Source organism: Dromiciops gliroides, chromosome 6 (assembly GCF_019393635.1).
Source record: "Dromiciops gliroides isolate mDroGli1 chromosome 6, mDroGli1.pri, whole genome shotgun sequence".
NCBI lineage: Eukaryota > Metazoa > Chordata > Mammalia > Microbiotheria > Microbiotheriidae > Dromiciops > Dromiciops gliroides.
Genome location: NC_057866.1, coordinates 13,035,395 through 13,106,566, shown reverse-complemented (window position 1 = coordinate 13,106,566; position 71,172 = coordinate 13,035,395). Strand labels below are relative to the sequence as shown.

The window sequence follows — 71,172 nt, the reverse complement described above, 5'->3', positions numbered from 1 at the left end:
CCATACCAATTTGAATAATAATGGTGATAATGAACACATTTGCTTCATCTTTGATCTTATCAGAAAGGCTTCTAGCTCATTCCCATTACAGATTATTTTTGCTCTTGGTTTTAGATAAATATTTATCTTCAGGAAAACTTCATTTACCCTTGTGCTTTTTGTTGCTGTTGTTTTTAATGGGAATGGTTGTTATATTTTGCCCAAAGCTTTTTCTGCATCTATTGAAATAATCATATGATTTTTGTTATTTTTGTTGTTAATTCATCATTTACACTTATTGTTTTCCTAATATCAAACCAGTCCTGTATTGCTGGTATAAATCCAGCCTGGTCATAGTACATGATCTTTGTGATATATTGATGTAATATCCTTGCTAGTATTTTATTTAAAATTTTACCTTAATATTGTTGAAAATTAATATACAGTTTTTATCTGCCTGTCTCCTACAAAAATAATAAATAAATCAGAGAAATTAATTTTATATCTCCTACAAAAATTAATAATAATAATAAACAGAAACGTATCTCCTATTGAACAAAACCAGATCAGAGAACATAATGTCTCTTACAGGATAAACCAGATCAGAGACAGACAGGAAAAACATAATACCAATTTATTTTGTCCCAAGAAGAAAGAACCATGATCATGTGGAGACCCCCTCCTAAGAAGGGAGCTTGGGGACTCCCTCTTTCTGAAGGTATATAAGATTTTTTTTTTTGTCCACTGGTTATAGAGTGGTATCAATTTCAATAGTATGATAAATTCAACCCAGAAGCAAAAGCAGTTTAACAATTTCAGTTATAACAAGTATGGAGGAAATACAGAAGCATCATTATAAGATTATAGGATTCCAAAAAAGAGTTTGGTAAGGATGAGGATGCCCAGATTTCCCTATAAGATAGGGACTTACTATCCAGGTAGGGACTTTTATCACCTAGCTACCTGGGTTCAGTTTGGAGTTCAGTTGAAAGACATTTTGCTCCTCTTAACATATGGTTTCATTAAAAAAATACTTTTGGATAATAAGGCATCTCCATCAAATCCAGGTGATCTATACATTCATATTAACAATATTAATTAGGGAAAATGGTTTATAGATTTCTTTTTCTGTTTTAACTCTCCCTGGTTTAGGTATCAAGACCATTTTTCTGTCATGGAAGGAATTTTGTATTATTCCCTTCTTTACCTATTTTTCAAACAGTTTATGTAAAATTGGAATAAATTGGTTTTTGAATGTTTGATAGAATTCATTTGTAAATCCATCTGTTCTGGGTTTCTCCTCACCCCAAAACCCTCCCCCTCCATAGAGTTCATCTATAACTTGTTGGATTTTTTTTTTAACATATAAAGTATTTTATTTTTTCCGTTACATGTAAAGATAGTTCTCAACTTTTGTTTATACAAGCTTTACAATTTCAGATTTTTCTCCCTCCCTCCCCTCCCTCCCCCCTCCCCTAGACAGCAGGTAATCTGATATAGGTTATATCTATATATCTATATACATATACATATAGATATCTATACACACATATATATACACATAATAACATTAATCCTATTTCTGCATTAATCCTGTTATAAGAGAAAAAATAAGAGCAGTAATGCAAAACCTCAAAATAGAAAAAAAACACAACAGCACCCAAAACAAAAGAAATAGTATGGTTCAATCAGCCTCTATACTCCACAGTTCTTTTTTTTGTTGTTGGATTTGGAGATCCTCTTCTATCACGAGTTCCCTGGAACTCTTCTGTGTCATTGCATTGGTGAGAAGAATATAGTCCATCACAGTAGGTCAACACTCAATGTTGATGATACTGTGTACAATGTTCTTCTGGTTCTGCTCATCTCACTCATCATCAGCTCACACAAGACCCTCCAGGTTTCTCTGAACTCCTCCTGCTCATCATTTCTTACAGCACAATAGTATTCCATTGTATTCATATACCACAACTTGTCCAGCCATTCCCCAATTGATGGGCACCCCCTCAACTTCCAATTCCTTGCTACCACGTAAAGAGCAGCTATAAATATTTTTGTACATGTGGGTCCCTTTCCCCTTTCCATGATTTCTTTGGGCAAAAGACCTAAAAGTGGAATTGCTGGGTCAAAGGGTATGCACAGCTTTATCGCCCTTTGGGCATAATTCCAAATTGCTCTCCAGAATGGTTGGATCAGCTCGCAGCTCCACCAAACTTGTTGGATTTTTAATACTTTTTTTTTTTTTGGTGCGGCAATTGGCGTTAAGTGACTTGCCCAGAGTCACACAGCCAGTAAGTGTTAAGTGTCTGAGGTCGGATTTGAACTCAGGCCCTCCTGAATCCAGGGTCAGTGCTTTATCCACTATGCCACCTAGCTGCCCCAACTTGTTGGATTAAAAAAAAAAAGATTGATTATTTAAATATTTCATTTCCTGTTCTATTAATCTGGGAAATTTCTATTAATTTATATTTTGGGGCAGGATGTTCCAGGGAGTCAAAACTAAGCAGACCAGCAAATGGAGGGTTACCTGGAAATGTCACACCTGAACCTTCTGTAAAGGAACACTTTAGGAGGAGGTAGTATCCACCCCCTCCCCAACCCCTAGCTCTCTAATCAGAGGAGAAAGGCAACTGAAAAAATTGAAGTAAATATCAAAAACTGAGTCAATCAACATACTGATAATGATCCATTTCATTAAAATTGTCAGTTTTATTGGCATATGGTCGGAGAAAATAACTCCTAACAGTTGTTTTTATTTCCTCTTCATTTGATGTGAATTCACTTTTTTCATCTTTGATACTGGCAATTTGTTTTTTTTTTTCCTTTTGCTTTCCTTTTTAAAAATCATGTAATCAAGGGGCAGCTAGGTGATGGCCCTGGATTCAGGAGGACCTGAGTTCAAATCTGACCTCAGACACTTTACATTTACTAGCTGTGTGACCCTGGGCAAGTCTCTTAACCTCATTGCCCCATGCAAAAATAAATAAATAAATTGATCGATCGATTGATTAATTAAATTAAAAATCATATTATCCAATGGTTTATTTATTTTACTTTTTAAAAACTAGGTCTTAATTTGATTAATTAGTTCAATGTGTTTTTTTAAACTTTCAATTTCTTTTTTTTTTTGTGTGGGGTAATGAGGGTTAAGTGACTTGCCCCAGGTCACACAGCTAGTATGTGTCAAGTGTCTGAGGCTGGATTTGAACTCAGGTCCTCCTGAATCCAGGGCTGGTGCTTTATCCACTGTGCTACCTAGATGCCCCCTAAACTTTCAATTTCTTAATCTTTCCTTTGATTTCCAGGATTTCTATTTTAGTGGTATTGAGGATTCTTAATTTATCATTTTTCTATTTATTTAGTTGTATACCTGATTCATTGATCTGCCCTTTCTCTCTTTTATTGATGTAAATAGTTAGAGATATAAAATTTTCCTTAAGTACTGCTTTGGCTATATCCCACAAATCTGTATATTGTCTCATTGTTTCAATAAAATTATCTATTGTTTCTGTGACTTATTTTGACTTACCTGTTATGGGAATGCAAACCCCATAAGAAAGCTAAAGATTTCCCCCTCCCCCCCAGGAATCCTTGAACTCTCTCAGGGGAGGGGCAACTCTGTCTCCCACCTCAGGAATGGGAGTTGCTGAGCACAACCCTGGTATACTGATAATCAACACCAAGGTCTTGTGATGAAATAATGAGATTTAGCAAATAATCAAAGACCCACCGGGAGATTAATCTAGACTGATTGAATCAAGTGAGAGTGATTAACTGCTGATTAGCCTACTTCAAGTTAACTGGATTGTAATCACACCTTGAGAACACCTTGAGAACCAATGGATTTGGATGATGCCAACCAATCAGCTTTAAGCAGTGTGTAAGGACCGCCTCTGTTCCAGACCTATAAAAGCTTCCACAATTAGTTTGCTGGAGAGAGTTCGTGATTGAAGCAGGCTTGTGGCAGAGGGCTTGAGGAAGGACCAGACCAGACCAGACCAGACCAGACCAGACCAGACCAGACCAGACCAGACCTCTAGGCTAAATAGGCTTTTTTCTTAACTTTCTGAACTCCATGGGAATATCTGTATGCTTTAATAAATGTTTAATGCCCAAGGACTGGTGCTAAAGCTTCTAATTTAAGGTGACCACAATTTAGATTTTAAACATCACAGTGAGCAAGGTGATATGCAATATATGGATGGGTGCTGCATATCATACTGATGCCCCGTTATTTCAAAACCCCCTCCATGTTGTTTCGTTTCCCTCCTGGTTTTTGGTAATGCCCTTCCCTCCCTTTTGTTTTGTAAGGATATAACAGACCAGTCTTCTCTTACCCCAGTGGGACAGTCACCAAGGTGATCTGTTCCCCTGTTATATTTATCTCCTAATAAATCTCTTTTTATTTTACAAGATTTGTGATGAGCCTCCAATTCTTTGGGTGAGCTAGCACCCTGATGCAGGTTGCCAGTCCCTCCCAAACATCCCCATTCTTTAGGATTAAGTTATTTGGTTTCTGATGAATTTTAAATTTATGTTCACAGGCCCTTTATTTAGTGTGATTTTTATTGCATTATGGTCAGAGAAAGATGGATATTTCTGCTTTTTTGCATTTAATTGTGAGATTTTTATGTTCTAATGTAGAGTCAATTTTTATGAAGCTGCCTTGCATAGCTGAGAAACAGGTGTACTTCTTTCTATTCAGCATTCAATATTCTCCAGAGATCTATTATATATCTAACGTTTCCAAAATTCTATTCATTTGCTTAACTTTAAAAAAATTTTATACTTAGATTTTTTTCTAAGTTGGAGAAGAGTAAATTGAGGTCCCTGATTATTATAGTTTTACCCTCTGTCCCCTTCTGTAACTCATTTAACTTTTTCTTTAAGATTTTGGATGCTATGCCATCTAATGCATATTTGTCTATTTTGATATTAATTCATTACCTATGATACAATTTAGTAAAATGAAGTTTACCTGTTTGTTTTAATTAGATCTATTTCTGCTTTTACTTGTTATGTGATCATGATTGCCACACGTATCTTTTTTTAAACTTCAGCTAAAACAAAAATAAATGTGTCAACCTGAAAATTAATGAAACAATCCATATAACAGAATTAAGGTCTTTAATTGGGGCAGGGGAGTTATAATTCTGAGTATCTCAAAGCAGATTGCTAGGAATACTCAAAAATGGGGACTGGGGACAGGGTTTATATGGGGTGATGGAACAGAGAGAGCTATGAGACTGTCCTTGGGAAGAGTAAGTTTCTCAGTTTCATATAACAAGCAAAAGAATCTCTCTGGGAATGTCCTGGAACTTTAATAACAGTCACTGCTGCTAGCAACAAAAGGGAGTCAAGCAACCTCTAGGATTGTGGGACTGCCAGAGGACATCAGGAACCTTTGATATTTCTATAACATCCTGAAATCATGTGCCATCCCAAACACATACCTGTGTCATAGAGGAAATAGGTGGTGGGGATCCTTAAGTATTACTCTGTAAAGAATTACACTCTTTTACACAGTCCAATTAACATTAAAATCATCCTTTATTTGGCACTAGAGAAAGTAACCCTGGGGTAAGTCAAAAAGGGGAGGAGGTGGCTTAGAAATATCCTCCCCTTACTTCTTTTTTTGTTTGTTTGTTTTTTAGTGAGGCAATTGGGGTTAAGTGACTTGCCCAGGGTCACACAGCTAGTAAGTGTTAAGTGTCTGAGGCCGAATTTGAACTCAGGTATTCCTGACTCCAGGGCCAGTGCTCTATCCACTGCATCACCTAGCTGCCCCCTCCCCTTACTTCTTAGCGTGTCTGTCCTGATATCTAGTTGGCCAGTTTAAACTTTAATAGTCCCTGAATTCCTCAACATGTCTGTCCTGTTATCTGGTCATCCTAAGCCCCACGTCACCTGCTATCCCTGTAAATGTTCACTCCTTTTCCTTTGGCTAATTCACAAGCTGGGGTCAGGGCTTCAAATTTGGCCTCTTGTGCTGAGGAAGTCAAAGGAAGGGAGGCCTGACTCAGTGACTTCCTCAGTGGTCGAGAAAGCGTACAGAGCAGTTAATCTGCCAGAATCATTTTGGAGGCAGGAACCATCAATGTACCAGGAATAATTTGGGTTTTCTATCTCAGTGTCTTGAAGATCTTCGGCAGCGGTGGTGGCAGGGGTGTGTGGTTTAAAATAAAGTCAAAGCTATGTGTTGCCATATGAAAAAAAAATGATCATTTGGAACTATGCCCAAGGGGCTATGGGACTGTGCTTACCCTTTGATCCAATAATACCACTACTAGGTCTGTATCCCAAAGAGATCGTAAAAAGGGGGAAAGGACCCACATGTACAAAAATATAGCAACTCTCTTTGTGGTGGCAAGGAATTGGAAATTAAGCAAATGCCCATCAATTGGAGAATGGCTGAACAAGTTGTGGTATATGAATGTAGTGGAATACTATTGTGCTGCAAGAAACGATGAGCAGGCAGATTTCAGAAACAGCTGGAAACACCTAAGTGGCCTAATGCTAAGCGAAGTGAGCAGAACCAGGAGAACATTGCACACAGTAATAGCAACATTGTGTGATGATCAACTGGGATAGAGTCAGCTCTTGTCAGCAATACAATGATCCAAGACAATTCCAAAGAACTCATGATGTTCTTGGTACACTTGGACTGTTCTTCCTCAGAGAACCCCTCGTACTTTTCCCAAATTTTGAAAGCAGACTTTGCTCACCTTAAGTTTCCTTCAGGCTCCACCCTCCCCGGTATGTAGATGACTTACTCCTTTGTTAGTTCAAACATTATGAAATAAAATTTCCTCAAGCATCTATCAATGAAAAGTTATTAAACATACAGAGCCATCATAATATTTGAATGCTAGGGGTGTGAAAACTTGAAATACCTGTGAAGCTTTAAAAAAAACAGTAAAAGTTTAACAAAGTTAAAACAGAGTTGTTTTTAATGACCACACCAGTATTAGTGTGTGTAATATTTCAGTGGTATCTAATTGGTTTGTGTTGTGGGGAAATAGTGTGGGTGTTTGGGGTAGGGGTCCTTTGGAGTTCCTCTTTAAAGAATTACACCCTCTTACACACAAATCCAATTAGAATCAAATAATAGTTTATTTAGGTGCTAGGGAAAGAAAACCAAAGGAGAAGTCCTTGGACTTCTTCTCATGGGAAGGCACAGCTCAGAGGCATGGCTCTCTGAGATATCTATCTCCTCTAGCAGGAGACAGGCAGATACTTTTATAGAGGACTTATGGTGGTCCGATGAGGTGATCATCTGACTGTGGAAAGTTCCCTTATTGGGGGAGGACCCTCCCCAACTGGTGGTAGCTGGGGGAAGTTGGGTGAGGGGTAGCTCCGGATCTCTCAAGCCATCTCTCTCCCTTCATGCCACAAAGGCAGCAACCACACCAAATCTTATCTCCCCAAGGGGTGGGGGAGACTGGGATGAAGGGGTGCTAGTCCTAGAGCTAACTAAGTCGAGATCTGGTGCCGTTTATTTCCTTAGGTGTGTCTGTCCTTTGGTTTAGGTTCTTTGATTTCCTCCAGAAAACTTCTGAGGTATCCTGGGTCTATAACAGTTTGACTTTAGATTAAGAAACTGCTTATAGAGCTATTGAGAAAAACTATCAAACAGCACCAGGGCTAAGTGGAACAAGTTTCTCTGGCCTTTTAGGGAAACCTCCAGTTTCCAGAATTTTCAAATTTGTTCTTGCTTTTAACACCTAGAAGCCAAGTGATTTTCCCCAGGGTCACATGTTCTTTATACCTAGTGAGTATTTCAGAGGGGAAACTTGAACCCAGGTGTGCCTGACTGAGATAATTTCTTTGTGAATTCACAGTAATGTTGCATTTCTAAACAGTTTTGATGTAGGAGGCAAAAAGGGGTTAACAGAAAAACCTAAGATCCAAGCTCTAATTCAGATAATAGCTCTCTAAAAGGGATTCAGACCCCAGTTAATGGATAACTTCTTCATTAATAAAAATAATGGTCTAGCTACTTGTGTACCCACAGTAATCAGTACCCATAACAGGAACATAAAGGGGCAGGTCATATAACAATGACAAAATGACAGGCTATAGAAATTTAGACTAGAAATAAATGATAAATGAAGATGTTTTGAAACTAAGCATGGGAACCAGAAAGAAACATGCTCAGAAAAGGCCATATTTGTCCCCAGATTCACCTTATGATGTGTAAACCCCAAAAACACACCTCCACAGAAAAAGGTACCTGCTTTGAGGGTTGGCTTAGGACCCCAGGAACTCCAAATTAATTTAGGCCCTCCCCTGTACCTCCCAAAGGTGGAGATTATTATAATGAGACTGATAATCAATTCATCCATACTATAAATATAACTGTCTTTCCTTTCCTTATTGGAGAGATACCTTTCCACTTTTCTGGTTCTCTCCCCATGGTCACTCACAGTATTGCAATAAAACTTGGAAAACTGAGTCACTGAGTCTTGTAGTTCTTTTGGGATGATTCAAGATCAATCTGACCCTAGTTCCATCCCACATCACTTTCAGGTACTTGAGGTTCTTTTAACAGTTCAATCTATAACAATTTATAATCCAAAAGAATACTATATAATTACCAAATATTCACATTATAGATCAGTAAACTGAAGTAACTTGTTTTAAGATTGTTAACCTGGAAATTAAGGAAACAATCAATATAGGACAAAATAAGGTCTTTAAATGGGGCAGAGGTATCACAAAGCAAGAAGCTAGGAATGATGTGGGATGGATTTAGGGAGGCAATTATGTTAATCAGATGCTTTTTATCCCTAAATTAGTATTACTCAAATGAAATTTGCTTTAAGATGCTTAATAACAACAAAAGGGTTGGAATAAGTGTAAATAATTCCAAATTGAATACAGAGAACAAACTAGAAAATGTTTCCCATAACAGTATATAGTAAAACAGGTTCAGTTATTAACCATGTGGGCATAAACATAAGACACTGCCCTCAGAATTCCTTTAAACAATGAGAACATCTTTAAGGTGCATGAATTTCCACACCTGTTCTAATTCCAGATTAAATAATAAACATAGGTATACTCAGATTTCCCTTTTTAACAGAATTTTTTAAAATGTGACATCCAGATTATGAGAAATTGCTTTTCTGCCATAGTGATACAATTGTTTACCAATTTATACATTATAAGAAAATTTAGAAACATAATACCTTAAAACAATATTAGGAATTTTTAAAAACTTGAAACAAAACCAATTAATTACCAAACAGGTGTCCTTAATTCAGCTGCGTGTGCTTTTGCTCTATACTTTAAACAGAAAATCATTCCTATAATATTTGCTCTATGCAAGGACCTTATAATCACATGGTCCCTGAAACTGTGGGAAGTAGGTCCCACCATTATGCCTTATGAGACAGTAAATGGAACGTTTTAATTTCTAAGGCCTAATACTTTTAGCACTTAAAAAAAGACTATTATTTACAAATTCATATAGTACATTTGCTAACATGGTGACAGTTTCCCAGCTATGTTTTAACCTTGTTCTCTCCTCTTCTCTAAGAAGCTAGGAGCTAGGACCTCTGCCCTTACCAGAGAAAGCACGACTGTTGCAGGGACTTTGGGGGGGGGGTCATCAAGGCTTTTGTGGACCACAGATGCTGACAAGGCATAGCCTGTTTTACCAGAGTTAAATAATTAAAGCAACAATGGTTAGAGACTTAAAAAAAATCTTTTTCTTTGCAACTTCTAGCTCTTAATATGTGACACAGCACCAATGATCTTGGATTCAGGAGGATCTGAGTTCGAATCCGACCTCAGACACCTGACACTAGCTGTGTGACCCTGGGCAAGTCACTTAACCCTCATTGCCCTACCCCCACCCCCCAAAAAAAGATGAACTTCTAGTTCTTAACTAAATCACTGTTCTTTACTGAGAAACCAGTGTTAGACATTTTTACACATAACAAATAATTCCTGATTTTAAACTATTCCACTACAAAAGATTCCCAAAGTGGCAGTATATAACAGATTTCAACCATTACTAGTTGCTATTAGATTGCTCCCCTCTCCCATATCAGAAATTGCCACATGGAAAGAAAGGGGCTTAGGACACACGGCATCTTCCATTTTGATTCTAGCCCCCTGTAACCATTTTGGAAATTAAAAAAAAAAAACCCATCATACTCACCCTTCTCACGGTCTCACAGAGATTAACCTTGTAGGATCGGATTAATTTACAGATTAAGAGAGCCTTCATCAACATTAATTACTTTAAAAAAACCCAAGAGTTTCTACAAAGTTCTTCTAGGACTATGAATGCCTTGCAGAGAATTTACATTCCAGGGCCAGATAAAAATGCTGAGTAGTTCACAATGCAAAGACATCTTGCAGTCAGTCTGCTCTTCACCTACCTTCCCAGCCTAGGCAAGCTGGTGAAGGCACAGAAATCTTAGAATCAACTTCATCAATTACAAGCAAAAACCCCTTTCTGTCCAGACACACAAGTAGGGCACTTGATAGACACACATAAGACACAAACAAATCAACAACTGTGAGATCTACCTTACTAGAGCCCACACAGGGGGTGAGAGGGGCTGATCTGGCTTAAAGCCATGAGGGCTTTCCCAGCATCTGCAGAACAGAGTCCAGTTACTTTTCGAAGCTTGTATAGTCAAATTTAGCCCAATTGTTCAGAGTTCACCCAAAAGGGGAATCACTCGGAATATTCTCTCTGCCCCACAGGCATAAGGCTTTACCCAGATACCATCCTGTCCAAAGAGATATCGAATCTAGGGGTCTGAATCCAGCAAGCTTTTCTCCAGGCAAACGCCCCTGACCCTACCTCTAACCCTCTGTGGCTGCTGAGTGAGGTGTGAGAGAGAGAAAAAACAAAAAGGAGTTCTTACCTCACTCAGGGTTTTGTGGCACTGGGAAAAGGTGGGAATTCCGCAGTAAAGAATTACATTCCCACACTCCAATTAGAATTAAGATGTGTTTTTTTTTATTTGGTGCTAGGGTAGATTACCAAGAAGGAAGTCGAAGATTCACCTCAAGGGGAAGAGAGCTAGAAACATTCTTCCTCAACAGAGAGAAGAAAAAAGCTTTTATATAGGATAAATGGGGCGTCCACTTAAAAACTGGAAAGTTCCCTTTTTGGGTGGGGCAGGGAAAGTCTGGATGCTTGTCATATTCCTGAGAGTTGAGGGGGATTTTTTTTAAATGATGGTGCTGACCTTTGGGGTTATCTCTGTCTCCTAGCTCAGGTCAGGTAGTAGCCACATCTAAGTGACTTTCCTGCTATAGAATTTTATCTCCCCTTACTTCTGAGGTATGTCTGTCCTAATACCTAGTTGGTCAATCTAAACTTTAATAGTCCCTTGACTCCTCTATGTGTCTATCCTGTTATCTGGTCATCTTCGGTTTTGCTTTTCACTGGAGACAATTCTGATTTATCCTAAGTCACATATCAAAAACAAACTGCCAGCCATCCCCTTTTGGGGGGACCTATCAGAACAGACCCAAGTCACCAAGTCAGCCATGTACATAACCAGACCCCCAATCAAAGAGCTTTAGGAATTCTTCACACCCCACCCCTTCTCTTAACCCTTTTCATTCCTACTTCCCTATTGGGTAAGATGAATTTCTGTACCTAATAGTGTTAGGTATGTGGGGTTTTCCCCCTCCTTGAACCAGTTTAGATGAAAGGGAGATTCATTTGGCACACTCCATCCCTCTTCATGTCCCCCTCGATTGTATAAAGTCTTTCTTGCAAACCCCATTTATGTGAGATCATTTTATTTACTTGTCCTCTCATTCCTTCCCTCTCCAAGTTCATTCCTCCTTCTTCCCCTTCTATTCTTCTTTTTCAGATCATCCAAATACAACAGAATCACACCCAAGCTCTCTATCTACTTAGATACTAAGTTGCCTGGTGATGATAAAGTTCTAAGGAGTTACATGTATCATCTCCCCATATAATAATGTCAACAGTTTAACCTTTTTTTACAGTGCCTTATGATTTCTCACTCATGTTTAGCTTTTTTTTTTTTTTTTTTTAGTGAGGCAATTGGGGTCAAGTGACTTGCCCAGGGTCACACAGCTAGTAAGTGTTAAGTGTCTGAGGCCGAATTTGAACTCAGGTACTCCTGACTCCAGGGCCGGTGCTCTATCCACTGCACCATCTAGCTGCCCCCATGTTTAGCTTTTTATGTTTCTCTTGAGGCCAGAATTTGAATGGCAGATTTTCTATTTGGTTCTGGTCCTTTCATCAGGAATCCTTGAAAGTCTTCAATTTCATTAAAATTTCTATTCCCCACCCTGTAGGATTATACCCAGAGGTATTCTTGGTTGCAATCCTAGTTCCTTTACCTTCTGGAATATCATATACCAAACCGTCTCATCATAATGCCGGCTGCTAAATCTTGTAGGATTCTGATTATGACTCTACAATATTTGTATTATTTATTTCTGGATGCTTTCAGTATTTTCTCCTATACCTGGGAGCTTTTAGATTTTGGCCAAAATATTTCTGGGAGTTTTTATTTTGTGATTTCTTTCAGAAGCTGACCAGTGGATTCTTTCAATTTCTATTTTGCTCTCTGGTTCTAAGCTGCCTGGGGAGTATTCCTTTATAATTTTTGGCAATATGATATCTAGGTTCTTTTTTTGTTTGTGATTTTCTGGTAGATCAATGATTTTTAAATTATGTCCCCTTAATCTATTTTCCAGAGCAATTGGTTTTCCTCTCAGATATTTCATATTTTCTTCTGTGTGTGTGGGGGGGGTGTTGTTTTTTTGTTTTAGTCTTTTGACTTCGTTTTCTTATTTACTTTTTTTTTTCTGGGCAATGAGGGTTAAGTGACTTGCCCAGGGTCACACAGCGAGAAAGTGTCAAGTGTTTGATGCTGAATTTGAACTCAGGTCCTCCTGAATCCAGGGCCGGTGCTTTATCCACTGTGCCACCTATCTTCCCCTCAATTTCTTATTTATAGATATCTCATGGAATCATTAGCTTTTACCTGGCCAGTTCTAAATTTTAAGGAGTTTTATTCTTCAATGAAGTTTTGTACCTTTTTTTTTAAACAAAGCTGACAGAGGCAGCTAGGTGACAAAGAGGATAAAGTACCAGCTCTGGATTCAGGCAGACCTGAGTTCAAATCCAGCATCATTCACTTGACACTTACTAGCTGTGTGATGCTGGGCAAGTCACTTAACCCTCACTGCCCTGCTTGACAATTCTCTTTCATGACTTTCTTGGTTAACTCTCATTTCTTTCCCCATTTTTTCCTCTTCCACTTTTATTTGGTTTTTAATTTTCCCCCTTGGAACTAAAAACTTTAAATAAATAAATATGGTAATGTTTTACATAATTGCACTTGTATAACCCATACTGATAGCTTGCAACCTTGGTGGGGGGGGGGGACGGTAGATAGGTAGGGAATGAAAGAGGTATAGAATTTGGAACTCAAAACTTTAAATAAAATTTTTTCCCCTGTCTTTTAATCTTTTGCTTTAACTTTTCTGGGAATTCTTGTTGGGCTTGTCTCCATTTTTCTTGGAGGCTTTGCTTGTAAATGTTTTCAAGTCATTGTCTTTTTCTGTGTTTTCTGTGTTGGTGTTACCCCATCACCGTAGTAACTCTTTAGGGTCAGGTTCTTTCTCTGCTCATTCTTCTATCCTCCTTCTTGACTTTGACTCAATGTTAGTGCTGAGCTCTCTGATCATTTCTGGTGGAAGTGGGGGCAGTGGGAGGTGGGTGGGCTTTTGTCTTTTGTGTCCTTTGGCTGCTTTCCCAGCTCAGCCTGGGGGCCTGAAAGTTTTCTGTGCTTCTAAAATGGTGCGATCTGGGGAGGAATCTGTTTATAGCCCTCCTGATCTGAGCTCTGCAAGTTCCTTGATTGGGTTTGCATGTGGTTGAGCCATAATAATGGCTGAACTCAATCACTGATAGTCCATTGGGCAGTTCTGTAGGTTTTGAGTGACTGACTGCTGGCTCCCCTTTCTTGGTTTCCCACCCTGCGGGCTTCAGGGCTGCATTAAAGGTTAGAACTGAGTCATTGCTTTTCTGTGTTAGAAACCACCTAGCTAAGTTTCTGGAATTCGTCTGTTCTCAGTATTCAGCTAGAACCCCGTGCTTGCTTGTGACTTTGTCTTTCCAGCCTGGACCTATGACCTGGAATTGGGTAACAGGTGACAGAACTGCTGGTTTACACCTGTCCTCAGTCCCATAGCCAGTACATAGGTCCTCGGGGATCTCTTTCTGTTCTGATGCATCTTGCTCTGCTGCTCCGTCATTTGAGTCTATGATGCTCCCCCCATTACTGCCTCTGGCCAGACCCCACACCAATGTCCTCAGACCTCTCTATCTTCTTAAGCTGTCTTGGGCTGGAAAAAATGACTCACTTTGACTTTTTCTCAGCTCTCCCGATCAGAATTAGGTCTGGTACTTCTGATAAAGGTCTCATCTCTAAAATATACAGGGAACTAAATCAAATTTATATGAATCCAAGTCATTCCCCAATTGAGAAATGGTCAAAGGATGTGAACAGGCAGTTTTCTGATGAAGAAATCAAAGAATGAGGTCTGGTGCATTTTTCAGGTTCTTGTGGAGGAGAGAGCTAAACAAAAATGTTGATTCTCATTCCCCAACCTCGACCCAGCCCCCTAATGCTTTATTCATTTGCCCATTGAGTCATATATTTAGAGGATATAATTTTTTTAAGTAATAAACATTTTTATTTATAGTTTGGGGTTCTAATTTTTATCCCTCCTTCCCACCCTTTCCTCCCTGAGGCAGTAAGCAGATATAGGTTATACTTGTGCAATTATGTAAAACATTACCATATTAGTCATTTTGTATAAGAAAACTTGAATAGAAGAAAAAAATGAAAGAAAGTGAAAAATAGCATTCTTCGGTCTGTTCCATCAATACCACTTCTTTTTTTTGGAGGTGGATAGTATGTTTCATGGATAGTCCTTTGGGATTATCTTGGATCATTGTATTGTTGAGAATAGTTAAGTCTTTCGCAGTTTTTCATCAGACAATATTGCTGTCTCTGTGCATAGTGTTCTCTTGGTTCTGCTCGCTTCACTATACATCAGTTCATACAAGTCTTTCCCAGCCTTTCTGAAATCTTCCTGCTTGTCATTTCTGATAGCCATCATAAACCACAGCTTGTTTAGCCATTCTGCAGTTGATGGGCATTCCTTTGATTTCCAATTCTTAGCCACCACAAAAAGAGCTGCTATAAATATTTTTGTACAAACAGGTCTTTTTTTTTTTTTTTTTTTTTTTTTTTTAGTGAGGCAATTGGGGTTAAGTGACTTGCCCAGGGTCACACAGCTAGTAAGTGTTAAGTGTCTGAGGCCAGATTTGAACTCAGGTACTCCTGACTCCAGGGCTGGTGCTCTATCCACTGCTCCACCTAGCTGCCCCCAAACAGGTCTTTTTAGAGAATATAATTTTACTATTTTTATTATTAAAATGATTTGTTATATTCATGAGATACAGCAGGACAAAGTGGAAAGGTTCTGGTGAACTCCCACTTTTTTTTTGCAGGCAATGAGGCTTAAGTGACTTGCCCAGGGTCACCCAGCTAGTAAGTGTCAAGTGTCTGAGGCCGGATTTGAACTCAGGTCCACCTGAATCCAGGGCCAGTGCTTTATCTACTACACCTCCTAACTGCCCCCTAAACTCCCACTTCTGATACATATCGGCAAGTGACAACTGTCAACCTCTCAATGTTCTAAGCAGCTCTCCAAGACTACAGTTAGTGACACAGTCAGTTTGCTGAACTGTATTGATAGAGGAAAGATTCTCATCTTGGCGTTCCCTGTATTAATGAAATCACCTGTCCAGTCCCACCGCTAAAACAACTGTAGTTTTCCTAATGCCTACATCCTTGTTAGAAATCCAACCTGGTCAGAGTATATATTCAGATACAACTAGTCTCAATAATGAATGAGTCCTCTGACACTTTGAATGCATTCAAATTCTTACTCTTCAAAGTTATCATTATGTCACAGATGGTAGTTGGCTCTGGTTCAATGAAAATAGGCAGTGTCAATTAGAACAGCACAACCACTTCTTGGGATGAATGATCGGCACTAATAGGAACTTGCCTGTTTATTGTTGTAGTTTCATTGCTAATATTTTACTCAGTACTTTTACAGTAATGTTCATTAGTGATATTTCTTTCTCTGCTTTATTTCTCTTTGGTTTGTGTCGGGGTCGAGGGCCAATGCCCTTGACGGGGGTTGAAGATCAGAGATGATCAATCATTGATACATCAGCACCACGTTGTGTGTGTAACAGTGTGCGCTTTTATTATTCAGGATAGCCCAGTATTTAAAACAAAAAACCACAAAGTATTCAAATAAAGTTTCTGCAAGAATAATTTTAAGAGAATAAGAGTAATTTTTCAACCTTTTAGCCTTGACCTGGCAGAACTTGTTCTAGGCCTAGGCAGAGCAAAGTTTGTATAGCTGAGTCTCTCGGACCCTAGGATTCCAGCCAAGCGTTGTCTCTGGAATCCAGGCCTTGATCACAAAGTTTCCTAGGAGACTTGCTGCTTCGGTGACCACGGTCCAAGCCTGGGGAGGGGGAACTCAGTCAGAGGGGCGACAGAGAACCCCCTGGGTTCTCCAACTGGTTTGGGAATTGGGAATCTATTTGTCTCACAGGAGTTTGATAAGGTATTTTTATTGATGTGTTTGCCAGAAATGTGTGTAATATAGGGATTAATTGTTCTCTAAGTCTGTGGACAGCTTTGTGGCAGTGGGGCCACATAGAGCCTGGGGCCTGGAGTCAGAAACACTGGAAATCTGGCCTCAGATATTATCTTCTTCTAATTCCTCTTATTGACTATATATATATATATTTTTTAATGTGTTGTCATCTCCAAAGACTGTGTTTCATATTTCTGTACTTATGAGTTCTTTATCTCCTAAAAGAAGCAAATGGTCAATTTTGGGGGAGGCAATGAGGGTCAAGTGACTTGCCCAGGGTCACACAGCTAGTAAGTGTCAAGTGTCTGAGGTTGGATTTGAACTCAGGTCCTCCTGAATCCAGGGCCAGTGCTTTATGCACTGTGTCACCTAGCTGCCCCCCAAATGGTCAATTTTTGCACTGGTGCCCGGCAAAGTTGAGAAATTCATATGTTCCTTATGATTCCCATTAAATCATTATAAAAGGCCCATCACGATGGCATTGATTTCCAGAAAACATTCTTCAATAATCTGAGAACTATTTGAAAGTGATAGAGCTAAGAGCTGCCCATCTCCCATAATGCTTTGAAATTGCATTATTCAATGAAGATTTTTAAGATGACTTGCCAAGAATTGCCGCTAACTGGCTATTTGGACTTGGAGAAGTCATGTCATATCTTTGAATCAGTTTCTTTATCTGTAAAATCAGGATAATGGGGTAGTATGACAGGGTGTGTATAGAGTACTGGCCTTAGACAGGATGCTCTGAGTTCAAATCCTGCCTCTGAATACTTGCTAGGTATATGACCTTGAGCTAGTCATTTTACCTCCATTTTCCTGAAGTAACTCTGTAGGGCTCAAGGACAGTTGAGTCAAGATGTGTGATGCATACAGTTTTATAATGTTATGAGGAGTTACCACACAAAAGTCCCCCAGATTACTGGAATTGGAGTTTCTATCCATAGCAATATAAGGACGATACTATTTGTACTTGAGAGGAAGCACAGCATATGAGGACATATGGAAGTCAGAGAGATCTGGGTTCAAATCCTGCTTGTGACACATACTAGCTGTGTGCCCAGGGACAAGTCCCTGATAACTACCAATTTACTGAAAACTGACTGATCTTCACCTACTCCCCCTTCTCAGGTCAGTGCCTGGGGCTGACCAATCTTTGTCAATTCCAGACTCTTGATTGACTTATGGACCTTCCCCCGAGAAAACTATTCCTTCCCAATGGTTCCCCACCTCACTCCTCGGACTTTGTGTTATTATGTAAAAGGGTCCACCTGCATTAAATAGTTTCTATTTAGAGTTAAGTTGCATCTATATTTAACTCGGGAGCAGTTCTACAGTGTCTTTTGTCAAAGGCTCATTTATATTAAATAGTTGTGGGTGACTCTGGAGCAGTCTTTCGGTTCCCTTTTGTTCTGTTACCCCATAAAAACCCTGTCCTCAGTTCCCATCTTTGGGTATTCCTAGCTTCGGGATACCTCTGCCCCGATTAAAGATCTTATTTTCTCCTATATTGATTGTTTCCTTAATTTACAGGTTAGCATCCCTCAACCTCTCAGTGTCCTAAGCACTTATCTAACTCTCTTAAGTTACAGGAGAGGATGTGTTTTGTGACAGTGGAGGGACTTCTGCACTGGGATTTCTCTTCTCTTTTCTTTTTTTGGTGGGGCAAGGGGGGTTACGTGACTTGCCCAGGGTCACACAGCTAGTAAATGTCAAGTGTCTAAGGCCGGATTTGAACTCAGGTCCTCCTGAATCCAGGGCTGGTGCTTTATCCACTGCACCACCGAGCTGCCCCCGGAAAGTTAGATATTAATAGAATGTCAGAGTTAGAAGAGATCCCCCGGGATCATCAAGTCCCATCGTCCCTGGACAAGAATGCCTTTGAACCTGGATTCTCATTCCCTGTCTTTACATATCTGTGTGTATGCATATTATATATACATGTTTAATTATGTATGAGTATGTATATGTATGTATATGTTGTGTATATGTGTATGTTTCTGTATGGTTATATATGCATCTATATGTGTGTATTGTGTATGTGTGTGTGTGTATATATATATATGTATATATACACACACACACACACATAGACACCCAGTGAGCCAAAAGTCACAAAGGGGTTTTAATATTTAATAACTCTGGGGCAGCTAGGTAGCACAGTGGATAGAGCACTGGCCCTGGAGTCAGGAGAACCTGAGTTCAGACACTTAACACTTACTAGCTGTGTAACCCTGGGCAAGTCCCTTAACCCCAATTGCCTCAAAAAAAATTTAATAACTCCTTTATTTTTTGTTTTTAATTTATAATACCATAGCATCATATACAGTATATATAGGAAATGAATTTGCATTATGTGTGAAAAAACAAATCATTTAAATGGTGAAAAAATAAAGAAAAACAATTTTCAAAAATGTATTAAAACTATGGTAATGTTTTACATAATTGCACATGTATAAGCTATATCTGATTGTTTACCACCTTAGGGAGGAGGGAGGAGAGGGAGGGAAGGAAGGATAAAATTTGGAACTCAAAACTTTAAATAAAAATGTTTATTTTGTTTTTGTTTTTGTTTTTTTGGTGAGGCAATGAGGGTTAAGTGACTTGCCCAGGGTCACGCAGCTAGTAAGTGTCAAGTGTCTGAGGCCAAATTTGAACTCAGGTCCTCCTGAATCCAGGGCTGGTGTTTTATCCACTGTGCCACCTAGCTGCCCAAAAATGTTTTAAAAAGTTATTAAAACATAGTGGCTTTTGGCCCACCCTGTATGTATGTGTGCATATATATATATATATATATACATGTATATACATGTATACATATATACACACACACATATATACATATACACATATACATGTACACCTTATCTCTCTCCTACTAACTCCCTAACTGAACAATTTTTAAAATCCTCATAATAAATACAAATAAATAATATACATAAGTATGTGTAATCAAATAAAACTAATTTCCACACTGACCATTTCCAAAAACCCAGTTTAATTCCATCACCTGGGGGTGGTCTGTATTTCATCTTTAGTCCCCTGGACGCTTGTTTTATTGGTGCATTGATTTGAGTGCTAAAGAAAGTGGTTTTTCCCTATCATGGGCTGTCGTCGCGTAGCTTGGTCTCCTGCTTCTGCTCACTTATCTCTGTAGCAGCTCATCCAAGTCTTTCCAGTTTCTTCTGCATCTGTCCACTTTGCCATTTCTCATTGCCCTTTTCAGTGTTCTTTTGGCCAAGAGATCCTGTGGCAATATGGGTTGGATTCTTCCACTTTCTCCACCCTAACTGGAGTTGTTGTTCAGTCCTGTCCAACTTGTGACCCTGTGGACCACACTGTCTGTGGGGTTTTCTTGGCACAGATACTCGAATGGTTTGCCATTCTCTTCTCCTGAGGATTAAGGCAAATAGAGGTTAAGTGACTTACCCAGGGTCACACAACTACTAAGTATCTGAATTTGGATTTGAACTCAGGTCTTCCTGATTCTAGGACCGGTGCTCCACCCACTCATCCCCCTAACCACTTACAACTCAAGTAATGACAGAGATTTAGAGTGGTAAGGGACCTTCCAGGTCATCTGGTTCAGCCTTCTCATTTCACATAGGAGGAAACTGAGGCTCAGAAAAGTCAAGTGACTTAGCCAAGGTCACGTGTCAGTTTGAAATCAGGCCAGAGGACTGTAAATCTAGCACTCATTCCACTACAAAATGCTCCCTTATTGTTCTCCTTGGCCAACAAAGACAAATGAAACTCTAGTGGATCCTGTCCCGTATCCATCCAGACAGTGAGTAGTGACTTCTGCCCCAGTGATGCTCCAAAGCCTTTTTTGGTCATCTAGAGCACCCACTGACTGTGAGGTTCAGCTCAGCTCATGCTTGGACACATGTCTTCTGGGCACCAGACTGTTACCTGTTCCCGTTTCTCAGTTGCCTGGCCCTTTTTCTACCCCTCCTTTCTTTCACCTGCAGAATAACTTGGGTCTGACACTGTCCCAGTATGTCATGAGCCCTAGAATATATCAGTTGCTTAGTCAATCAACTGACTGTTTACAAACATCCTTTTATTGCTTAAGAAATGCAAAAGACGGTCCTTGGCCTCCAGGAGCTCCCATTTTAACCAGAGAGATAGCAGGGAATCTGGGTAAGATCAGGCTAACTTCTACGGGCTCTAAGAGCCAGGAGGATTTTATATTTAATCCTGGATGAGATAGGGAGGGGAGCCACTGATGTCTAAACTGGAAGCCTGGGGAAGAGGGGATGTTTTTCTGAGAAAGATGTTTGGACACTTTGGGGGGCAACCAGTTGAAAATGTCCCAAGGACAGCTAGAAATGGAACTGGGGCTCTGAGCCTAGGCTAGCCATATAGCCCTGGACATCATTCACATGGAGGTGATCACTGAGTCTACCGGAGGTGAGTGAGGAAGAGAAGAGAGTCCAGGACAGAGCCTTGGGAGATACTACAGTTAGTGGCTGTAACTCAGTGGAAGATCCAGCAAAGGAGACTGAGGAGCAGACGTGCAGGCAGGCAAGTGGAGAACCCAGGACAGAGCTGGAGGAGAGAATCCAGGAGATGATGCTCCACAGAGACCTGGCTGGGATGACGATGAAGGCCAATCCGTCTGGCCATGGACTTTGCAGAGGGTGGTTCGGATGGAATGATGGGGCCAGAAAAGAGAGAGCAAAGCGTAGCTGACCTTCCTAAAGTGGTTAGCCATGAAAGGGACGGCCAGATCAAGTGAAGGTTTGTTAAGGGTGAGAGAGAGACTTGGGGGTTGTTTCCAGCAACAGGAGGGAATTGGACCCAGGAGAGGGACATGGTCTTCTATCTGCCAGCAGCATCTCTTCTTACTTGCTGGTCGGGATAACCTCTCTTGACTCAGCTGCTTCCTCTCTCTGGGTCTTATTTTCAATATGAACAATATTTAATTTTTTTCAGTTACATGTAAATCTAGTTTTCAACATGCATTTTTTTTTTTTGTGGGGCAATGGGGGTTAAGTGACTTGCCCAGGGTCACACAGGTAGTAAGTTAAGTGTCACGTGTCTGAGGCTGGATTTGAACTCAATTCCTCCTGAATCCAGGGTCAGTGCTTTATCCACTGGGCCACCTAGCTTCCCCTTGTAATGATTGGAATGACGCCACCCGCTGGAGACTTACTGTAGAAGAGTTCCACCCATGAAGCGAAGGTCTTTGAGGGCAAGACCAGGAGTCTTTTCTTTGGCGTGAGGAAGTGACGCGGGCTAGTGGGAGGAGGAAGGAAGAGACTGGCGCTCGGTCTCACTCTCTTTCCTCTGGACTCTGGTGGAAGCGGAGCTAGAAATGCGCTCTCCCTTTAATAGATAGGAATCTAGGCCTTTCTCTCTCTCTTTCCCAAATTCTTATTCTCCTTAATAAACGCTTAAAGTCTAACTCTTGCTAAAGCTTATAATTTATTGGCGACCACTCATTGGATATTTTAGACAGACTAGCTAGAATTTTAGCCCTTAACACCCTCAAACACACATTTTTATAAGATTTTGCGTTCCAAACTTTTCTCCCTCCCTCCCTTCCCTCCCCCCTCCCCGAGATGGCTAGCAATTTGATATAGGTCATATATCACATCAAAATTATTTCCTTGTTAGTCATGTTGTGAAAGAAGCAGCAGAACAAAAGGGGAAAACCTCAAGAAAGAAAAACAACCCAAAAGTAAACACAATCTCTTACAGCACAATAGTATTCCATCACACTTATGTATCACAACCTCTGGTCAAGTCACTTAACCCCAATTGCCTCACCAAAAAAATAAAATTAAAAAAATATATATATATCTCAACCTGTTCAGCCATTCCCCAATGGATGGGCATCCCTTCAATTTCCAGTTCTTTGCCACCACAAAGAGCTGCTAGAAATATCTCTGTCCATGTGGGTCCTTGTCCCTTGTTATTGATCTCTTTGGGATACAGACTAGCTAGCAGTGGTATTACTGGGTCAAAGGGGATGCACAGCCCCTGGGTCCTATTTTCCAGCAGAATGAGAGGGTTGAATGAAATGTCTCTGAAGTCCTAAATCGACAAGTCTTTTCTGCCCTGTACTACCATTTTCGGGTGTTAGGACCTTCGGGTTCCAGCATTCTCGGTTCCAAGGTCCCTTCGGGTTCTGACATTCTGGGTCCTTCAATCAATCCTGCTAATCCCCTCATGGTGTCAGGCCACTGCTCCCAGACCCAGTGGCTCTTTATGCTGCCCATTGAAGAAAACCCAAGCTCTTGTTTTCTTGCTACTCAAGTCTTCCCACAATCTGCCTGTAATTTACCTTTCTTCCTTTATCTCCCTCCTACTTCTCTACCCCATAAACTCTACTGGCCTTTGCTCACAATGCTCCACCCCTGGGTCAGCACCAACCCCACCCCCATCCCCATAGGGGGGAGGGGAGGGATGAAGTCTTTCCCTTTCTTCACCCATAGACTTTCCCTCCCCAACCCTCACCCCCTTTGGATTCCAGACTCTGCTGCCACCTCCTCCATGAAGCATTCCCTGATGCCTTCAGCTCAAATGCTCTCCTTGTCCTACGAAATCCCAGCGCTTTGCTTGGATCCTGTTCTTGTCACTTCCCCAGTTCTTGCAAGAGGAAAAGTACTGGGGCAGCTGGGTGGCGCAGGGGATAGAGCACCGGCCCTGGAGTCAGGAGGACCTGAGTTCAAATCCAGCCTCAGACACTTGACACTTACTAGCTGTGTGACCCTGGGCAAGTCACTTAACCCCCATTGCCTCCACCCCACCCCCTCAAAAGTGGAAAAGTACAATAGACTTGAGTGCAGGTTGGAATCCTGTGCCTGGTGCTTCCTGACCATAGACAAGTTATTTCACTCTCAGGTTAATGATGGAAAATCCAACTGGAGCTGCCAAGGGGCTAGGGGGACAGCTAGCATAGGATCCAGCAGGAGAGGATCCAAGAGAAGAGGAGACAGCTCAGTGGGAGGCTGCAAGGAGGTCAGGTAGATAAGGACTGGATTGGCTCTGGCAATAAAAAGATCAATGCATACTTTGGAGAAGGCAGCTTTGGTGGAATTAGAAACGGGACATTAGGGGAGGAAATGGAGGCGCCTTTACTCTCAAGGAGTTTTTATTCTAAAGGGGGAGGTGTCGGGGCAAGAGGCGCACAGTGTGTTATCACCTCCCCCTGCTTCCTCCAGGCTACCAACGGCAGGAGTCTCGACCCTGGAGAGGAGCACGGGCCAGGAGGGGTTGGCATGAGCACTCTGGCACGGCCCAGTCCTGCACATCCAGGCCTTTTCAGGCCCCCAAATCCCGTTCCCTATTGCACTATCCTACCTCCTCGGTAAGAGAGGAGCCGCATCTGGGAATATAAAGCCAAGGGTTCATTCGGGGTTCAGTTAAGGCAAATGCCCTGCAATGCCATTCTCTGATGCTTCCTACTTGTATGACCCTGGACCAGTCCCTTCTCAAGCCTGAGCCTGTCTCCTCCTTGTGAGCATAAGGGATGCATCTGAGCGCTGCCTGGGCCCCCTCCTTCCTGAAGGCCTGCCGGAAGGCTGGCTGAGGGCCTCCCCTTCCTCTGCCCTATCAGGTGAAAATCTGGAAGGCTGCAGACAGCGTGTGTATATGTGTGTGTGTGTGTGTGTGTGTGTGTGTGTTGTGTGTGTGTGTGTCCCGGCCATCCAGGTGTGTCCTCCCAGTTCGTGCTTTCAGGTGCCAGGGGCCTTCTGCTTGCTGGTCCTGGAGGGGGAGGGGGTGCAGTTGGCAGCGGGCCATGCGGGCCAGCCAGCGGGCTGCGGGTTGGTGGCGGAGTCCAGCCCGCTGGCCTTCGAAAGATACTCCTGGGCCAATAGCAGGCCGGCGACCCCTCCGACGGCGCACACGGATTGGTGCAGAGGCTCTGCTGATCCCCTTGGAAGCCGGGCCGCCGGGGCTGGGGGGCGGGAGGGGGGCTGGGTTCCCCCTCCTCCTGCGGGGGCTGGACTGGGGGAGGCGGGGCTGCGGCGGGAGGGAAAAGTCCACCGGGGGCCGGGAGGGGGCGGGGCCGCCGGGAGGGCACTGGGGAGCCCGGGGCTACTGCTGAGGGAGGGTGGGCGGGGGCAGGAGCTGCAGACAAAAGCGGCGCGGGAGGCCGGGTGGCCCGGCACAGGCGGCCGGAGCGGTGGAGGCTTCGGCAGCTGCGGCAGCGGGTAGAGGGTAGCGGGGCTGGGGCTGGCAGCCCGGCGGCCGCAGGCGCCATGGGCAAAGGCGGGGAGCAGGGAGATGAGGGCTCCGCTGAGCGGGATACCCCAGCGCTGCCGACCTACAGCTGGAAGGAGATCCAGAAGCACAACCTCCGCACCGACCAGTGGCTGGTCATCGACCGCAAGGTGTACAACATCACCCAGCTGGTCCCGCCGCCACCCGGGCGGACATCGGGGTCATCGGCCACTTCGCCGGCGAGGATGCCACGGTAAGGGGCGGGGCGCTCCCGGCTGGCCCGCTGCCCTATCCTACGGAGCGCGCCCGGGCCAGCGTGCCACCTCACTCCCTCGGGAGACCTTCAGGGCGCCCCTTGTATCTCCCCACTCTTTCACCATCTTCCCCCTGCAGCGGTGTGCCCTTAGGTCCAGCCACCCGGCTGGTTCACGCTCCCGCTCCCGGCCCCAGCAAGGCTGAGAGGGCCGGGGGGGGGGGAGGGGGTCCGAGGAAACGGGGTTTGTGGGGATCCGAGGGAACGGGGTTGGGGATCCGAGGGAGCGGGGATTGGGGGGATCCGAGGGAGCGGGGATTGGGGGGATCCGAGGGAGCGGGGTTGGGGGGCAGTCTGAGCAGCCCCGCGCAGCCCTTTCAGCTCCACCGTAATTCACCAGGTGGGGGAAGCAGCTGGTAGCCCCGCCGGCTTCCACATGGCCAAGCCGGCCGTTTTCCTGCCCTCCCGTTCCCCCACCCAGGGCCCACATTGTCCTTCGGACCGGGAAGAAGGAGGTCCCTCGGGTCCCCACAACCTGGGGTTTACCGCCAGAGGATGTCAGCGATCCCTATCCTGCCGGGGCCCTGGCGAGGGGGTTATTCTGGGTCATCCTCGGGGAAACTGAGCTTGCGTGGCCTGCGGGCTTTCTCAGGCCTGCCAGGGCTCGTCCACCCCAACCCCCCTTCCACATCCCAGTCCTTGAAGGAGTTGGCGGGGTCCTGGGAGGGGAGCCAGGGTTGCCAGCTCACCAGAGGCACCAAAGATGGATGGAGGGAATGAAGGGATGACACGGGGGCCAGCCTCTTCCCCTGCTCAGGGGAATCCTCCCTTGGTGCCTGAAAGGCACGTGCATGCCCGTCTGTGTGCCCGGCTCTGGAAGAGCAGAGGCCTTGGTCCTCTTTGAACTTTGTCTCTGCTCCAGAGCCCAGCACGGGGCTATCTGCCTCTGGACATAAACTAGGCAGGGGCTTCCATTTAATTAACGTTGGTTGGGTCAGTGAAGGCAGGTGGCCTCAGAGGTGGGTACAGAATGGGCAAGCCCTGGTCAGCAGCAAGCAGGCACTGAAGCTGATGGCGGGAAAGTTCTGGGGACCAGGGGGAGCAGGAAGAGGGGGAGGGGAAGGTGGCAGAGACAGCATCTTCCCCCAAGGTCTGTACACAGAGCCCCAGGTTTGGGTCAGTCAGGAGGCAGAGCCTGCAAAGACTAGGCCCTCTGCTAGTGGACTTGGAAACCTCGACTTCACCCCAGGGAAATGTTTGCTCTTAGTTTATCTCCCAGAACAGCTCAGGGCCAGAGACCCTTGGTAAATCACACAGTTTTAGTCTGGAAGGCCAGGGGGAAGGACTGATTTCATGTCTTTCTCCACCGTCATTCTGGAGGATCACTGGGGCCCCTTCCCATTTCGGGGACATGGCTTCTTCCAGTCTCTGGGGTATGCTTAAAAGGTAGAGTCCAGGAAACCCCAGTTCAAAGCCTGCTTCTATAATTCTTACTAACTGTAGATGTGGGTCAAGAATGAATCATCCACGTCTATCTCGCCCCGCCCCCTGATTTTTTTGTTTCAACAGGATGAAGAACACAGCAGAAGGAATGGAATAGGCATTTATTAAGTACCTACGCATGCCAGGACACAGCGCACTTTTACAAACACAACTCATTTCATCTTTACCATAACCCTGGACGATGTAGGTAGGAGCTTCACCCAGCAAGTAAGTGATTTAGGCCAGATTGTGACAGGTGGGTCTCCCTGAATGGGAATGGGTATACTGCCAATACCTGCCCCTCCCAGGGTTGTTATAAAGGTCCCATGAGAGAATAATTGTAAAGTGGCCTGTGCACACTGTAGCGAAATGTTAGTCTGTTGTTGCTTGTTGTTTTACTATTATTAATAGTAGTAGGTATAATTATTATCATCATCATCTAAGCCAGCTCGCTCCTAAGGCAGTGCGACAGAGCACTGGGCCATCCTGGAGTCAGGAAGACCGAGTTCAAATCCAGGCCTCAGACACTCCAGTATCTTTGCCAAGAAAACTTCAAAACCTGACTCCTTTGACCCTTTGATTCTTTTGCATTGGGGTGATCCATCTGGCACATTCCCCTCTCTTTCCTTGCTGTGTGGCTCTCAGTGAGTCACTGCCTCTCTGCCCTCTCAGCCTTGGGTTTGCCCCTCTGCAAAGTGGGGGTAACGATCTTCGCCTTGGAGTGCTTTGTTAGGCTCCAGGATCTATAGAGAAAGGGGACCATTGTGAGCCAGAAGCTATTATCTTTTCATGCTTAGAAACTCAGCCCTACCCTCGCCTTAATGAGCACATCTGAGCAGAGAGCATGGTATTTGTTCTGAAAAGTTTTATGCCAGTCTCTGGGCAGAGGCACTCCGAGTCCCAGCGAGGCCTGCTGGGGCAGGTTCCTCCTGCTGTGTCGAGGGAGGGCTGGGAAGGACACTTTGCCCACCTGTGGGCTGCACGTTAGTAGGAAGTCCTTTGGTTCCCAAGGAGATTCCTCAGGGTCATCCCAAAGTTAGGAGGGCTGGAGTGGCATCTAATCCGACCCCAGAGTAGGTCAAGAACCAGTCCCCTTCTCCAACATCTGCAGAAGCGGTTTGTCCGGTTTTTGTGGGGAGCTCACTACCTGCCTCCTGAGGCATCCTTGTATTCTGGGATCTTTGCCCTTACTCCAGGCCAATATGTCTCTAGCCTGATTCCGCAGCTCTGGTGTGTAGCCTTCTGGGGCTGAGCAGATAAATCTCTCCTTTCCACCCAACTGCCCTCCTGTACTTAGCCACAGATCTCAGCCATGACCCTGGAAGGGCTCCCTGAGGCCCTCTGCTGAGGCCAAGGGCCCAGAAAGGCTTTAGTGATTCCCCTGAGGCATTGGGATGAAGGACCGAAGGTCCAGGCCCAGCCTCCACAGCCAGTGCTCTTTCCATGAGGCCCCTCTGCCTGCCCCCTTCTCTTCATACGGAGTGAAGCCAGTCCTAAAGCTGTCCTGAGAGGATGGTGGGGTTCAAGACCCTTGATGATTCTCCCCATCGTACCCACTTGTTGCTCTGTTGTTCTTCATGACCCCATTTGGGGTTTTCTGGGAACAGATACTGGAGTGGTTTACCATTTCCTTCTCCAGCTCATTTTACAGATGAGGAAACTGAGGCAAGCAGGGTAAAGTGACTTGCCCAGGGTCACCCACTTGTCTTCAAATGGGAAAGGAACTGCCTGAGCATCTTCTCAAAGAACAGCAGGTTATTCCCAACTTAAGGACATTAAAGAGACTATTCCCAGCCTAGGATGTGATTCTAGGAATAAGGAAATAGGTTGGGTTAGCCTACCATCTGATGCCCCGGATTGAGGCAGGGTGCCACAGTTTAGGAGGGGCCCTGATAAATTGGGGGTATCCCAAAGAGGGCAGCAGGAGTCTGGGCAATGTGAAGAACTGGGGACAGGTAGCCTGGGGAAGGGAAAGGACTGGGCAAAATGTGGGGGCACCAACAGTTGTGTTCAAGGCTGAAGGGCTGTCCCATGATCAAGGGGTTAGTCCTGCTCTGTTTGGCCACAGAAGATAGAATCAGGAGCCGTGAGGGGGACGGTCAAGGAAGAAAACCAAGGCTGGGTGTTAGAGAAAACTCCTCCACAATGAAGAGATGTCCGGGAGGGGTATGGGTGGTAGCGAGCTCCCCTCACCGGAGGGAGAGAGAGACAGAAGCAGAGAGACACAGAAAACAGACAAAGACAGAGAGAGAGACAGACAGACAGACAGACAGAGAGAAAAGGAGAGAGGGAGAGAGACAGACAGACAAGAGACAACCCTAAATTTTGTATTCCAGAGGAGAAGGTCTAACTGAGGCTTAAGAGAAGGCACTTAGCCCCTGTTGCTTCCCTTTAGAAGTGGCAGAGTCAGAGGTCAGACCCAAGTCTGGAGGTGCCCACCCCACTGGCAGCCTCTTCCTGGGTGGCTGGTCTCACTGGTGGGTCTGTAGGAAACTTGGCCAAGGAGGGGCACACAGGCCTAGGCAGTGTGGTTAGGATGGAAAGGAAGCGGCATTTGGGTAAAGGATGAATGGCTTCTTTGATGTGGGAGACCTGTGGGACCTTGGCCCGGGACTCAGTTTCCTCTTTTATCCAGGAGAGGGCCCCTTAGGTCAGTGTTTAAGGAATGTGGAGGCGGGAAGTGACGTGAAACTCTCCTTTGGTCATTGACCTGAGACCCTGACTCCAGGGGCACTGTCTGCCCTTCACCTGAGCAGCTACGCATGATATTCCCTTAGGACAGAAAGTCTTGCCAAGGGAGCTATTTGGCATGAACCCCCCAAAGAGTGCTGGAAAAGAGGGGCATGAGTTCCCGAGCCTTTCCCTCATTGGGGACCATGTGGCAGCACACCTGTCCATGGACTGACAGGACTTTGGAGCCCCCATTTTTTCAGAAGGGAGGGACTCAGCCAAGGTCACACAAAACTAGTCAGCGATGGAGTCAGCATTTGAATCCTGAGCTCTTTGGTGCACCCGGATGACCAGACCTGTACATTCTGGAGGGAGGATTTCTGGATGGCACCAGGGAAGGGTTAAGAAGAACACACCCCACCATTCCATTATTATAAGTTTAATAATAAACAATTTCTAGAACTAATAATTAATTTTTTTTGGTTCATAAGTTATACAATCTCCCCTGTCTCAGTTTCCTCATCTGTGAAATGGGAGGATTATACTAGTTGGCCCTCCGAGGGTCTAGGATCCCTCACCAGGATTCTCAAGCACCTTCCGCTTAGCTGTCTGTGACAGGTGCAAGGGTTCTTATCCCCACTGACTGAGGGAACAACTGAAGCCTGCAGAAGGGAAGGTAGCAAGTGACCCATCTAAAGAGTCCAACCTCTAGTCCCTCTGCTTCCCAGACCCAGTGAGGCAAGGAAGGGACGGAAGGGACGCGAGACCCCTTGGAGGAAGAGGGGTGGCACAATGTTAGCCGAGAACAGAGTTGTGTTGGTGGGGATGTCGTCCTAAGAATGGAAGCCTTCCTGGTGGGAGGAGGCATTGCTTCCAGGGGAGAAGGAGATTGCAGGCTGTCTTCTTGCCCTTCTTGGACCACCTATGAGGTCTTGAGTCCAGTTCAAGAAGGCTCTTGTTAAGTTGGAGGAGTCCAGAAAATGGCGGCCTCTGTAGGTTGCTGGGGCCTTGACTGCCTACCACAAGGGGAAAAAGAGAAGGATCCACTCTGAGTACAGCCTGCCCCCAAGACCCCAAGGCCAGCCAGCCTGTCCTGTTTCTCCTTTTTTCCATGCTGAGTATCCCCCCCCCAGTGCCGTCAACTGTCCTCAGATGAAATGGATTCAAGACTCTTGTCATTCTGATCCCTTTCTCTGGGTGTACTCCATTTGACCCATCCGTCCATCCATCCATTTCCTAAGTGAGAAGAGACCCTGGCCCCAGCATCTTGCTTTTCAAAAGGACGGCAAGACTTTCCGGTTATTCCTGATTAAGCAAGATTCTAAGAAGAAGGATGTAACATCCTCTCTCTCCCTCCCTCCCCCCTCTCTCTTATTCTCTCTCCTCTCTCTCTCTGTCTCTCTGTCTGTATCTGTTTCTCTCAGCCTCTACGTCTTCCTCTCTGTCTCCCCCACCTCAGATTAGCACACCATCTAGTACATCCAGCTGAGATCGGGTGCTACACTTTGTGAGGGACACCTGTAGGTGTAGACAGATACTTGTAGGGACTTGGCCAGGGTACACAATAAGTGCTCATTAGCTGCTTGTTGAGTTGAATTGAAGAGGTCCCAGGTAGGCACAGGATGGCTGTGTACTGAGCAAGGGAGAGGCGGTGGCAGCTGGCTTAGGCACTCTGGCCATGGTGGGGCCCAAGTTTAAGACTTCATGCCCACCACTGCCTGGGGCATGAAGAAAGCACCCTGTGGGGTAGGAAGAGCACTGGGTTTCCAGCACTTTGGACTGTGACTGCTGCCCTCTGGGCTCCCTTCTGGGCCTTTGCAGGAGGCAAAGGACTGGGACAGATTGTTCCCCCTCCCTAACACTAATGGTTGCCTTGGCCTTGTTGAAATTCCATCCTTTCAGACCGTTGTCCTCACTGTCAAGCCAAGCAGAAGTACACTTAGTAGGCACCTGCTGTATACCAGGCTCTGTAGTAAGTGCCAGGGCTGATCTCAAGGAACCCCTGACCTAACAGGGGAGCTAACATTCAGACTGTACAGACAAGATAGAGATGTTTTCTATTTGTTTACCTGCACTGCATCTCTTCCTCCCAGCCCCTCCACATCACCAATAATAATAGCTTGTCCACACAGCAACCTTGTAGATGTTACTTTACAGATGAAGAAACTGAGGGGTGGCTAGGTGGTACAGTGGATAGAGCACCGGCCCTGGATTCAGGAGGACCTGAGTTCAAATCCAACCTCAGACACTTGACACTTACTAGCTGTGTGACCCTGGGCAAGTCACTTTACCCTCATTGCCCCAGAAAAAACAAACAGATGAATAAACCGAGGCCAAGTCTCCCAAAGTGTCTGAGGCAGGTTTTGAACTTAGGTCTTCCTGACTCTTTGCCTAATCGACTAGTAAACATAAAGCACCTGTGATGTGCCAAAACACATACGTAAGCATGCCACTTGAGAAGAGTGGGCAAAGCAACATGGGCAGATTGGCAAGTCTGACGTGGCTTCCTCTTGTGCCAACCTGGGAGGGATCCTCTCCCTGTCCTAACATCCTCCTTGGCACGCAATTCCCTCTCCCCCTCCTCAAATGACTGTGTTTTTGTCTTCTGCCTCTATTGGATCCTATCCCCCGGTGCCTAGAACAGGGTAGATGCTTGTGGAGTAACTGTGGTCCTCAGGTCCAGAGAGGGATTGGCCGTGTCCAGCCTGGTTTCCCGGGGGAAGCAGAGCCAAGGTGGGAAGGAAGTTGCATAACAGGCACATTTAGGCTTCTTGTCAAGAGGATTGTAGCAAAGAGGAGCAGTGACTAACCGTGTTTACAAAAGCTCTCCCTGGGCTGAGACCCTGCTGAGGGCAGCGGCAGTAGTGATCCTCCCAGCAGCCCTGTGGTTATGTTACAGGTGAGGAAATTGGGGCCAACAGTGCCTTAAGGGACCTGCCCAGGGCAACACACAGTGTCTGAGGCAGGATTGGAAAAGTCCAACATTCTATATTCTCTACCCACAAGCTCTGATACAAATGCAAAAGTTAAAAAAAAAACAAAACAAAACCCCAACCCCTGCTCTCAAAGTGCTTTTATTCTAATTTTGGTCAGTCCATTTTCCGGCTCTTTGTTTGTTTGGTTGGATTTTTTTTACTAGTTGCTAGGCAATGAGGGCGAAGTGACTTGCCCAGGGTCACACAGCTAGTAAGTGTCAAGTGTCTGAGGCCTGAGGTCCCCTCCTGAATCCAGGGCTGGTGCTTTATCCACTGTGCCACCTGGCTGCCCCCCATTTTCCATCTCTTGTGACCTCATTTTGAGGTTTTTAGCAGAGATCCTGGAGTAATTTGCGTTTCCCCCTTGGGCTCTTTTTGACAGCTGCGGAAATTGAGGCAAACCAGGTGCCCAGGGTCACAGAGGTAGTAAGTGTCTTAGGCCAGATTTGAACCTCGTGTCTTCCCAACTCCCGGCTCCGTACTGTATCCACCTCGTGACGCCCTAGCTTCCCCAAGCTGTTACCCCTTCACCTTTGCAACATCTCTGGATTTTACCCCCTGCAGACCCTTCATCACCTCACACCTGGACTATACGCGATAGTCCCTGGTGTGGCCCTCAAGTCTCTCCCTTCGCCACCAAAGCGATTTTCCTGATGCATAGATCTGACCCATGTCTCCTCTACCCTCCCCCTCGCTCAGTAAACTCCAGGGGCTCTCACTGACCTCTGAGAATAAATGCCAAAGGCTTTGTTTGTCCTTCGTAGCCCCTCTGGCTTCCCCAGTGTTCTTACACCTTGCTGTTCACTGTGTGCTCTCTCGATATCAGGATGCTGGCCCCTCATACCCCGGCTTTGGCCACTCCCTCTGGCTGCCCCTGCTTGTAAAATTGTCCCTCCTCGCTTCAATTTCCAGCTTCCTCCAAGTCTCAGCAACGTGTAGTCTTACTGCCAGAAGGCCTTCCTACCCCTCTTAATTCTCGAGCCTTCCCTCTTGGTCATTATTTCCTTTAATCCTTGCTCATACACGTCCTGTCCGCTTGTGGGCTGCCATGGGTCCTAGCACCTGGCCTATACTGGGCACTTACGTAATGTTCCTTGACAGCCGTGGGACAGAAGCCCTAGGAAGTGCTTTGTCCTATCCTTCCCGGGAGTGTCGGCTGGGGCAGAGAATGGAATAAAGTGACGCCTGCTTAGAGAGAGTGGGTCATCAGGCCTTCGCCCATGAGGACAGCAGGGCCCATTGCAGGAGCTCTGGAGGCCAAAGCGGGAGGTCTGTCCAGAGGCGGGGAAATGGTGAGTTCTTCCTTCTCAGAGGTACAATGTCCCAAGCTGCATGGGGACTCCTTGGAGATGTCATGGAGCAAGTCCTTCTCAGGTACAGGTTGCAGCCCCTTGCCAGGTGAGAGTCTAGGATTCTCTCCTTGGTCTCTTACATTGTTCTCTATGGTTCACAAAGGACCTCGGGCAGTTCTGAGCTCTGTCAATGTCCAAGAAGAGACAGAGGCAGAAGGGGGAAGTCACCCATGGCCCCATTCCTGACTGAGCCCTCTGAGGCTGTCTGGAAATACCCTGGGAGGTAGCCTTGGCTTGCTAAAGGCCGATTCAAGGGACAGGCCAGTGACAGACCGTGCACCTGCTGTCCAAGGACGGGGCTGGCTCACGGCACAGTCCTGTGGGCAGGTCGTTCCCAGTGGGGATGGACTGTGGGGTCATGGCGAGCACTGAAGGCCGGCTCCGCCCTCGTTTTAGGTCTGAGTAATAAGCTTGGAGGGACAGAGAGTCCTGGCCTGGTGAGACAGAAGGCCGTGAAACATTCTCGATAACCCGACTGCAGCCCAGCCCATCCAACAGTGTCTTGATTAAGCACCAACAGCCTCTGGGAGCACGGAGAAGGATGGCTAGGCCTCTGCCTTCAAGGAGGGGGTGATCTATGTGGAGGCCACCCCTGTAGCCCAAGATAGGAGGAGAAAAGTGGGGTTGGGAGGGATGGAGAAAGAGTGCAAGGACAGAGCCAGAGCCCTTCTGAATGGGCCCAGCAGGCGGGGCTTGTGGGGAGACTGGGCCAGGAAGGAGGTGGGAGATGAGCAGCAGCCTCAGGGGAGGGGCTTTCTAGGGGCTGCCCCACCCCCACCCCCAGGTAGAGGAGGGCAGGGGAAGGCCAGGTGGTGGTGGAGAAGGCCATGGGGTGAGATGGAGCAAGGCAGGCCTGAGCTCAAGGCTCTGCCACTTATGTAATCCTGGACAAGCTCACTGGCTCGTTTTGTTCCTCTGTAAAATGAATTGTTGATCAGTCATGTCTGACTCTGCGTGACCCCATTTGAGGTTGGGGTTTTCCTTTTTGTTTGTGTGTTTGTTGGCAAATTTACTGGAGTGGTTTGCCATTTCCTTCTCCAGTTCATTTGAGAGGAGGAAATGGAGGCAGATAGGGTTAAGTGACTTGCCCAGGTTCACACAGCTAGTAAATATCTGAGGCTGGATTTGAATACAGGTCTTCTTGACTCCAGGCCCAGAGGTCTGAGCCACCTAGCTGCCCTTATAAAATGAATGGATAGGACTAAATAATCTCTGGGGGTGCCTTCTAACTGTCCCCTTGTGCCCTTTCAACTCTTCTGGGTTCTATTATTTCTCCTAGCTGATATCTAATGTTCTCTGTTCTTAGGGCCTTCCATTTCTGACACTGTTCTAAGGTCCCTCCCAGCTCTGACATTCCCTGTTCTATGTTCTAAGGCCCCTTCCAGCTCTGACATTCCCTTTTCTATGTTCTAAGGCCCCTCCCAGCTCTGACATTCCCTGTTCTATGTTCTAAGGCCCCTCCCAGCTCTGACATTCCCTGTTCTATGTTCTAAGGCCCCTCCCAGCTCTGACATTCCCTGTTCTATGTTCTAAGGCCTCTTACATCTTTAATCTTCTACATTCTAACATTACCCAGCTGACAGCTTACATTCTCTGTTCTAAGGTCCCTGCCGGCTCTGACATTGCCTGAGGAATTCAGACTTGGGGAGCCAGTGAAAGGCTTTGAACCCCAGGCTGCTGCCTCCCTCATCCATCTCTGCCTCCCCACCCCTGCTCTTCCATCTTCAGGGGCTCTTCAGCCACAACCTTCTCTTCTCGAGGGCTGTGGGCTCTTGGCCCATCCAGGTCTCCCATCCCATTTCAGGGATCCAGGCTCCCGAGGGACTGAGCCCTCTGAAATGGAGAGGCTGAGTTACATCAGTGTGGGTCACTAGGGCATTTGGGGCCTTGTTTCCTGGCATCATCCCGATGTGCTTCTCAGGTTCCTGACCCAATCTGCTTGCTTCCTAGTGGGGGAAGGGGGTGTGCCCTCTCCCCAGGGCAGCTGGGACATTGCCACTCTGCATCAGGTTGTGGGGGGGGGGCTTAGGAAAACTGAAGGCAGAGACTAGGACGGTCAGGCTGGGGCTGAAGCCCACACCCCCTGGAGCTGGACTGGCTCCTGCAGATAGATAGCAGCCAGCCCTTCGCTCTCCGCGCTAGGCCTCTGCTCCAAACCCTGCCATGGCTTCCTGCTGCCCAAGCTCCCAAGCTCAGCGTCTGAGATGCTTTTCCATGCCAAGCTTAGCCCATGCTGCTTGGCTTGGCCCAGCTGGACTGCCCCCTGCCCCCGGGACGTCCCACTCTTGTGCCTTTGCCCACTTAGGCTTCCCTGAGCCAGAAATGTCCTCCTTCCTCGTCCCCACCTGCTGAAATTCTATCCGGGTCCCCTCCCACGTCTTGTGGGAAGCCTTCCTCAGCCCCTGGAACATTGATACCTGTTCTTCCATTTGCCCTTTAAACCCCTTGGCTCCCTGCCCCCTCCCATGTCCTGCAAGCCACAGCCCCAACTACCAGTGTCTTCCCTTCCCCCTTCAATCCGGAACCACCTAATTATTGACGAGTTATTTCCCCTCTTAGAAGGTGAGCCTTCTTTAGCATTCCCAGAGCTTGGCACATCAGTAGGTGCTTAATAAACGCTTGGTCACTGATTAAACCTCTGGAACCTCCCATTGGTTTGTTTCTGGATTAAGAATTTCAGACTTTTGGTGTGTGTGTTTTAGTTGTTTGTGGTCATCTTCTCTTCTTCCCTGACCCTCAGATTGGGAGCCCTGAGGAAGGCCAGGTCTCACCTTTGCCCCGTGTACCACTGCTCCTTCCCCACCAAGAGCTGTGCACACAGCAGGTGTATAATAAATGCCTGCTGGCTACTCTGCCCTTCCTGAGTAGCATTAATAATCAAAGAACTGACAGCTTTAAGGTTAGCAAAGCACTTTTTACCAGCCTTGTGTCATGTGAGCCTCATGACAGCCTTGCCAGGTTGACCTTACAGAGGTGGTCAGCCCTATTTTAAAGATAGGAAAACTGAGGCACTGAAGGATTAAGGGACCAGCCTGTCTGCAGTCTTTCTGAGTTCTGAGGGCTGCACTCTCTCCACCAGGCCACACCAGGCCACAGATCGGTCTATAGCTCTGAGATGTTGTAATTAATATTTGGGGGGTTAGCAGCAGGAGTGAGAAGGAAGGGTGTATGAAGAGTGAGGAAGTGGGTGGTATAGACAAAAAAAATCTCTGGGGACTGTCTCAGATGGGCACCAGTCCTGGCCCTGCTTGCTTATGACCATGAACAACTCACCAGCTCACCCAAGGGAATATAAGCTTCCTGAAGGCAGGAACTGGTTTTGGGTTTTTTGGGGTTTTTTTTTTTTCTTTTTAAAAAATCTCTAGGGCAGCCAGGTGGCACAGTGGATAAAGCACCAGCCCTGGATTCAGGAGGACCTGAGTTCAAATCTGACCTCAGACACTTGACACTTACTAGTTGTGTGACCCTGGGCAAGTCACTTAACCCTCATTGCCCTGCCAAAAAAAACCCCCAAAAACAAACCCCAAAATCTCTATACTAGTTCAGGGCCTAGAGCATAAATAGGGCCTTACCTTCCATCTAGTCCAGTCATTTAGTGCAACACCCTCATTTTACAGAAGAAGAAACTGAGGCACAGGGTGAATTTTTTTTTTAAGTAACACAAGTGAACCCAGGTAGATTTGAAGTGGAGGCTTTTTCCAAGGGTTATTGCTCAAAATATTTGTAATCTGCTTATAGATAAGATACTACATTTGAGGCATGTCAGCCTTTCCCTTTGGCCCCTGCTTTTGTAAACAAGGATCTCCTGATTTGGCTCCACATCGCATCCTAACCCTGGGGGCCTCTCCCCAGGAATCTCACTTCTCCAGACAATGTACTGGGACCTTGGGCACGATCTCTATCAGTCCCTTTGTGTTACAGGCTTAGGGACTTTGAGTCGAGGTCCAGAACTGGAGGGGACCCCAGAGGTCCTGAGCCCGGCCTGTTTTAGGCAGGTGTGGAAACGGGCCCAGAGGCGAAACTAAAGTAAATAGCAGAGCTATATTGTGAGCTTACTTCCTGCTTGTGTGGGCCGAAGTGCCTTCCGCCCATGTCTCTGATCCTATAATCTTGGATAAATTCCCTGACTTTCCTGGGACTGGGTCCTGAACCTCGCTACCTGTCTTGTTGTCCAGAATGGGGGGTGGGGGTGGAACCCATCTTCTACCATCGGTCGCTTGCTGAGCTGCTGTTTAGCAATCTACCGACTCCCACAACCTTGGACTCCTCCCCCAGGGGTCTGAGAGAGAGGCCCAATTCTGAACCTGGCCTGGGCAGCTAATCGGATAACTGCCTGGGGTAGGGGCTCGGGAAGAGGGAGAGGGACCCAGCTAAGGCATGTGGGAAAAGGGCTCAACCTGGACTCAAGGGACCTGGGTTTGAATCTTGTCTCTGCCAATTCATTCGCTGTGTGACCCCTGGGCAGCTCCCCCTTTCTGGGCCTCAGTTTCCCCATCTGCAAAATGAGGACGTTTGGAGTGGATGGCTTCAGCAGGCCCCTTCCAGTTCTCAAACCCGGGTCCTAATCCCGACTGTTCTTTATGAGCAGAACTGCCCCGAGTAAATACTCTCCAGGCCTCTGTTTCCTCATTTGTGAAATGGTCAATTGGACGATTCCCAAGGACCTGTCAAGGTGCCAGTCCTCTGCGGATTAAGCAGAAAGGAGATGTGGAAGCACTGTCAGAGAGCTTTTGTTTATTCTAGGTGCTGTCTCTTCTTCCCATCCAGGACGCTTTCCTCGCCTTCCACCAGGACCTGCATCTTGTGAGGAAGTACATGAAGCCCCTGCTGATTGGGGAGCTGGCCCCGGGGGAGCCCAGCCAGGACCGTGGCAAGAGTGTGAGTCTGGAACAGAGCTGGGGGAGAGAGATGGGGGAGCTCATCGGCACTGTAGTGTGGCCTGCTTGCCTGCCCTAGGGCCCACTCCTCTCCTGCTCCAGGTGCAGGATTCAGTCCAGTTCAACCAGGGCTTATGGGGGTGCAGCTCTGGGGATTCCAAGACAAACAGACTTATTCCTACCCACAGGTATCAAGAGAAAGACTCCTGGGCATGGGGCTATTGTATATCCAGTATCTCACCTTCTATTGAAAGCCCTTCTCATCTTCCTCCCATCCCTCATTTCTGGGCATAGCTGTCCCTGTGAGCCTTCCTTATGAATAAAGAAAAAGTCCAAGTGCAGGATTCTAAATAGGGGCAGAATATGTTAGGATCACCATCTCTCTCCTTCTACATCCCTTACAGGTGAAGGTTCCATTAGCCTATCACACTGAGATGAGCATCATTGAGAGAGAGAGACCAAGAAAGACAGAGAGAGGGAGAGGAAAGAGAGAGAGAGTGAACTTGCCTCCAAGTCTGGAAGACTAAGGTTTCCATTCCCATCTCTGACTCACTCTGGCTGAGTGACTCTTGGCCAGTCACTCAACCTTTTTAAGTTCCCAGAGAGACTTTCTAAAATTATTAAGTTGCATAATAGTCCTCCTACCATTGAAATGACAGATTTTCCTCAGCCCCCCTGCTTACCTCACAGAGCGATCATATTGAGCTTGTAGTCTACTACAACCCCCATCTCTTTTTTCACACAAACTCTTATCTAGCTATACCATTCCTTTTACCTTATCTTGTTAATTATCCCTTTAAAGTTGTCTAGGTGTATTATACCAGGAGTACAAGGGTGGTTTAGAATAAAGAACACAAATAGCATAATTATTTTAAAAACAAAAACATCTGTAATAATTTTATACATACATCTGTCAAATGGTATCCATCTTGGCCAGGGTGGGAGGGGGTGGAGAAAAGAAATTTCCACGTTTGAAAGAATTAGCAAGTTGTGCATAGCAGATTCACAGTTTACATACAATCATCTTTTTAAAAATTCTACTTCTATAGAAATGCTTGTTTTATTACATAAATTAAAAATAAAATAAAAAACAAAAGCATCCCAAACCACATGATTACCCCAGAGATTAAAAAAAACCCCACAAAACCTTGGACGAGGTAGAACACTCATTTTGCTAAAACCCTATAAAACAAAGGGATAGAAGAACCTCTTTAAAACCATGAAAAAGTATTTACCTAAAGCTGAAAGCTAGCATTGTGTACAATGATGAAACCCTAGAAACCTTCCCAGTAAACTCAGTAGTAAAACAAAGACGCCCTCTTTTGCCCTTGTTATTTGACACATTCTATAAATGTCAGTGATAGTGAGACAAGAGCAAAAAATTAAAGGCATAAACACAGGTAAAGAGGAGACACTGAGGGGCAGCTAGGGGGCGCAGTGGATAAAGCACCGGCCCTGGAGTCAGGAGGACCTGAGTTCAAATCCAGCCTCAGACACTTGACACTTACTAGCTGTGTGACCCTGGGCAAGTCACTTAACCCCACTTGCCTCACTAAAAAAAAAAAAAAAAAAAAAAAGAGGAGACACTGGTTTGCTTACTTTTATACCTATTTCCCAGCTAGACTTGAAGCTTTCTCAAGGCATAGAGGATCTCTAGTGCCCCTCTCTTCCTGATGCAGCACCCAGCATGAGGCTGGGCAGTTTCTCTATCTATTGGTGGCCCAGAGGTGGACACTCGAGTTACTCCTTCAACACAAGAGAGCGGGTTCCTCTGGGTGGGCACAGTGGGCTGCTGGGGACTGTTCAAGGTTCCCGTGTTTTGTGGGATTGCCCAGGTAGCTGATGCCCCTCCTTGGGCTCTTGCCTCTCAGCCCCAGATTACAGAGGACTTCCGAGCCCTGAGGAAGACTGCGGAAGACATGAAGCTCTTTGAAACCAACCACATGTTCTTTCTCCTGCTCCTGGCCCACATCATCATCATGGAGAGTGTTGGCTGGTTCACCATTTTCTACTTTGGCACTGGATGGATCTCGACCATCTTGACAGCCTTCATCCTAGCGACCTCCCAGGTGAGAAACAGGGGGCCTTAGAACATGGAATGTCACAGCTGGGAGGGACCTTAGAGGAGAGAGCTTAGAACATAGACTTCCTGAGCTGGGGGAGACCCTAGAGGAAGGAGCTTAGAATATAGGACATAGACTTTTTAGACTGCAGGGATTCTTGGGGAGGAAGTTTAGAACATAGGACTTAAAATATCAGAGTTGGTAGGGACTTTAAAACATGTCATGTCAGAATGGGGGAAGACTCTCTCCTAAGGGAAAGAGCTTAGAACATAGACTCTCTGAGCTGGCGGGGGAGGATCCTTATGGATCAATCCACTCTCTCACTTTATAGATGAAGAAACAGGCTTAGAAAGTTGGGGTGCTCAACCCCAGGTTACATGTTGAGTTACAAAGTTTCCTGGCTCCTCCATCCTTTGCTGTTTCTGCCTCTTGACATCCTCAGGGTATACCCAGGGCCTCTCTCTTTCTGTGCGCTCTCTCTCTCTCTCTTTTTCTAGGGCAATGAGGGTTAAGGTGACTTGCCCAGGGTCACACAGCTAGTAAGTGTCAAGTATCTGAGGCCACATTGAACTCAGGTCCTCCTGAATCCAAGGCTGGTGCTTTATCCACGCGCCACCTTAGCTGCCCCCTTTTCTGTGCTTTCAATTGGCTCATGTGGGCCAGGCCTTCCAGGTGCCTTCTGGGGGCTCACTAAGTATCTTTTCCTGACCTGCTTCTCTACCCCAGGCCCAGGCTGGATGGCTCCAACATGACTATGTCCACCTCTCGGTCTACAAGAAGTCCTCGTGGAACCACGTTGTCCACAAATTTGTGATCGGCCACCTCAAGGTAAGTGCTGTCTTCTGAGGCAGGCTTGGTGCCATCTCATTCCCCCTTTATACAGAAGCAATCCTCAGCTCTGTTCTTCCAAGCTAATCTGGGCAGGGAGAAGCCAATTTTCATAGCTTCCCTCCATGTCCTTGCACAGGCTGTACCCCATGCCTGGCATGTAGTCCTCCTCATCTTCTCCTCTCAGAGGCCTTGACCAGCTCAGAAGATTTCTTCCAGTTGACAGCATTTCTCGGCATCATCCAGACTTTCCTATAATGCTTGCTCTAGGCAGACCCTCTTGCCCCTCCACACTATTCTTGTATAAACACCCCAATCCTGGTAGTCTGTAAGCTTCCTGAGGACAGGCAACTTTGAATCATTCTTTGTAATCTCCAGAACATGGCATATAATAGGTTGTGGGTTCTTGTTTGTTTTTTGTTTTTGTTTTGTGGGGCAATGAGGTTAAGTGACTTGCCCAGGGTCACACAGCTAGTAAGTGTCAAGTGTCTGAGGCCGGATTTGAACTCGGGTTCTCCTGAATCCAGGGCCGGTGCTTTATCCACTGCGCCACCTGTGCTCCCTAATAGGTTGTTAATAAAGGTCCCAAGGAATGAATGAGTGTCTGGATGAATGAATAAATGGATGGATGGATAGATATTTGGATGAATGAATGAAGGAATGCCAAGACAAGACTAGGAGTAATATATGTCCCCACAAGTGGGCAAGCAGGCTGGCAGGGAGGTAGGGAACCTAATGAAAAGGATGAGACTTCCGGTTATTTCTGGGTTTGTGTGGGGATGACTTTGACTTTGCAAAAGTCCTCTGCCTTAAAGAAGAACAGCTGTGGTTACTCCCATTTTACGACTGGCAAAAATTGAGGCACAGAAAGGTTAAAGGGAGGCTGTGTGAAGTCTAGTTCTGGACGTCAGAAGACCTGAGTTTGATTCTCCCTCTGGACACTCCTTGCATGACCTCGGGCCAGGTCCGTAACCCTCTTGGGCCTCGGTCTCTACCTCAGTAAAAAGAGAGCATAGGCTTGGGATCCCCCCCAGCTCTATGGCTATGAACCAGATGAACTTATTCTGTAAATGATGACACCTGGTAAGATCTCATATCTCACGGGTCAGTGGAAGTGACCTGGGCCTCTCAGACCATTAGGATTTATTTTTTATTTTGAGTTGAATCCTTACAAGGAGGCCCTGATATGCCCAGTTTGCAGAAGAAAATGATACCCTACGATGCCCAGGGGCTCAGTAACTTGGGACTGGGAAGCTCAGATGGGCTCACCACTACTTGAATGACTTCAGGCGAGTCATTGAACAGACTAGCATCCCCAAATCCCAGAGCCAAGAGGGACCTAAGGGCCAAGGACCCTCCAAATGAGACTCCATGCCCATACCCCTGGCAGATGACCAGCCAGTCTCTGTTTGAACCCTTCCAGTGTGAAGCAGGGTGCCCACCAAGTCCCAAAGTAGTCCATAGTCAGCTTTCATCATCTATTCTAAGGGCAGCTAGGTGGCACCATAGTACACAGAGCGCTAGAGCACTCATCTTCCTGAGTTCAAATCCAACCTCAGGACACTTTCTGTGTGACCCTGGGCAAGTCACTTCACTCTGTTGGCCTCAGTTTCCTCATCTGTAAAATGAGCGGGAAAAGAAATGCTTTTTTTTGTTTGTTTGTTTTTTTGCAGGGCAATGAGGGTTAAGTGACTTGCCCAGGGTACACACGCTAGTTAAGTGTCAAGTGTCTGAGGCTGGCTTTGAACTCAGGTCCTCCTGAATCCAGGCCGGGTGCTTTATCCACCTGTGCCATCTAGCTGCCCGGGGAAAAGGAAATGGTAAACCACTCAGCATCTCTTCTAAGAAAATCCCAAATGGGGTCACCGAGAGCTGGACACTACCGAGACACCTGAGTGACAACAACAACACATTCTGTTCTGTATTTCTTGATTCTGTCCCCCAGAGGCAAAAAGAACAAATCTAATCCCTCTTGCACAATGCAGGGCATCAGATGCTCAGACACAGCAGTCTTGTTTCCTCTGACCCTCCAAGCTCAGTATCCCCCAATTCTTCCAGCCAGTCCTCAGGCCCTTTTTCCTCATCTCTATAATGGGCAAATCGGGCGGCCGAGCATGGGGTTCTTCACCTTGGGGTCCAAGAAGATGTTTTAAAAAATAATTTGATAACTGTATTTCAGGATAATTGGTTTCCTTGGTAATACTATATATTTAATTTTGTGTATTTTAAAAACATTATTTAAAAAAACCAAACCATGGACCCTGAGGAAGAAAGCCTTTGCTCAAGGAATCCATGATGCAAGATAAGTTAAGAACCCCTGGCAGCTAGGTGACTCAGTAGATAGAGCTGACACTGAAGTCAGGACCTGAAGTTAAATCCTCCCTTGAACAATTACTGGTTGTGTGACCCTGGGCAAGTCACCAAACCTCTGTTAGCCATCTGTAAAGTGGGGAGAGTAACAGCACCTCCCTCCCAGGGTTGTTATGCTGCTCAAAAGAGAGGATATTGGCAGAGTGCGTGGCAAATCTTCCAGTGCTAGCTATTATTACTCACCCCTCAGGGACTCAGTTTTTGCTCACTGACCTGAGCTCCTGTGAACCTGCCCTCTGGTGCCGTCACTGGCTCAGCTTCCCCACAGAGCTTGGCTGCCTCTGACCACTGGGCGCTGAGCTGTTCATCTTCCCTTCTCTGTCCCCAACAAGCTGATTTCTTTTTCTTGGCTTGAGCGGAGCTGAGGAACCTTCTCACGGCCAGCTTGGCCTCCTCCTGGCCCGGGCTGATGGGAGACCCAGCTCCACAAGCAGTGGCCTCGCCTGAGCTTGTCCGAGGGTCTGGTCTCCTGCCAGGGTTGGGGGGCCTCAAGTCACACAGGGAGCCTTTTGTGTCCTTTCTCCTGCTCTCTCCTTTCTAATAAAAACTCTCTTGAAGGCTGAAAAGCAACATCCCCCTCCCAAGCAGCCCTCGCCTTGTGGGCTTCACAAGAACCGTCTGTATGCTCCTGCTTGGCTCTGGTCCAGAGGAAGGGATGCCCCCCAGACTGGCCGGGGTGGGGGTGGACCCTGACCCCACCTCTATGGTCAGGCCAGTGGGATCAGGCCAAGTTTCAGTAAGACCCAAGCCAAAACTTTGGTTCAACACTCATCTATATTGCTTGCTTTTGTAGACAGAAATTGGGGGAGGGGAAGAGGCACAGGTTATCTGGCACTCAGACCCTTAGGGCAGGAGGAGGGACAGGCAAGGTCAGAGGGCCAGATGCCCCTCCTAGCTGGCCCTTCCATTCTCTCACTGAAGTCAAACATTCATTTTTTTCTTCTGAAAGATTATGCTCAGTTTTACTGGATACCTGATTCTTGGTTGTATCACAATTTCCTTTGCCCTCTGGAATATCATATTCCGTGCCTTCTGGTCCTTTTAATGTAGAAGCTGCTAGATCTTGTACTATCCTGACTGGGGCTCCACAGTACTTGAATTTTTTTCTTTTGGCAGCATGCATTATTTTCTCCTTGACGCTGAGAGCTCTGGAATTTGGCTATTAATATTCCTAGGAGTTTGCCCTTTTGATCTCTTTCAGATGGTGATCAGTGGATTCTTTCAATTTCTATTTTTACCTTCTGCTTCTAGAATATCAGGGCAATTTTCCCTGACAATTTCTTGGAAGATGGTGTCTAAGCTCTTCCCTTGATCATAGTTTTCAGGTAGACCAATAATTTTCAAATGATCTCGTCCTCGGACTCTTTTCAGCTTCTAAGAACATCCTGCTCTTTATTTTCTTATAGCACCATAGTGTTCCATCACCATCACACACCACAACTTGTCAGCATTCCCCAATTGGTGGACATCCCCTCAACTTCCAATTCTTTGCCACCAGAAAAGACCAGCCAGCATTTATGAAGCACTCATTCTGTTCTAGCCCCTGGGGATGCAAAAGGGGCAAAAGACAGTCCCCTCATGCTGTCTAGTAGCTCATAGTCGAGTTGCGGGGGCGGGGGGGGCGGGGCAGTAACAGGCAAACAACTGTGTACAAATAAACTACATGCAGGATAAATTGGAAACAATTAAAAGGGGATGGCACTAGATTTAGGATGGATTGAGGAATGCTTCCTGTAGAAGTTGAGGTTTTAGTTGGAACTTTAAAGAAAGCCAAGGAAACCACGAGGAAGAGCTGAGCGGGGAGAGCATTCCAGGCTGGGGGTGGGGGGAGGAGATTAGATTAATCGTAGAGAGACAAGGAGCTTCCTCTTGTGCAGAGACATGTGGCCACAGCCTGGTGGTCCTGGCATCCTCCTCGGTGCTTCGTGCAAGTGTTGCCATGCTGGGCAACCGGTTACGCTCTCCCTAGAACCTGTCAAGACACGGACATCTCAATCAAATCAGGGAACTTTTGCCAAGTTGACATCTTAGTCATGAGTGTGGGCCAACCCATGAAAAACACTCAGTGACTTGAACAAGCATTTCGTGCTTGGAAACATTCTTGGCACAAACCAGGCCTTTGGCAAACTTGCCACTGTGTCCAGATAAAAACTGAGCACTTATCAATAATATCTGGGTACTGTATCAGACAGTGGGGAAGAAGGACGCTTCCCACCATAGCTCAGGCAACATCCCTCGGGAAGGTCACAGCCAAAGGGATCAGAATCTCAGATAGGGGGAGGGCTCCAGTATGGAGCAATACCAACAATAATAAATCACTTTCAAATCCATCCATTTAAGCTTATTTCAGCTCAGGAGAGAGGCGTAGGTCAGAAACTGGTCAGAATTAGTAGCCGATGCTTGGATTGGTGATGATTTGAACCCTTCTTGAGGAGCCTGGAAGGCTTGGGTTGCAGTCCACCACAGACACTTAACCTAGCTGTGAGATCCCAGGCAATTGATTCACTTTAACTTCACTGGGGCCTCAGTTTCTGCTCTGTAAAATGAGAGGGTTGGATCAGGCAACAACCTCTGAGGTCTCTTTTGGCTTTATGACCTTTCAGAGACTTTGAACTAGAAAGGGTTTTACAAATTATCTGGTCTCCAAACTCACAGCCAGATGAGGGACTGCCTAATCCAATCGTTCTTTCTTTATAGAAGACAACTAAGATTCACACCCGTTTTGCTACTTGAGAGAAAAAGACATTTTTTAAATCGATGTCTTTTGTTTTTTATTATCAGTGATTTCTGGAAATACTTCTCTTCCCTCTTCCCTCTCCCCCCAGATTGAACCCTCCTTGTAGCAAAGAAAACCATTTAAGCAAAAACAGCAGATACAGTAGCTGAATCTGACAGTGAGTATATCCAACATTCTGCCCCAGGAAGCCTCCACTTCTCTCTTAAGACTGGAGAGGTCTGTTTCATTCTGTTGCTAGCTTGTTGGTTAATTAGTTTGAGTCACTTTGGGGGGGGGGGTAGGCAATGAGGGTTAAGTGACTTGCCCAGGGTCACATAGCTAGTAAGTGTCAAGTGTCCTGAGGTTGGATTTGAACTCAGGTCCTCCTGAGAGTCATCTTTTAAGGACTTCTTATGAACGTGGTGAGTAGTGGGTTTTCTTTATTCTCTCTGCATTGTCTGCCCCTGCCCTTTTTCACAGATCACTGTGTCTTTGCCCCCGTGTGGAACTCTCTCGGTGCCAGTGCTCAGATGGATGGTATGAGTTGTCTCCTGGGGCTCCAGGCTCTGACCAGCCTCAGGTCCTGGCTCAGGGCCCTGTCAGTCTCATCCCCTCTCCTTTCCCCCTGCAGGGAAGCCTCGGCCAACTGGTGGAATCATCGGCACTTCCAGCATCACGCCAAGCCCACATTTTCCAGAAGGACCCCGACGTGAAACATGTTGCACGTTTTTTGTCCTGGGCGAGTGGCAGCCAGTGGAGGTGAGAGGAGGAGGAGGTGGGGAGGAGAGGGACCCTCTGGGTGACACAGAAATGGGGACTCTGGAAAGGACCAGTCTAGCTCCAAATGGGGACACGCTCCCTCCTCTTATTATGTTGAGATGAGAAATCAGGAAGACTCGGATTCAGATCTCACGTCTGACACTGGCTCTATGACCCTTAGTGAGCCTTGAGTGTAAGAAGCCTGAAAAGAGAAGAAGGGGTTCCGAGCAAGAGGGAGGCTCCTGGTTCTGCTGGCTGGGGTCAGGTAGTACATGTGTAATGCCTTTGCCACAAAGACCTGTGTCTTTCCAGGTCCTGCCTTCTGGCCGGACCTGCTAGACTAGAATCTCCCTTCCTGCCCCAAAGTCTGCTCTTCCTCCGCCCCTTCCCCCACCTAAGGAAACCTTCCAACAATCTGGATTTAGGCTGTGTGTTCAGATGTGTAGATAGAGCAAAGATTGGAGCCCTGCCACCAGATAATGGCTCAGAGTTCCCTCGGGGTATTGGAGCCTTTATATCCCAAATCTAAGACAACGAGGGCACATCCCACAGTCTGGGAGCCTGGACTTGTCTGGGATGCTCTCGACCTTTGTGACCTTGGGTGAGGCACTGAATTCCCTGGCCTCAGTTTCCTAATGTGTAGAAATGAGATTGTAGGTTGTAGTAGATGGCCTCTAAGGAGCCACTTTGAAGTCTGTGATCTGATGGCTCGGGTTCAAATCTGCCTTTAATGTGTAGCCCTGAGCAACTCCTTTCCCTGGGTCTCAGTTTCTCCTTCCATAAAATGAAAGGGTTGGCTTAGATGTCCTCTGAGGTGTGATCTGATAAACTGCTATGATTTGGTTGGTGTTTGTTTGTTTGTTTTTAACGGGAGAAGGAGTGAACCCTTCCAGGAAGCAGAGAAGCACAGTGAATATGTCTGTTTGTCCCTGTCTCTCTTTCCTCTTAGCCTCTCCTCTCTTTGTGTCTCCTCTATCTCTGTCTCTTTCTCTTTCTGTCTCTCTGTTCCCGTCTCTGTCTCTGTCTTTCTCTTCTCCCCAAAAGACACTGGATTCTGAATTAGAAGGCCTAGGACCGAATCAGTTCTTACTCTCTCTAGTGAGTAGTCGCCTGCCCTCTCCGGGCCTCAGTTTCCCCCTCTGTGAATTGAGGAGGCTGGTTCCCCCGACCCTGTTTCTGGGTCTAAGATGTAATCTGGTCTCAGGCAGGCCTTCAGGACACCTTGTCTTGGACAGGCCTGTCTTGAATGCCAGGGTTTTGAATTAAAATCGGGTTGCTGTTAGCGACAGGATTACTGGTGCCTTTGCCGCCATAGACAATTTCATGGAAATCCTCTTTCCAGAAACAAAAGGCGTCCTGTCTCACTTGTGGGCTGGGAGGGGTCCCCACAGTGAGGCCTGGCCTCAGGGGTGGCCTGTAGGCGGGCGTTCATTTATTCCTCAGTTCAAGGAACACTTCTTAAGCACCTGCTGTGGGGTCAGTTCCCAGGGGGCAGAGCTGGAGAGCTAAGGAGGGTGCAGACCCTTCTCTTACCGCTCTCCCTAGCCAGAGGGGTTATGGTCCCTCAACAAGGGAACAAAGTGCGGGATCAGATTTAAGAGAGGCCCTGGGGGTCATCGATTGAGAGCTAGCAGAAACGTTAAAAGTGGCTGTGGCCTCCAGCCCTGTCATTCAACAGCCCCATAGACAGGTTAGGTTCTCCCCCAGGGTCACACAGCTTGTGAGTCTGAGGCAGGATTCACCCTACGGCTTAGCACTGGGGAAATTGGGCAACATTGGAGCTGGTACTGCCAAGATTGATGGAGGACGGTGGGTGGTCCTAGTGCACTCGGCATGGGGAGAGGAAGGGGGGGGGCTTTGAATGCCCCACCAAAGAATGTACTTTACCTGGTTGGCAGCAGCCAGGAGAGGGACAAGGTGGATTAACAAGGAATATTGGATTTCCTCCTCCTGGAAGGGGCCTTTGGGGTCATCTGGTACAACCTCCTCATTTTTTAACAGAGGAGGAAACTGAGACTCAGTTTTGCCCAGGTGATAGCATGGGGGTTGTCACCTCAATAGGATCCTATTGGCTTGAAAGTCAAATCAGTAAAGCAGTGGGCAGTGGTGGAAAGAATGGGGGTTTGGAGTTCAGATCTTGCTCTCCGTGTGACCTTGGGTGAGTGGCCTCCTTCTCTGGGCCTCAATTTCCTCTTCTGTAAAATGGGAGTGTTGGGATAACTGGCCTCTAAGGTCCCTTCCAACTCTGCATCTCTGACTCTGTCCTCCGCCCCACTTTGCTACCGCCCCTGGTAGGGGAAAACCTGTTAAATACTGTGGAATCCCGATGACCGTGTTGGAATTTCAGACCACTGTGCTAATGTGGGAGCTCTGACTTCCCTGGCCTTGGTCAGAGGTGCTGGTGATGCTCTGTGAGGGGGCAGTGGAAATCAGCCTAGATTTGGGGCTGGGGGCTCGGGGTTTGAATCCTCATTCTGTCGTTTCCCAGCCCTGTGAGCCTGGCTATACCCCTTACCCTCTCTGGGCCCCAGCCCTCCCCTGAGATTTTCCAAAGTCTTGGGATTGGGCCCATGCCCAAAGAATGTTAAATCTTGGGATGTTGAAAGACAGATTGGGGGCAGGGGTGGGGCAGGGCTTTGCTCCAAGGCTGTTACAGCCATCTGGGTGGCGGGTCCTGGTGGCCTGACCTCCAGAGGAGGAGGGACAGACTTGGAGGAAAGATGAACGGGACCTAGAAGTTCAAAGTGGAAGGGTGAGGAAGGGTCGGGAGGTCATGGAGTCAGAGCCTATCTAGACCCCCCCCAGTCCATTTTACAGATGGAACAACTGAGGCTGAGGTTGTCACACAGGTGCTCTGTTTCAGACCCTGCTTCTGAGGTCTGAGCTGCCTCCCCCAGGACTGTCTTCTTGCCCTTTCTCTGCCTCAGTGACATGGTTCTCCAAAGGTGCACCCCCCAACCTCTTCCTGTACCCTGTCCCATTCACCTCCCCAGCTGGACCTGAAGCATGCCACTGGGCAGAGCTAGAGACCTCAGGGCCTCACCCCAAATACCCAGTGCCAGAGGATGAGATGGAAAGGAATGTTTTCCCTTCACTTTCCCCTGGGGAGAGAAAGATCTGTTATCTCCCTGGATGGGAATGAGCTGGCTGAGAATATCATTATGCAAATAGAAGGGAAATAGCCTGGCTTTTGGCTCTTGGGAGAATTGGGCCAGCCTGTGGCTGGGATCCCAGGCTGTGGCCCCTTTGCATTTGGGGAAAGGGCAGCTCTGCCCAGACCGCAACGGGGAGGGGAGAGGGAGGCTGTCTCAACTTCCCTTTCTCTCTTGCTGTATGGGAACCCATCCACCAAGGTCCCCCTTCAGTCCTGGCCTCCATGGATCTGGGGTGTCGCTCCCCCTCCCTATATTCCTCATTACCACACTATACTGAAGGGCATGGGATGACAGAATTTAGAGTGGGAAGGACTGCCCCCTGCTTCTTCAGCCCCCTCATTTTACAGGGAAGGAAACTGGAATTCAATTCAGATCCCTATGGCAACCACTTGGCCTCAGACTCTCATTAGCTCTGTTACTCCAGGCAAGTCATTTCCCAAGCCTCGGTTACTTCAACAGTAAAGTGGGTATAATGATAAGAATGGCTGAGATGTAGACTAGCAGGCTCTTAGTCGGAATCAGGAGATTGATTAGTGTCAGTTGTAATTGCCAGACTTGGGATGCAGAGCTAGCCCCTGCCCTCAGTGAGCTTACCTTTTGCCGAGGAGAAGGGGAGATACAAACTTTGGCTGGGTGGCTAGCACAGATGAGGGCTGGAAGGAGAGAGAGATTGTAGAGTCCATCTCCCTTACTTTACAGATGAGAAAACAGACCCAGACGTTAAGGGACTTACCTCAAGTTCCCAGGGATAGGAAGTGGTAGAGCTGGGCTTCATTCGGTCAATTGATCACATTTATTAAACATTTCCTATGTCCTAGGCAGGGAGGGAGAGAATTGGTGAGGGCAGGGGATGGTATGCCAAGTTCAGGGAACCACAAATAGCTAGAGAGTCTGTGCAGGGCATGATGGGAAGGCACTTGGCAATGTCATCCAGCTAACACTGGGCCTCTGGGGGGAGGTGGGGCTTGTTCACCTCCCACCCCCCAGTAGTGGGACAGGGTAGGAATTGGGCTCTTGCTGGCCGTCCATCCCCTTGGTCTGGAAGCTTTAATCTTCCAGATCAATCTTGGAACTGTCAAATGGAGTTTTTAAATCTTTAACAATTTTATTGATAGCAGTTCCATTTCCAAATACATCTCTCGCCTTCCTTTTCCCTTCCCAGAGAACCATGTTCCTTGTGAGAAAGAATGGAAAAAAAAAACAAAACAAAGGGAAAGGGGAGATGTAGTTCAGCCAAACTAACCAACAGATCTCATCCACCCAGTCTTGTGGCACAGGCAGAGTTATACACCCACAGCCTCCACCTCTGCCAGTAAGAAAGGGAAGTGCATCTGCCCTTCCTTCTTGAGGAACTAGCTCGGTCACTGGAACAACACATTATTTGGTTTATTAGTTGTTCTCTATAAAGCGTTGTGGTCAGTGTGTGTTATTCTTCCGGTTCTTCTTCCTTCACTTTGCATCTGTTCAGAGAAGTCTCCTCTCACTTCTCTGAATTCTTCATATTCTTCATTGTTTCTTTGACAGCAATATTCATTTCCTTTCAAGCCAATCAACACACATTTATTAAGCACCTACTATATCCCAAGCACTGTGCTAACCACTAGGGCTATAAAGAAAGGCAAAAGACAGTCCCTGCCCTCGAGAAATTCCTTTTCCAGTGGGGAAGAGACCATATACAGAGCAGATGGAAGTTAGTCTTGGGGGAAGGCCCTAGTCTTGGGACACCATTAGGTGGGAGCTGAAGGCAAGAAAGGGAGGGCATTCCTGGCATGGGGGGGCGGTGACCAAGGCAAAGACATGGAGTTGGGAGATGGACTCTTGCACTGGAGAGACTTTAGATGAGGCTGAGCTTCCAGGGCCGTTCTATGTGATGATAGGTCTTCTCCCTCATGGTCCTTGTTCTCCAGGCCAGTGTCCAGTGCCATGGGGTTGCCAAGGCCATTGAGGATCTAGCTGGCCACTGGCCCACCATGTTGCTTGGGCTGCCCAGGACTCCCAGCCGCGGGCTGGACCCAGGCCCATTGGTGCTTACTTAGCTCAAAGCTGAACGAGTCCCCAGGAGTCCTGGCCGGAGTCAGAGTTTCACCAGGGCTGCCCTTGGCCTCCTCCTCTTGGGTGCCCAAGGCACTTATGCCCCTGTCCACCTGTGCCCTTTGCCAGATCAGTGATGTGCACCAGAACAAGCCATCGGGGCTGGCCCCGGGCCGGGGACTCAGTGCAACCCTTAGATAACAAGGACATCCCCTCCCGAGGGTCCCTCTGACTGGCTGTATGGAGGGACCCTCAGCCAACCATAACACGTGGGCAGCTGGCCTGCATTGTCCATCTGGCTTCCTGCCCTCATTGCCAGAGGTTGGTGTGGCATCAGGGCCCCAAGCCAGACTGGCTTTTTGATCCAGGCACTGTCCTACTAACGTAAGAATGGTAGCGTTAGACATCGGCGCAGCTTAGCAAGGTGCTTGGCACTTTTATTAAGCTTATTGCTTGACCATCTGCCACACCAGATGCTCATGAGTGAGCTCAGGTACATTCTAATCATACATCCTGGCCACCTGCAATTGATTGTTTAGTCCAAGCATAGGACTTTTTACATTGATCTTTATTAAGTGTCATCTCAGGAAATGTGGCTCCTCTTCCCAGCCTACTGGGATCATTTGGGATTCCTGTCCCCTGATGTGATGCTGACCACTCCTGCTTGGGCCAATGTCACATAACAATAACAACAGACCCCCCAAACTCCTCCCTGGCCCCTGGCCCCTGTGCTGGGCTCTCACGAGGCCAGGGGCAAGAGTCTAGAAGGTTCTGAACAATTTCTCTTCTCTCTTCCAGTATGGCAAGAAGAAACTGAAATACCTACCTTATAACCACCAGCACCAGTACTTCTTCCTGAGTGAGTACAGTGGCCGGCCCCAGGCTGCCCACCCTAGCCCTGCCCCAGGCCCCAGAGCCTGGGCAGCCCAGCAGAGTTGTGACCAGAGGGCAGCTCATCTCACAGGAGTTCAGAGAAGAGCCAAGAGCTCATACGATGCTGAAGATGGGAGGAGGAGGGGGAGGAGGAGGAATAGCATCTACTGACCCATCCAATCATTATTTTATATTATTGTAATGGTTATGATTGATAAGAGGGCATTCCATCAAATAGGCTGATGTCCCTGATAATTAGCCTGTTGTAGTGTTATATAACTACAATTATAATGAATTCAGTACTGTCTGGAGACCCCACCTGATAATTATTATCTATTATTCTATCGTAATTGACGTTATAATGTTAATCGTTGGAAATGCCATGTGATAATAGGTCATTATAATATTATTGCATTAATAACAATATCTAGACACCCCATATGGCAATATTGTTATAGTAATAACTGGAGAGAAATCTAATAAAAATAATAATAGGAGCTCCCATCTAATAATGGATAATATATAGCACACTAAAATTATTATAATTGATATTATAATATTGACATTCATAGTTGGAGATTACATCTAATTATGAGGCTGATAACTTAAAATACCTGGCACGTATATATGAGGTGTTTTAAAGTCGGCAAAGTGCTTTGTAGATATTAACTCACTGTATCCTGATGGCAACAATGGGAGTAGGTGCTATTATGCCCATTTTACAAATGGGGAAACTGAGGCCGCCAGCTGCCTAGCCTTGGGTCACCCAGCTGGTCAGGCCTTCTTGACTCCAGGCTCAGTGCTGCCTCTCCCTCCTTTCCCCAGAGCACTTCTGTGAAGGAGATCTTTATTTTATTCCCACAATACACACGAAGAAATGGGGGCCCTTTAGATAAATAAAAACCTAAGTCACTTGTCCCTGCTCCAGCAGCAAATAGAATACAGAGCCTGGGTCCCAAGGCAGATTCTTTGACTCCTCACTATGTCCACCCATGAACTCACCCATTTCATAGAGGAGGAGACTGAGTCCCACAGAGGCTCAGTGACCTGCCTGGGGCCCCACAGCCCGTAAGTGGCCGAGCTTGGGCTCCAGGTCCCCACGTTCAATTTGCTTCTCACCAAACCGTGCTGTGCACTTCCTCCTGTTACAGATGAGTAAACTGAAGCCCAGAGAGGAAGGGACAGGCCCATGGTTACTCGGGCGGTTCAGGGCCAAGCTGGGGCTAGGCCCCAGGTCTTCCCCATCCTAGGCCATGGCTTGGTCCTTTTCCCCGAGGCCTCCCCAGCTCCCCTCTGCTGGTTGATGAGGTCATCCCTGGACCCCTCCCAGGGTTCAAGCCTGAGCCCTGTGTCCCTGAGGAAGGGGTACATGGGTGGGGGGCAGGAAGGCACCAGCTGCCTGGGCAGCCCAGAGCCTGGGCACGCCCTTACTTTCCTCCTCACCGGCTCCTCTTTCTCCTCTCCCCACAGTTGGGCCGCCATTGCTCATCCCAATGTACTTCCAGTTTCAGATCATCATGACCATGATTGTGCGCAAAGATTGGGTGGTGAGTCACATGGGCCCAGGCCCTGGGGGAAGGGGGCCTGGGAGAGCACACTTAGTGCCAGCCTTTGGGGAAGGAGCCTGGCAGGAACTCCAGTGCATGGAGTGGACCAGGCATCTGTGATCTCTGAGTCTCTCTCTCTCTCTCTCTCTCTCTCTCTCTCTCTCTCTCTCTCTCTCTCTCTCTCTCTCTCTTTCTCTCTCTCTCACACACACACACACACACACACACACACACACACACACACAGAGGGAGCTTAAGGGAATTGCCCAAATTCACATGAGGCTGGGGCAGCTAGGTAACACAATGGATAGAGCACTGGCTCTGGAGTCAGGAGGACCTGAGTTCAAATCCAGCCTCAGACACTTGACTCTTGCTAGTTGTGTAACCCTGGGCAAGTCACTTAACCCCAATTGCCTCACCAAAAAAAAAAAAAAAAATTAAAATTCACATGGGGCTGAGTCAGGATTCCAGCCCAGGGAATCCCCCTTTGTTCTGTCCTATAATCCTGCATGGGGTCACATAGAGCTGGGGAGTTGACTTCTGAGGCTCCTCTGAGCTCTGTCATTCTGTGATTCTGGGAGAACATGGGATGTAGGGTCAGAGGAGCTGGGTGTGAATCCTCCCGCAGCATCTGCTCTCTGTACAACCCTGGACAAGTCCCTTCTCTCTTTTGGAGCCTTGGTGTCGTCATCTGTAAAGTAGAGGGAGGGGAGAGTTGGAGCAGGTGGTTCCCTCCCCACACTGAATCAATCTGTAAGACGTTCAGATTTGGCATCAGAGCAGTGGGCTTTGAATGCCGCCTCTGACACATCCTGCGCAGCCTTGGCAAAGCCATCGGGCTCATCTGCTCATCAGTGTCCTCTGTAAAATGGACCAGTATTGGACTCTATGGGCTGGACTGGGGTCCCTCCCAGCTCTTGTGTGTGTGTGGAGGGGGTGGGGTGGCAGGGAGAGGGACAGGGTGCAAGCAGCGTGTGATAATAATAATGGCCGGCATTTATAGAACCGTTTAAGGTTTGCAAAGGACTTCCTTAGCTGACTCAATCTTCATAACAACCCCACGAGGTGCTGTTATTATCCCCATTTTGCAGATGAACAAGCTGAGGCAGAGAGGTTAAGTGCAGTAGCTGGAAAACCAGCCCTGAAGGTCAGGTTGAACCAGGTTGGATCTTGTTTCTAGACTGGCTCGATGCCCCCAAACAAGCTCCCCAACCTCTCTCTGCCCCAAGTAGCTCCCTTAAGATGACTCAAGTGAGGGGGAAGATGCTGACCAGCTTTGATAGTCTCCAGCCCTCCCTGCCCCCCTTCACATCCCAGACCACGCAGACTTGGCTGAATGCTCATTATTTGGTACGTTCAAGGCTATCCGCCCTCCCTGCCTCCCTCACCAGGGCAGGGAGGCACAGTTATCCGCCTTGGTGTCCCCGGGCACATCCCACGGCTCAGACCAGTGTGGTGGGGGCTAAACTTCAGCGTCGTCTGTGACCAGAGACCTGCAGAGGGTGAGTTTGGTCAGATGCCCAGGGCCTCTGGACTCCTTCTCCAGCCCATCCAGTGGGCAGCAAGCTGTCCTTGGGGTCAGGACCTGGGTTCCAGTGCTTCCCCTGGCAGGATCCAACCACGTGACTGTGGGAGTTGACTAACCCCTCACTCCCCTCACACACACCCCCTTCTCTGGAGGACGCAGCCAGTGTGTGCTTTGGTTCTGTGTCACGGCCAGTGAGGTGGCCTTAGCAGTCGAGACAGCGGGACTTTCAAGCCACCCTCTGATCAGTCCCTTACCTCTCAGTGACCCAGGCAGCTCTCTTACAACCCCTGAGGTATCAGCGAGCTACCACTCTGCATCACTGGAGGGAGTCTCCTCATCTGGGAGTGCCCCATGCCAATTAAATAAAGGGGAAGGGCCCAAAGGCAAGGCCTGTGGCTTCATCGAAGCCATTGCAGGGAGGATCAAGAGGGGCGGCTCCAGGATGGCATGATGGAGGGCATCAAGGAGGCTTGTGTGTGGCTGTCCAGCGGGGGCTTGCTACCCTGCCCCTCCCAGGTTGTGGAAGCCCTCCCTTTAACCAGCCTGGTACATATACCCTGATATACTGGTCCTGCCTGAACATACATGTCTCATTCCACACTCCCTGCCTCTGTGGAGCCTCCTGATACAGAAAGGATGAGGGGAGGACAAGCAGGAAGGGGCACCGGCTTTGTAGGCAAAGGACCCAGCTTCGAATTCTGACTTTGTCACTGACTCTTGGGCACGTCTCGTGGCTTCAGTCTCTCTCTTGCCCTCCCCGTATAAAATGAGGGGGCCTCTGAGGACCCTCATGGCTCTAGGCTCTGATCCTCTGCTCTTGGGCTGTGTGCAGAACAAGGTGGTGGGAGGTGGGGCCTTTGCACAATTCAAAGGAGGCATTGTCCCTTGTGGATAGTTACGGTAAATTATATATGGTCAGTGTGTTGGTTCAGGCCTCCAAGTCTGATGGTTAGTTAAGGGACACCAGGCAACTCACTTGACTCCCAGGCCTCAGTTTCTTCATTTGCAAGATGGGCATCACAACGACTGTAGTGACCACTCCATAGGGTTCTGCATGATCCAGTGAGATCGTGGAATGTCCAAAAGTGCGAGCTGCTCACCGAGCAGCATGAGGCCTGCTGTCTAAGCTCTCGTCTCTCTCCCTAGGACTTGGCCTGGGCCATCAGCTACTACACCCGCTTCTTCTTCACCTACGTCCCCTTCTACGGAGTGCTGGGATCCCTCTGTTTCCTCAACTTCATCAGGTAGCCAGGCTTGTTGGGGACAAGGAGCAAAGCTTGTCTCGACTACACCCCCAGCCCAGAGGTTTACTTCTTCAAAGGCTGTGGTGTCCCCCAGAGGAGCTCAGGGCTCCCTCCCCTCTGCTCTCTGAGGAACCCTTGACTGATCAGTGTGCAGGGACTTCAGGCCAGGCAGGGTCAAGGCAACAGATTCAAAGGCCCCCAGCCTTGACCTCAGCCTTGCTGCTCCTCCTGACAGTGTAGCCCATGCCCAGATGCTACGCCTTCTCTGGGCATTGAGCCATGTGTGGAAGCATCCACTGGCCTCGACTTCGAGTTGCTCCAGCAGACTCCCCTGAGCCTCCTCCCACCTGCTGGTCACCACTGGGGCCCTGACCTTCCATTGATCTCCTGGTACCAGGTGGGCGTCCCCAGTGAGCAGCATGGGCACCGTCTTCCCTGCAACTCCCCTCCCTAATGCCCAGATTGTCAGGCCTTCAGAAGCTCTTGGGGGACCCTGGGGGTGTACAGAGGATCAACCGGCCTTCCTGGTTGTGTTATCTCCCCAGGTTCCTAGAGAGCCACTGGTTTGTGTGGGTCACACAGATGAATCATATCCCTATGGACATCGATCGGGAGAAATACCAAGACTGGCTAAGTGGCCAGGTGAGAGCTGTGGCAGGGGTGAGATGGAAAGAGGGTCAGGGACTGTCTTCCCTGTCCCCTGTTGGGGGGTGTGGGCACACAAGGAATGAGGTCTCTCTGTCCGGTGATCATGTAGACCTGTACACTCAAACTTTACTGAGCTCAGTCTACAGAGGAAGTGAATGGAGCCCCCATCAGTGGGATCAGGGTCCAGCTGCAGGGACAGCAGGCCACCCAGGATGCTGAGGAAACAGGATGGAGGGCATGCGACCCCAGGATGGCTTGGAGGAACAAGGGATATTCTCATCTTAACAGGAAGAAAAGAGTTGGGTGGGGCATGAGGTGGATCATAATGGTATTATTTATTAGGTAGATTCTTTGTGAGGTAGATCACACTAATACCATTTATTAGGTAAATTATTTATGAGGTAGATGGTGGTGGTAGTGGTGATGTTGATAAAGCTCTGTGGGGGCAGCAGTAGATAAAGCACCGGCCCTGGATTCAGGAGGACCTGGGTTCAAATCCGGCCTCAGACACTTGACACATACTAGCTGTGTGACCCTGGGCCAGTCATTTAACCCTCATTGCCCTGCCCCCAAATAATAATAATAATAATAATAAAGCTCTGTGAAGTGTTGTCTTGGAGAAAAGGGATTAGCCTCATTCTGTTTGATCACAGAAGGCAGAATTAGGCTTAGGCATAAGGATGGCAGATGACAAAGAAACAGATTTAGATTGGCGTGAGGGGAGACTTCTCAATGATGGGCTGACCCCCACATGGAAAGGGTCCCCTCCAGAAGTAGTGAGCGCCCTGTCCTGAGGGGTCTTCAAGCACTGGTTGGATGGTGACTCGTTGGGGACACCATTGAGGGGATCCCTGTGGGGTCTCTTCTAGCTTTGATGTTGGGTGATTTGGGGTTGGTGGGATGGATGGGGGTGGGAGACCTCCCCACACCTGGTCCAAGGAGCCGGGATCCCCTCTGGGAGGTCATCCCCTACCTCGTCCCTAACTCTCCCTCTTCCTGGCAGCTGTCGGCCACTTGCAATGTGGAGCAGTCTTTCTTCAATGACTGGTTCAGTGGGCACCTCAACTTCCAGATTGAGCACCAGTGAGTCCAGGGTGGGTCGGGAGGGGTTGGGCTGGCTCCACTGTAGGAGGGGATAACATCTGTGGGAAGGAGAGGAAGCCTGAGATTCTAAGAGGAGAAGGAGGAGGAATAACATTCTGGGCACAGAGGGAGGGCCAATGCAAAGGGGCTTGGTCTATGTCCCTAGCACAGTGCCTGGCACATAGGGGCTGCCTCCCGTGGGCACATACCCTCACGCCCACGTGCCCGACGTGCACAGATGTGCTCAAAGGCATCCCCCTTGTGCTGAGGCAGGTTCATCTCTAGCCATCGGCCCCATCATGGTCACGGTAGCCCATCATGAGCACCACTGTCCGAGTGTTATTGCACTATTGAGGAGCAGTTGTGGCACAGTGGAGAGAGAACCAGTCTTGGAGTCAGAAAGACCTGGGTTTGAGTCTTACCCCTGACACATCCTGACTGTGTGGTCCTGGACAAGTCCCTTCACTGCTTAATATTCCAGGCCCCATTGCAGAACAGATACTAGTCTGCATTGGTAGAGGAGCACCCTCACAGGGTATTCTCTGTCAGTCTTCTTCCCAGCCAGGAACTCCACTGAGCACTAAGTTGGGAAGTAGATCCGAGTTCAAGGTCCCACCCTGCCACAAACTGGCTGTGGCTTAGTTCATCATTGGTCCTCTCTGATCATCAGTTTCTTTGTCTGCAGAGGGAAGGAGTGGGCCCAGATGGTCTCCTAGGCTTCACTCACTTCCTCTCTCCCTGCCCCTTCCCCAGTCTCTTCCCCACCATGCCACGTCACAACTACCACAAGGTTGCCCCACTGGTCAAGTCTCTGTGTGCGAAGCATGGCATCGTTTACCAAGAGAAGCCCCTCATGAGAGCCCTCCTGGACATCGTGGGGTAAGGGACAGCAGATGGGCGGGCTGAGGGCTCAGTACTGGCAGGGTGCAGCTGCCTAGTGAGTAGGGGAGGTAGTACCCTGGGGGGTATACCTGGTAATTGGCAGGCAACTGCCAGTGGGAGTGCCTCCTGGCACCTGTCCTGTATGTTAATGAAGGATAAGGCCATCAGAAAGACCTGGATTCAAATCCTGGCTCTTTAGTAGAGAATCAAGGGCCTCCAAGATTTTAGTGACTCCTACTTTTTACAGATAGGAAAAGTGAGGTCCATCAAGGTGAAGGACTTCCTTGAGGTCCCACAGCTGGCCAGAATCAGAGCTGAGACTCAAGTCCAGTGCTTGCCCATGCCCGCCCACCCTTGGTGACTTAGCCCCGATTCCCCTCACATAGAAAGTGAACAGCATGGATGTGGCTACTAGGTGTAATGGCCAGTACGCCCAAGCTCAGGGTTAGAAGGGCCTGGGTTCATATCCACATCCAGTGCTCACTGACTGGCTGACGCTTGGAGGAGCCGAGTTCAAATCCTCTCCTCACTCTGCCACCTATAATTTACAACACATTCTCTTTCTCTCTCCCTGGGCCTCAGTTTCCCCATCTGGAACATGAGAACATTGGACCAGATGCCCTCTAAGGTTCCTGAGATTCCATGACCCTAAGAGCCTTCTCTTCCTCTCCACAGGTCCTTGAAGAAATCAGGAGACCTCTGGTTGGATGCATATCTCCACAAATGAAGCCCCCACATAGGAACCTGTGGGGAGGGAGGCTCCTCTAGGAGGGCAAAGGCCATTTCAGGAACCCCAGGGGAGCTCCCCTTTGACACCTCCTTCCTCTCTGTCTCTCTCCTCCCTCCCACCTTCTCTCTATCCTCTTCTCCTTGTGTCAGTTTCCCTCTTTCTCTCTATTTCCCCCTCTCACTTCTTCATTCTCTCCCTCTCCTCACTCTCCGTCTTTTTCTCTTCAGTGTGTCTCTATCTCTGTCTCTCTCTTAGAGCATAATTCCCTTCTCCACTTGCCTGGCACCTGGCAATGGCCAATCTGGCTTCTCTTCAGGGATGGGGGTAGTGGCTAGGTGACACGATGGGCCCTTTTGGCTATTGGAGTCTCTAGGACCCGAGCCTAAATGTTGGGCCTCACTCCTCATCACATTCCAAGCCTGGCTTCTGCTTCTGGCCTGGCACATGACAGGCTGCCCTCCTTCTTCATTCCTGCTGTAACTCACAGCTCTCTCTTCCCCAAGGGAAGAAAGAGATGGGCTGTGTTGTCTTCAATGGCCAGTCCCTACCCCTGCCCTAAGCCCCTGCCTGTCTCAGGGGAGGAGGCCTCTGTCAGCTGCTGGCCTAGCCTCAGCCTCAGCCCATCACCTCTCTGCACCCCCTGGAAGTTGTTATTAAATCACTAGCCCTCAGACTTGCTCTTCCGGGCCTGCCTAGCCGGTCTTTTGTTGGAAAGGCCTTCACCCACAACTCCATGGCCATTTCACACTCCCTGAGCAGCTCACCAAGTACCTGCTGATTTGTCCTCAAGTGTGCTTCGTTCTTAGGAACGGAGCCGATGTGGCAGGAAGAATGCCAGATGTAGTATTGGGAGACCTGGGTTCAAATCCCGGCTCAGTGACTTACTATGACCTTGGGAAAACTCTTTGGGCTTTGTTTCTTCTGTCAAATGAGGGGATTGGACTGGATGGACCTCCGAAGTTCCCGAGTCTCTTGGACCATGTGACCTTGTGACCATCTCAGCCCGGGTTCAGATTAGAAACACCCAATTGCCTGTTCTCCCAAGAGCATAACTGGCCACCTATCCCCCTACAGAGTTGGCCCAAAAGTTTAAACTCCACTTGACTTCACCACCCACCACCCCAGGAGCTGTCCAGCATCCCCCATGGCCCGGGTCAGTAGGGTCCTAGGGCCTGTCTCTCAGGTTGCCTTTTGAAACCATCACTAGGGAGGCAGACAGTGCCCAAGCCAATTTGGGACAACTGAGGCAGCTGTCCAGACCACACCTCATCCTGCCTTTGAAGACCTCCGAAGTGGTTTCATGCCTTCCCTCAGGGCCTTTCCCAGTGTCCTAACCCTAAGGTCAGAGGGGTTCAGCAGCCCCCTCGCCCATGTTTGGTCCCACCCCCCCCACCTCGGCCCCCAGCACAGAGTTTGTGCTTGGGCCTAACTGTAGGAATGGAGATTTAGAAGGCTAAAAGGGGGAGGGAGCCCTTAGGGATTGTGGAGAGTCTGAGCTCACCTTTTACAGATGGGGAAACTGAGGCTCCGAAAAGTTCACCTGAGATCACACAGGACGTGAGGAGCACAGCTGGGCTCGAGCCCAAGTTGTGTGGCCCTGAATCCATTTCTATATCTCCTAGACCGAGCTGCCTTCTCTTTGGAGGAACAACCTTTGGCCTCGTGCCGCCTCCTCCCGGCACACATCACAGTGGCCTTAAGATTTTGGAAGGAAATTCTCCACCTCCTTTTCTGACCCATATGCTGGGAGGGGCTAGTTTATAGTCCAGAGTACAAACATTCCCTCTGATCCTATAATGGGGGGGGGTAGTGATTAGATTATCCCTTTGGCCACCCTTGAATGTCCAGGACAGATGCCAATGGGTGATTTTTAGACTTCTTTCCTCTATGGACCTCAGTTTCCCCTCCCTGTAAAATGAAGGTGTTGGACTAGATTTCTCCTTGGCTACCAGCACCAGCATGATCTGTCTCCTCTCTTGGGCCCTCAGTTCAGCCTTGATGTCTCTGCCCTTCCCAGTCCACAACTGAGAAACAGCCCTGTCTTGGGTCCTGTTTGTTTAGAGTTAAACTGGGCTGCTTAGAGGAGCCTCAGGAGATGGTATCTCTCAGAAACAGTCACTCCTAGATGAAGCTGAGGGGGGGAATGAACGGCTTCTGGCCTTGGTTCCTGAGGAAGTCCTTGACAAGGATAAGAAGAGATGCCTGCCCAGATGAACAACCCAATTCTCACTTCAGGAGATAAGGGAGATGAGACTGATGGAATCCTCAGTTACCCCCTTCTTCCCCTTTCTCTCATGGGCAGGATTTTGCCAATACTATATATATAGTTTATCTGGGCTGATAACTTTTCAGGTTGAGCGCAGGAACTAGATTTAGGCTGGTCACATCCCTGTGACCTCCCCCATCCCAAAGGTGTGGGGTGGTGTTTAGAAGTATTCACTGTCCATAGCACTCCCTTGAAAAGTCTTAATTGAATTAGAATGTGTGCTATTGTAGAATGTATTAAATCTATGTCCAATGGAGGGACTGTCCTCAGGTGCTGCCCCCTTCCCCCTCCCACTCACCCCCCCAGTGTCCCTGAGCTTGCCAGAGAGGGCCGGCAGGTTGGAGATGGTAGCGTGGAAGTGAGCCCTTAGTCTTCCTTGGCAGAGGTGGCTCATCTGTTTGCAGAGGGCCCTTGTACAAGGAGAGACCTCAGTGCCCCAGAGGTTTGGAAGATGAGAGGGGAAGAGACCCAGAAGAATGATTAAAGATTGGGAAGGAGGAAGACAGGCCTGAGAAGGCCAGGGAAGGAGAAGGGCTGAGGCAGCTAAGGGTCCAGGTGGGAGCCTCAATGGCTGCCAAAGCCACACCTCTAACCTACTAATGTAGGTGACACTCTTGGGTCCAGTGTCCAGTGTCCAGTGGCTCGGCCTGGGCTGGGGGTGGGGGTGGGGGGCAAAGGGCAAGAGAAATCCCCACCTCCTAGCCCCGGCTACCTTGGCTTGGCCGGGGCCGGGGCTGCAGCCATGGGCAGCTGACTCTTCCTCCCAGTTCAGTTGGTAGCTGTGAACTGAATGTTCCTTGTGTTGAAGTGGGCCTTTTCTGACCCCCTCCCCCATCTTCAGGCCACTTCCCCCTTCCCCACCCCGCCCCAGGCTGAATTCTTAGGGAACAAGAACTTGATTTTATGGCTTTCCCTCCTCCCTCCCCAAATGTTTCGAGAATGAATGAAGGGCCCATTTTGTTCTGGTGTTCTTGTTACTCAATAAAAATCGACCTTTTGTGTTAAGCCCAGGTCTGGTGGTGGCTGTGCCCTTTGGGAATCAGGCCCACTGTGGGGAGCCATGGCCTGGGGCATGCTCCCTGCCCACACAGGGCAGGACAATGTGTCCGAGAGAGCCTCCTGGGCTGCAGCTTGGGCCTGGCTGGGCTCCCTGCTGCGTGTGGGAAGGTGGTCAACCTTGTGATGAGCCAGGGAGGGACTTGGTGTCCAGCATCAAGAACGTTCTGAGCATCATGTCCTGGGGAACGAGCTTAGATTGGGAAACAGAGAGAGGGGCAGGGTCTGACTCCCAACTCTGCCCCCTTAGTCTCTGTGTGGCCTTGGACAAGTCACTTCAGAACTCTCCAGGCCTCAAGCTTCCTTTGCTGTAAAATGAAAGGCTTAGACCAGATGGTCTCCCAGGACCCTCCTCCCTCCACGTCTCCTTGAAACCTGGCTTTCTCCAGAATGCAGCCCACCTCTTGGCTCCCCCCTCCAAGCTGGGCTGCTTCTTCTGCCCTACCCTCTGATGCACAGGGTTCCTTGCTCTCCCAGGCAGCCTGCAGAGCCTCCCTCTGTGGTCTAGTACTCAGTAAATGCCCCTCCTTTTTGTGTCAATAGATCTCCACTGCACTCTCCTCCCCACCCCAGTAAGTTGAGTACTTGGATCATAGACTTTTTCACCCCAGCCCCTGGTCAGGGGCTTGTTCTCCCAGACCCTCAGCTTCCTCATGCCCCCTGACCCCCACCACACACAGGAGGGGTCCTGCTGTGGCGCACCAGGCCCATTGCATCACCAGCTCTGTCCCTGCTCTGCTCCTGCTGAGCACTCTGCCTTGGGTTAATCCAGAGGGTGATTGCCCCAAGGGGGAGACACCCAGGATTCTGGGCACCAGGACTATTGCCAAGGCTGATGCCCGAGGCCACCAAGGGGCCCGGGCCCAGGGCCCATGCTGAGCGCTGGGCTGCAAGGTTCAAGTCCAGGCCTGCTGCCAAACAGCTCGGGCAGGCGGAGGCCCTAGAAATGGCACCTGAGGGGCTGACCTCTTGGCACCTCCACACTTACCTCTGCCAACAGAGGCTTGACCCAGGCCATCTTTAAAGGACCTCCCCCTGCTAGGCCTTGGAATACGGAATCACCCTGAGCCATGTTCTACACGGGCTGGAAGAAGCTTGAGAGTTTCTCATCTTTGCCTCCAATGTCAGGTCAAGCTAGAGTGCCAGAACTCAGAGGAACCTTAGAACCCAGAACAGTATCAGAGCTGGGAAGGGCCTTAGAACAGGGAATATCAGATCTGGGAGGGGCCTTAGAACAGAGAATGTCAGGGCTGGGAGGGGCCTTAGAACAGGGAATATCAGATCTGGGAAAGACCTTAGAACAGAGAATGTCAGAGTTGGGAAGAGCCTGGAGCAAACCTAGAACAGGGGATGTCTGAGCAGTCATGGTGAGTCAGGCTTATGATGTCTAGTCTAACCCTTAAATATTTCTCAGATGAGGAAATCGGGGCTAACCCAGAAGAAATGATGAATGGCCAGAATGGTGTGATAGCAGAGGCAGCACCTGTCCTAGAAACCCAGCACTCATTAACCCTTTCCCCTCCTTTGGGAGGAGCTCACAGTCTGGAGGGGAGGGGCAAGGTCTGTGCCCAAACAGCTTCCATACCAGAGGATGTGACCTCGCAGAGGTTCCCCACTGCCTCCCTGATGGCCGGGAGCCTCCTCAGGCCTGGGAGAGAGAGGGGGAGGCCGAGACGCAGGATGGCATTGCCAGGCAGCCAGGAGGATTCTTGGGAACTCTTAGCCCATTAGGAAAACCAGGAAATGGGAAAGAGGAAGCTGGGCATGCCCCCCTGGGATTTGGCACCACGTCCCTACCCCTTCCTGGGGATTAACCCAACATGAGAAGCTGCTGTCCACGCCAGCCCCCCCCCCCCCCCCCCGCTGAGGTGGCCACTTGGCTCTTGCTTTTAGCAAGAGCTTTTCCTGGTGTTCCCAAGTGCTGGTGGCCTCCCCCTCTACCTCATATTCTGCATATATTTATTTTATAGACGTGGGTCTGCCCGGCTTCTCCCCCAACAGAATGCAGGCTCTTTGAGAAAAAAGATTGCTCCATTTGGGGGTGGAGTATCTTTGTATCACCTTTGCCCAGGATGGGACCTAGCTTACAGTAGGTGCTTAATAAAAGCTGAGGTATGGCAGGTGCTGTGCTTGGAGACCAACTACACCAAGCTTGGCCAATCTTCTCTCCCCAAGGAGCCCATCTCCTTTCCCCGCCCACCCTCCTCCTTTGCAGGTTCCAGAAGGAGTGTTTGTCTATCAGCTGGCTAGCTTTTCAGCTCTGCCTGGTCTGGCTCTCTGCCTTGTCTTCTCTGTTCCATCCATTCAGCAAGCACCCGATACATGCTGGGCACTGAGCGTGGCACTGGAAATACAAAGATAAAAGTGAAAACAGCCCCTCCCCCCAAGGGTTTTATGGGCTGGAACCAGCAGGAAACAACACCTGCACGGATGAGTAAATACGGAGGAATTGGGAGGGGGCCCTAGAGACTGGGGGAAGCAGGATAGACTTCATGTAGGACGAGACCGTAAACTGAGCTGTGAAGGAAAGTTTCTGTTTGTTGGGGATGGGACGACAGAGTTCACGTCGGGAGTAGGGCACAGCCTGGGCAAAGGGTCAGAGTTGGGAGTGTCGAGGGGAAGCTATTGTCTCTCTCTGAGTCTCTTTCCGAGTCTCTGTCTCCCTCTAGAGGGGATGTTGAGCGTCGGCCCAGAGCCGCTCTCGGCTTTATTAGACAAGCATTTGTTGTTTGCACCCTGGGTCCAGCAGCAGCGATGCTCTAGTCCATGCTTTGGTTCAGAAAGGTGGTCACTGATCTGTGGAGTCTGAATAGCAGCAGGCTGGCCTCCGCCTATCCCCACTCGTTCCCATCCCAGTGCCTGAGATTCCACCATTAGGAATTCATTTCCTATGGGCTCTGAAGGTCTTTTCAGCCCACCTCCAAAGTCCCAGTTAAAATGCAGAGAGCCCTGGGAGGGGAGGACCCAGCTGATACCTCAGGAGCCCCCAACAACCAAGAGCCAGATGGGTCCTGGGGCAGGAGGGAAGAGAGGAGGAGCGGCTCATGACCAGCCTGGCACCTCAGAAATCACAGAAGAGGGGCCAGAGGATGCTGGGGCAGCCCATGCCTCAGATCACACTTTACCTTCCTCTCTGGACCAATGTTGATGAATGAGGCCTGGCTAAGCCTCTCACCGCATGCCCATAGGTGTTCTGCCCAGGCGGGGGATGAGGTGGGGCTGGTAGAGAAGAAAGATGGCCTGAATTCTAACCCTGCCTCTGACTTGCTTCCTGGGTGTCCTCAAGCAAACTCGGCCTCAGTTTCTTCAACTGTAAAATGAGGTTTATGAAATTTCTTCTCACTCCAGACCTATGATCCTTTAAAGGTAGAGGAGCAGAAATATTAGGGGCATACACAGCTAGGGGTGAGTGGTGGGGAAGGGAAAACCACCCAGACAGACAGACAAACAGACAGACAGATAGACACACAGACAGACAGACAGATAGACAGACACACAGACAGACAGACACACAGACAGACAGACAGACAGACACACAGACACACAGACAGACAGACAGACAGACACACAGACAGACACACAGACAGACAGACACACAGACAGACAGATAGACAGACAGACACACACACACACACACACACACACACACACACACACACACAGGCTCCCCGACTCCACAGCCAGAATGTTCCAAAGAGGACTCACTCACCACACAAGTAATCACAGCTGTGTTCAGCTTATCGGTGTGTTTTTAATCATTAACCTACAATGCTCACAAACCAGGCAGGAACCCAAGCCCAGCCAAAATCAAGGGCAGAGGCGGGGAGCAGACCTGAGAAGGAAGTCTGCAGTCTCCTCCTCTGCTGGGGTCTGGCCCTGAGCCCACATGCCCTGGACAAGTCCCCTAAGATCTCTCCAGGTGGAGCCTGGGGCTTCAGGGCCAGAAAAGACCCGGGTGGGCCCAGGGTTCTGAATAGGGGAAGAGCTGGGCCCAGTTGTACAGGGCTGAGCTTGGTAGAGATGCCTTCTTCAAAGGGCTCACTGGCTCAGCCCCTTCTTCCCCAACTCCCCCCAAACTAGACATCGAGTGTGAGGCTGAGAGTTGGGCACCAGGTGGTAAGGCTGCCCTGGGCTCTCTCCACCTAGGCGACTTCACTCGTGGAGGTAAGCCTCCAACCAAGCATCACCGGACTTCTTCAGGGACCTGTGGAAAGGGAAGGGACAATCTTACCAACATGGAGTGACGTCAGGGTGGGCATGCTGGGAGACCTCTCCTTCCCCAGGGCCTTACAGAAAAGCTGGTCAGAAACGGGGGTGACCCTGGCACAAGGGGCGGGTGACCAGCCCACAATGGCCCCTTGACCTTGACCTGGGTAATACAGAGTCATAAAGAAAGCAAGAGACTGGAAGACAGAAAATTTGGGGTCTAACACCAGGCCTCCCAGTCAGTTACTTGGCCTTAGATGAGACCATGGGGGTGTAAAATGAGGGCCTTGAAGGCCATTTCTAACTCTGACATTCCCTGTTCTAAGGGCCCTCCCAGCTCTGACCTTGTGTTCTAAGCTCTACCTCAGACACTCCTTTCTGTTCTAAGGTCCCTCCCAGCCCACCTCATCTGCATCTTTACAAGGTGGCTCATCTCAATTCTAGATGGCTATGTGACCTGCTCTGTCCCTCACCCCTTCCCTACTAATGTTCCTAGTTCTCTTGGTGGGGCGGGGCTAACAGAACAAGTCTAAAACCCCATCCACATGACAACCCCTCAAATGCAGGGCCGTGTTGCCCCACAAACCCAGGACCAATTCCAGGAAGGAAGTGAATCTCCTTGGTGACCAGTGGAAGACTGACCTGGGCCAACCAACCCTCCTGAGATGGGGGCAAGAGGAGGCCCCCAGCACCCGACTAGACTATAGCATCTTGAAGGCAGGGCCCTGGGCTGATCTAGGCTCCGCATTCTCCCCACCCCCCAGCAGAGTGCTTGCACACAGTAGACAGGTTACCCGACAATGTCCACCAGCGCCTTCAGGAAAGGCTTCACCTCATAGTTGAGTCCATGCTTGGCACAGAGAGACTTCACCAGGGGGGCAATCTTGTGGTAATTGTGCCGAGGCATTGTGGGAAAGAGGCTAGGGAAAAAACAGGAGAGAGGAGGGCTTGAGAAGCCCCTTGGACTGAGAGGGAGGGGCCGCTATGTGTGTGACCTTGGACAAGTCACTGGAAATGGCCCTGGGCCTCTGTTTCTTCCTCTACAACATGAGGAGGCTGGACTAGGAGCCTCTGAGGGCTCTCCCAGCACCAGCGCTGGGACCCTCAGTCCTCAGCCCACCTGCCTTCATTTGTTCCTCCTGGGACTCAAGCAGGCAGAAAGTCACAGGTGTGATTCAAACCCAGGTTTCTAGACCCAGGGCTTGAAAACATTCTTTTCTTTTGATCTGCACCCCTAGTTCCCTCCCAGCTCACACCCCGACTCACTGATGCTCAATCTGGAAGTTGAGATGGCCGCTGAACCAATCATTAAAGAGAGACTGCTTCACGTTACAGGTGGCTTCCAGCTGCGGGGAAGGCGCAGGGTTGGGAAGGTCAGACGGGCGCTCCCCCAGCTCCCCCCTCCCAGACCCATGGGGCAGTGCTGGGCAGGGCAAACCAAGGCCCAGATTTGGAGGCCTGGGATCTGGGTTCCAATGCTGGCCCTGTCCCTTCCTCCCTGGCTAAGTGACCTCCCCTATCTCGGCCTCATCTGTAAAATGGAGACAGCAATGCTTTCACTACCAGATTCATAATTGGGAGGAAAATGTTTCATGAAGGCCACTAGGTGGCGCAGTGGATGGAGCTCTGGACCTAGCATCCCTAGCCAGATTTATCCACATAGCCTATGGATATCCATTCATATTAGACACTTAATTGTTAGCTGGGTGACCCTGGACAAGCCATAACACATATATGTATAGTTACATGTAGTATATTGTCTACATTACATTACGTTGTTATATTGTATTCATATTATGTATGTGTGCATATACATACATCTCTGCAAGCCTTATGATACTGTTACCTTTAATAAAGAACCAGCTTTAATCCATGTTCTAGGTTTAATAAAAAAGGGTCCTGTTCACCTTCGTAAGTTCCTAGGTGCTACAGAAATGTGAACGAGGGTGCACGACATGGGGGTTCTCCCCAGCAACCTTCAGCCCCTCAAACCCTGCTATACATTGCCCCCCCTTCCCCTGGACGGCTTCTTCAAGGGGACATTGTGTCTCTAAGGTATCCCTGGCAAGTGTAGGCTTCCCAGAGGTAGAGTGCCCTGACCACTCACACCTTCCTTCCTGCTCTCCCAGGCAGGAGCCTTCCCTTCACACCACCCTGATCTCAGCCCCAAGTCCTCACCTGGGCGCTGACCCAATCTCTGTGTTTCTCGCTGCCAATGTCCTTGGGAATATGATTCATCTGGGTGACCCACACAAACCAGTGACTCTCCAGGACCCTGGAGAGGAAACGAGATGGGCACTGCCCTGCCAAGTTCCCTGGGGATGCCCCATAGAGCCCTGGTTCAGGGTGTGCTGGGGGAGTCAGGCTGGCTAGGGAGGGGAGGGGGCAGCAGAGGGCAGTGCTCACTGACAGAAATCCCTCTAGACCCTAATGGTTGTCAGGCACACTGTGATCCAGCATCCTTCATCTCCAGGGGAAAATGGCACAGGCAGCCCTAGGGGCCTGTGGATGGAGACACCCCACAACGCCACTGGGGAGAGGCGCAAAGGAGTGAAAAGCAGACCGGTCAAGTCCCACCAAGTTCATGAGCATTTATGAAACATGTAACAACTCACTAAACGAGGACACTGAACAAGATGGCCTCTCAGGTCACTCTAAATCAGAGGATCCCAGATGGTGAGCTGGGAGGGGCCTCCCCCCCACCTCCATTTTACAAATGA

The 71,172-nt window shown here is 48.3% G+C and overlaps 2 protein-coding genes across 2 annotated transcripts in view; one reads left to right on the top strand and one right to left on the bottom strand.

Annotated features, from left to right (window-relative positions):
* The first annotated feature begins 24,771 nt into the window (after window positions 1–24,771).
* FADS2 (fatty acid desaturase 2) lies at window positions 24,772–64,195 on the top strand. Its single transcript, XM_043970206.1, is given in 15 exon segments — window positions 24,772–25,046; window positions 25,048–25,077; window positions 25,079–25,111; window positions 38,358–38,468; window positions 40,339–40,536; window positions 41,257–41,362; window positions 47,081–47,172; window positions 47,174–47,203; window positions 53,188–53,248; window positions 54,733–54,809; window positions 57,484–57,581; window positions 58,127–58,223; window positions 59,233–59,312; window positions 60,066–60,191; window positions 60,870–64,195. Coding segments are annotated over 15 exon segments (1,341 nt in total). The 5' UTR covers window positions 24,772–24,896; the 3' UTR covers window positions 60,922–64,195.
* A 3,778-nt stretch (window positions 64,196–67,973) lies between these two features.
* FADS3 (fatty acid desaturase 3) overlaps window positions 67,974–71,172 on the bottom strand; it is a 28,291-nt gene continuing 25,092 nt past the window's right edge. The window contains 4 exon segments of the mRNA XM_043973499.1: window positions 67,974–68,450; window positions 69,247–69,372; window positions 69,719–69,798; window positions 70,631–70,727. Coding sequence (XP_043829434.1) covers window positions 68,399–68,450; window positions 69,247–69,372; window positions 69,719–69,798; window positions 70,631–70,727 — 355 coding nt within the window. The 3' untranslated portion in view covers window positions 67,974–68,398.